The 72089-nt window shown below is 38.5% G+C and overlaps 2 protein-coding genes across 4 annotated transcripts; one reads left to right on the top strand and one right to left on the bottom strand.

Annotated features, from left to right (window-relative positions):
- The first annotated feature begins 23478 nt into the window (after positions 1–23478).
- On the top strand, positions 23479–27949 carry ric3a (RIC3 acetylcholine receptor chaperone a). The gene is made up of 6 exons (XM_068595962.1): positions 23479–23596; positions 24909–25126; positions 25342–25417; positions 25758–25854; positions 26836–26993; positions 27144–27949. The coding sequence occupies exons 1-6, from the start codon at positions 23479–23481 to the stop codon at positions 27947–27949; spliced, it is 1473 nt and encodes a 490-aa protein (XP_068452063.1).
- Positions 27950–30510: 2561 nt separating this feature from the next.
- On the bottom strand, positions 30511–68836 carry tub (TUB bipartite transcription factor). 3 transcript variants are annotated; one of them, XM_068595965.1, is made up of 12 exons: positions 68636–68836; positions 43943–43994; positions 41465–41627; positions 39648–39785; positions 37739–37894; positions 36823–36944; positions 35761–35952; positions 35136–35248; positions 33690–33804; positions 32902–33000; positions 32606–32777; positions 30511–32385 (listed from the first exon to the last, which is right to left on the bottom strand). In XM_068595965.1, exons 1-12 carry the CDS (start codon positions 68689–68691, stop codon positions 32252–32254), a joined length of 1512 nt encoding a protein of 503 aa, XP_068452066.1. In that variant the 5' UTR covers positions 68692–68836; the 3' UTR covers positions 30511–32251. The 3 variants fall into 3 exon arrangements, with proteins under 3 accessions (XP_068452066.1, XP_068452067.1, XP_068452068.1); XM_068595966.1 differs by having other exon boundaries at positions 37739–37891; XM_068595967.1 differs by lacking the exon at positions 68636–68836 and adding an exon at positions 50299–50773.
- Between the last annotated feature and the right edge of the window lie 3253 nt (positions 68837–72089).

Genomic DNA, 72089 nt, shown 5'->3' with positions numbered 1-72089 from the left:
ATTCCAAAAGGCAAACGTTATTGAGAGATGTAATGATTTCCAAAAGATCATTACATCTTTTTTTTTGGTGGAAATGGTTTCCAACATTTGCATATGTCTGATAACACAAAATCAGACGTATGGTAGCATGTTGTTTTTGTGATACACTAATGCAGTGATAGAGAGCAAGAGAAAGAGATAGACCAAATGGAGCACAAAACTCATAAAAGGCGTTGCAATTGAATAACAATATGTTAGCATTGACATGTGAGGAACATTGTTGTGGCCGACCAATACTGTGTTTAACAATAAACTTGTCATATCGCCAGTTATGGATTATTGACAATGGTACAATTTTGTTTGTATTCAATACCAAAAAGGTAAAAAAAAAAATCAAAAACATCTTCAATATTATTAGCCCACCGCAATTACAATACAGTGAAGTTAAAGAAAATATAATGAGCATGGCTGATACACTATGGTTGAGATATGGTTTGGTTAGGCAACTATACCAATTGTTGAAAATGCACATTTAGCACTTTTTATGTGGATGTCCAATCAGTTTGGATGGAAAAAGTAGTGGATTTAAGTAATGTATGATTTAGTGGACACTATGACTGCAACGGTGAACAGGGGCGTTGTGGCTGGGACTCACAGCAAGAGGGGCCATGGGGCCAACTGGGGCATATTGATTAAGTTCTGTTGAGTTGTTGAGTCCAGAGTTATGCAGTTTAGGTTAATTGATCACTCTAAACTGTTGGTAGGTGTGAATGTGTTGTCCCATCTATATTTGTCAGCGAGCAATAATGTGGACACTGACACTGATACTGACTACGGAGCCTCAGTGTTTTTTTTTTGTGTTTTTTTAGTATATGAGCAACACCTTACCATGTTTTGGCTGGGCACTGAAGACTGGCACTGGAAAAAAAAACCAAGACCTGACAAGTCCAGACAAGTTTCCTTGAATAAGGAATTGGGAATCAGAAAGAAATCCCATGGGGTCCATGAATGTGGGCACCAAATTTCACAGAAAATCATTCAATATTTACATTTTCAATAAAGGAATACAAAGTCCTCAAGGTGGCACGAGTGGAAAAATCAAAGGTTCATTCAAGTCAGTACGATTCATCCTCTGAGAACCATGAATTTATGTCTTTTATATAACAATTTGATATGATTTCTATATTCTCTGCTCGTGAAGCATTATTGTCTCTCAAACAAATAGCTGTGACCTTGACAGAGAACAAGCGATAGCATGTATTTTAAATTATGCAGAATAGAGTGTTATTTTAAATAAATAAAAACATAAGTAGAGAGAGATTCTTACTGTGGTCAAGTGACTATTATTCTCCTTGAAAATAAAATGATTTTGCCACACACTCAAGAAGTCCAACATATGTTCCATTGATGCCTAATGGGTCTGCTTGTGCTACGAGACTGGAGAGGGCAATTAGTGCATCTGGCTTTGATTAGCACCGATTCCACAACAGTGCTGGAAGAAATATAGAAAATATAATACTAAATTACTGCTGAAGCTCTTTTTGACAGAATGCAATGAAGTGGAAGAAACTATTAAACTCAATGGTAATAACAGGTAAATGTAAACACGTTAACCAAGCATGCTGCCCAAGGCTAAGATGGTGCATATTGTTCCTACAAACAGCCTGTGCCAAGCAATGCATATAAAACTGAAATAAATGGCTACAGATGCATGAACTTGCCCTAAAAGAGGTTTGCTTACTCTGTGATCTCATTCTTAAATGAAACCAATTTGCCTAGAAATTGGTTCTAAGGCCTAATGCTGAACTCTGTACATCAGCTCTACCACACACATACACACACAGTTAGCTTTTACAAACGCACTTTCACAGTCACACTGCTTTCACCCCTTCCACCCCTTCCCTCGCTGCAAATCATGTTTGACTTTGAAGTGCTAATTTTGGAAGTTTAGCCAATTTTTATTTGCTGCTTTGAAATGTATCCCCTAAGCTGCTGCACCAGCAATGAAATATACAGACCTTTACAATGAGGGATAAGTGACCAAAATGAGAAGCGCCTGGTTTTCTTCCTAACATTATATAACTGTGAATAATCCCCACATAGCATTTTCTCCTGTGCCACCATTACCTCAATTTATATTTAAAAATAGTATGTAGACTTTTTACTCATTCTTCAGTCCCTACCTTAAATTGGAGCTAATTTAAGATATGCACAATGTAGTGCTGCAGACAAAGACCTTAAAATATGCCCCACATTATTACTGTGTCTTATCAGTTTGTAAACAGAAACACCATACCTACAACAGGGGGAGTATGGTAAGAATAATCTGGGTAGATAGTTTCACTTTGGCAATTTGTTGTTTATTAACAGAATACTTGATATATTTCTGATAGCAGGACCTTGGATATTTCTCTGAGTTCAGGTCTTTCTAAATGCATACCGGATCCTCTCTCAACAAACCACAGTTTGATCAAGGACCATGTGGATGGGTGTTTGATGGAATTAAAATACATTTAAATTACATTACAATTATATCTTTTGAGCTTCGTCACTCTTGCGTATCAAACCCAAATACTGGAAGAAAAGATGGAATGTAATAAACGTAGCAGCGTTTACCACCATGATGGATGCAAGGATGACCTCAATCACAATCCTTTTTTAACTGCTTCTAGCCGGGCTAGAGCATTATATAGTAAAATAAGTTGATCAGATTGGCTCCTCACCAAGCAGCCAAGCTAATAACATGGAAAGCAAAGCGCTTGAGGCAGAGAAGATTTGGAAAGTGGACCCCTCCACTTTCCAGTCCTGCTCTGCTTTAACACAGCCTAGGACATGCCAATAAATTGCTTTGGTAATCAGCTTTTTGAAAAGCTTATTGACTGCTTGTTTTGTGTTTTTTGTAGTAATGAAATACAAAATTGGATTTTATTACATGTGCAATTTTCTCCTCTCATAAAGAAGAGAGAGAGAGAGAGAGAGAGAGAGAGAGAGAGAGAGAGAGAGAGAGAGAGAGAGAGAGAGAGAGAGAGAGAGAGAGCGTTGACTTGTTGAGAGATGATTCGGAGAGAATGTATACTGCATAATATTTTCGATTAACCCCTTTTTTGATATAGTCTCCTTATGCTGCTAAGGAGGTACACTATGGGATTGGGTGGAAATATTTCATGTTTGAAATGTCCCCAAAAAAAACCTGAGCAATCAAAACATTTTCTTCTGTAGCTACTGGGACACACACACACACATATATATATATATATATATATATATATATATATATATATATATATATATATATATATATATATATATATATATATATATATATATATATATATATGTAGAAGTGTGTGGATCAGTGACAGAGTGAGAGAGGAAAAGTAAAGTGTGGAATAGTTTGTTTTGTATGTAAGCATTACATTTATCAGTTTTGTATTCTGTTAGCAAGTAACTGCTCGTTCGTTGTATAACTTGAATAAAAGATGAATTTATCCACAACTCTATTTGCTCATGCTTGAAGAATCATAGCCTGAGTCGTCTTTTTCACTGTTCTATCATTAGCATGCGGCACACTGGGACAATGTGCTTTTGTAGACCATGTACTGTAAAGTAACAGAGACATACTAGTGTAGACTAGCCTTCACCCGTTAAACTGTCACTGTTTAGCCCATCAACAAACCAGATTACTAGTCAATCAACGAGCTGTGATTCTGGACGGACAAACAACAAAACAACACAACAAACAACACAACCGAGTGGCAGCAAATGTGATTATATGTTTTCATATATTTAAAACAAGCATATTGCAGAAAACTACGTATTCCCAACTATTTCTAGTTGTTTTGGCGCTTACACTCTGTGTCCTTATGCAAAGCATAGCAATACATGCTACATTTGTATTGGGGCAATTACAAGGTAGTAGAATGCTGTAATAAAACAGTTTAATGTTGTCACTGAGGTCAATTTGTGTATAATTTCTGACAAATATGATCGACTATTTGATATGTTGATAGTTACATGCATTGTTGAGACACTGATGATGATGATTTCAAGGAAGTAGGACAATGTGTCATCAATCAGAACATTACTACTTATGTGTAGCCCTCGGTCCCTTCCTACTTTTTCCCTCAAAGATTTAACAACCATTGGACATTTTGAACCACTATTATACATTTTGTGATGCTAGTGTGTGATAGTAAGACCTCCGTTGGTTTACTTCTGTTGAGAGTTGCTTTTACAGAACAGCTGCATCAACCTTAGCCAAGTTTGCCGCCCTTTTTCACAAATGTAGCTAGGTAGCTTGCTAGCTATGGAAATCTCCCTTGCAGTAAACATATCAACAATATCTACATTGTGTTATGCGCTACACTTAAATAAGTTAGAGGATATTAACCAACCTTTACTCTGCCAGGATGAAGTACTGGCAAAATACAAAGGGAGAGCAGAAGTTAAAATTCAGTACATTATGTCCAGCATAACTTCCAAAGCTAGTCCTATTCATATTCAGCAATTATTCTGTTGGCACAATGATATCCAAATGAGATCTCTGTAGCACTGACATACTTTCTGCTAGCAGGTACAGGATGCCTCATATATGATTAATTAATTGCTGCAGCCTGCCATCTGTGTTTTAACTGATTAAATAGCTCACAAAGTGGGATGCACCTTTTGATGTGAACCTTTGGGGAACTGGCTCCGTCTTTGTATTTCTACCTTGATTAAGCACAATACTCCCGCACTTCCTCAAGCCCTCTATTTCAAAGTCTCTTTAATTTGGGAGGAAAGGACACAAAGGCATTTGGGGTGCTTTCAAATGTTGCCCATTTCCAGTAGTCTAGGGGCTGTCTCTTTCTGGCTTCCCATCTTTATATATATATAAAGTGAATGTTTCACCTAAGACTGGGCCAGTGAGCAAGCATCGAACTTTCAGATAAAAATTGATTCCAGTAAATTCTCACCTGAGATCCATCACGGTGAAAGGCTTTAAAAGGTCACACATGTAATAAGTTCCTGTGGTCTCAGTCCCTCCAATAATAGGCCTCTAGTCTGCCATGGAAGGCTGGTATATAGAAATAATTGAGTAATCTGTGGACCATTCAATTCAATCGTGGGACTCAGTGACAGTGCAAGGCCTGCTGGGCCTCGAAGAGGTTGTTCTGGAGAGTCTTTCTGCTGCCAGGGAAATTTTTCTCCCCTAAAGCTATGCACCCCCATCTTTGCAACCGCATAGTAGATCACTGACATTTCAGAGGTTCTCCCAGGCCTAAATTGTAAAGGATTGTGTCAACATTTCAATTAAAGAATATGACACGACCAAAAGGCTTGGCTGAAAGAAACATTACTGATTTGTTTGCATTTGAAAACACTTTAAGGAACAAGTAAAATAATGTAACTGGCATTAGTATTAGCTCAATAAATTGGTTAAAAACACAGTCTCCTGCTGACACGGTAATGTTTTGAGGTTACGCGTTTTAAAATGAGAATTTTAAATTCTGATTAAAGTCTGAGGCTAAAGCGACATGTCCTAGACAAAAAGTCACCCTTACCGTTCAATGATCCACGAGAATCAGAAATGAACAAACATTGGTCTTCTATTGCGGTGTCACGCTAGGTAATGTTAGTATAAATAGTTCCATTTCGAAATTATTTTAGGATGAGGACTAATCAAATTGTTTGTTGTATGTAAAAATGCATGTATGTTTTCATTTAGATTATATTTTCTTCTAAGGAATCTCTATAATAAATAGGATCTTATCAATAAACTCAGAAACTTATACTCGAACACTGCTTCCGAGAGCGCCGCCCAGTACAATAGCTTATAATGGCAAACTATCACAAATAATCTGGCGTGTATCTCACGCAAGTAAAGAGTGCACTCTGCTGCATTAAAAAGTCCCTTCAAAATAAAAGTACAAGGTTATTTTTGCCCACGCAAAGACACATGACTCACTGAAAACGGGCCTCACACTAGCATTTTACGAGGTGCCGGTGACACGACTTAAAAACTAGTGGCAAATGCATCTCGTAGAATTAGTGGCAACTGCTTGAAATGCCCCGGCATCTGAGGTGGGAAGTGGAAGTGAACCGGAAGTGCCTCTACGTAATTCATGGCATCTGCGGTGGAAACCGGACACGCCTCTATAAGGTGCCGGTGCCATGAATTGAGCTTGCCCTCTCTCACATTTGGGGAAGGGATTTAGAGAACTGTATATTGTGTGCTACAATGCAAAGTTGACAACATTGAAAGGCCTGGTTAAACATGAGAAGATATAAAGAAAATAAGTAATTGACAATAAATTAATGTCAAATATCTAAGTTAATTCTGATTTGTCTGGTATTTAACAATACAAGACACTACAGCCTTTGAGAGAACCACATCACTGATCCAATGCATTCAACTGTACTACCACTCTGCAGTCTCTTTCTCTCTGTCTTTACAAAGCATTTATATATATTTATCCTAAATCTGAAAGAAAAAAGGGACGAACCTTGTGTCACATTGCACAGGTCAGGGTGTCCAAAGTCCAGCCCAGGGGCCAATCACGGCTAGCAGCTGGATTTCATACGGCCCTCAGCTTCGATCTTATAATGTATTATTTATGGCCCGCCACCTCTGTCAGAAACAATAAATCATAAAACGTTAAAGATGTAATTATTTCATTCACCACACGGTGGCCGCACCATTCTTATGTCATCTGGCTCTGCCGCTGTGCTGCGAATCCTTCTAGAATAATTTCTGCCATGGCGACGACAAAAATAAGAGAAAAGATGACGGCGAGGGCCGCCGCTTTCAGCAGCGGTGGGGAATTACAATATTTCTTCAATGAAAATCAAGGCAATTGTGTGTGTCTGATTTGAAAAGAGACGGTTGCCTTGTTTAAGGATTTCAACGTAAAGAGACACTACGAGTCTAAACATGCTACAACGTACGACAAGCTAACAGGGAGTGAGCGCGCTGAAAAAGTGAAGCAACTCCAAGCTGCCTGGCAGCGCAACAGCGATTCCTCACGAGAGCCAGTGAGTCAAATGAAAACACCACCAAAGCTCGCTATGAAGTGGCCGTGCTAATTGTTAAACATGGCAAACCTTTTAATGAAGGTACGTTTATTAAAAACTGTCATGAAAATGGTGGAGAACATTTGCCCCAAGAAGAAGCTAGAATTTATGAGTGTGCCTGGATCGCAACACCGTGGCACCGAGAGCTGAGGACACAGCGTCAGATGTTCAGGAGCAACTGGGGGACGGGAGTGTCTTTTGATTATTTCTCATTAGCCTGCGATGAAAGCACCGATGCATCAGACACTGCACAACTACTGATTTTTTTAAGAGGAGTGACAACATGGAACGTGACAGAAGAGCTGCTTGACCTAAAAAGCCTTGAAGGGCAAACCAGAGGAACAGATGTATTTGTTTCTGTTTGTGAAGCTGTTGATGACATGAAACTACTGTAACGTCCGCAGTAATGACGATGTTGGTCTCCTTAACTCGCAGGTTTATTGCAGCAATGTTCACATTCACGTAACGGGGCTCTTTGTTAATCGTAGCTCATGCGGAACAGCTAGCAGGCTCACGTAGCATCCCCACACTCACGTACAACAACAACAACACACGGCACTTCCTCCAGTGAAACAGTGAAAGTGTGTATTTTCATGTAACTTTTGTGGTTAAAAAAAATGTCAGAAGGTACTATTGGCCTCCGGGCATCTTTACTTTATTAAATTGGGCCCTCTTTGCAAAAGGTTTGAACACCCCTGGGTTTATCAAATGTAATAAGTGTCCTGTAATGAAACATCATTAAGAAGGATCATTTGTTGACTGCGTGTAGTTGTAAATATTGATGCCAGGCATCGTAAGATAGACCTTTGCCTCGTCAAGTCTGTACACTGTAACAGCATTTCCAAGCTAGTCACAGATGTCATAATAGTCTTTAGACGTCATTTTATTTCCAGCAAAAAACAGTTTGCACCCATCAAAGAAGTGTTCTCCACACTTACACACTTACACACACACACACACACACACACACACACACACACACACACACACACACACACACACACACACACACAACATGACAGATTTAGAAATATGACTTAAACCAGAACAGATGGTCCTTAAAAGTAAAACACAGTAATTCAATCTGGCTAATGGGAGGAAAGCCACAAACTGCTCCATTCTCATTTCTTTGACTGAGGAACTCGGCTGAATTGCTTCTCGAGGTTTGATGCTCAACCCCTCTATCATAGTGTGTTTCTGTGTTCCCCATGCATATTATAAGACATTTAAAAGGAAAACAGTGTATATTTACGAGACACGCATCATCATGTGCACAGACAGGAGCTATTAGTGCCGAGACAGAGGGGGAAATGTATTGTAATTGATTGTTACAAAAGATTACCCTCTTCTCGAAGCATCAAGCTATTTCAGAACTGCATTTGAGGCTTTAGCATTGTGCAAAGGACGCTCTTTCAGCGACACACATTCACGCTGACATGCAGTTTGCAAAACAATTTCCATGTGCTGTTGTTTGATCTTTGTCCCCACTTTGGTACTTTATAAGTGTGAGTATAACTCACTTGCCAGCCACGCGGGCAATCATGGCTTCTATCAAGGGATGTCAGTTATCGGCAAATGGAATGCATATTCCCCACACATGTCCAAAAACTGCAAGAAGGAGTTCCTAAAATGTAGTTAAAATGATAATGAAATGCTATAGAAAAGTGGACTCTGCATAGGTTGCAGCAGTTATGAGTAGCACAATGAGTCTCCACAATATTGATGAATGTCATTGCAAATGTTCCAAAACATACATTAAGTTTGGTGTGGAAAAGGATTACCGAAAAAAAGTCAACTTAAGTGACAACACAGCCTCCAACTGTAGGATACAAAGTATTTTTCAGTGTGGTTGAGTGAACAAAAGTCTAAGCCCCATGAAGACATAACAATGCTGTGTTTGCAATTGATTACATTTCACTCACTTTCTGCATGTTCATGAAAAAAAGATCTCCAGTTACAGAGGCGGTGTATTCCTTCATGAGCTTTAACTCATGAAGTGATTCTGGCTGTTGATTTCAACTTCACAAATAGATGAACTCTACATCCTGTACAGAAATGATGACAGTTGTTAAAACCTGATTTGATGGGAACTGTATCTGTGTCGATTAAATAAGCAATGTGTGGTAAGGGGGGGTGTTAGTGAATCTGGAATTCCAAACTAGCAGAAAATTGGTTTCTGCAGCAATATAGCTTGGACGCTTTAAGTCAGTCTTTTGGAGGAAATATATTAACCTGCTGGGCCATGCACACAAACTTTTCCAACCTTATTGTTGAGGTTTTATGAGCCTAATGCACTTTGTGATGTATAGCATAATAACCCAGTCTATGACTGTAGGGCCTTACTCTTAATATTGGCTGCCGAGTGAATCAGGCAAAATTATTGTAATGAGACCAAATTTCCATACAACAGCAAAATTAGTTCATTACTCTGAGTTATATGGGTGAAGTAACAAAAAGAAATTGATGGTTTTATTAAGCTGGAATCGAATTTCAGCCATAAACAGAATTAGGCAAACATGCAGACAGCAAAATGTAATAATAATTACATTAGTGTTATCAAAAAGGGTTATCAGAATGGCCCCTGCTGCTTCGATTCATCACTTTCTTACTGAAATACTGTTTTCAGCTCCAGCAGGTTTTTCCTGGCCATAGTAGGCTGATTAAAATTTGCACAATCGCCTGTCCAAATGAATCATAAACATGTACACAGCTGTACAAATTTAAAAGAAAATCTAACACTGGTCATTTACTATCTGCTGATACCCACTAGTATATAGATCAGGGAATCATGAACCACGGTTTCTCACATGTCATTTTTCCCACAGTTTGCTATTGTTCTAACTGGGGGATCCCTGGGCATGTTTGGGGTATCCAGGAGATTAAGTCCCTCCAGCACATCCTGCATCTTCCCTGAGCTCTCTCCCAATGAGATCATTTCCTGTATGCATCCAGAGAGGGGAAGATACTTCAGTAAATACTCACTATTATCCCAATAGTTAAGATGATTTTATAACCATGGCATTAAGATGAATTGTGTGCAAATAGTGGAGTTTTGAAAACAAAATCAAACCTTCTTAGATACAAATGATTACATTGTTTTAAGCAGGGGTATACCATTCAATTTGAAATCACACAATTAAGATCACAATCTACTTCAGGTAGATCCTGAAGCTGCCATCCATAACTTATGTATCCATTAAACAAAGTATCAGTAGTCCTCCCAAGGTTACCATCTCTTTCAGTAGCTGGCTGTACTCTCCAGCTGTCCACTGAGGACTGCTTCAGTGCATCCCCTACATCAGCTGATTATGCTATCTATCAAGCCCAGCTGTCACTGCCCATTTAAACCTTTGTCAAGTCCTTCATGCAATGCAGCCTGCAGTAAACCAAGTAATTGCACTTTTGTAATCCAACACCTGAACATCACTTGCCCTGTATATGTCAAAAATAGATAAGCAAGCTGATGCATACAAAGAGTAGGATTTGAAGACTTTTGTTGCATTTATGGAGAAATAGGAAGTAGTCTTGACGACAAATAAGGTATCGAAAAGACCATTTTCTTGTTTTTGTTGTAGTTACAGCAAGCTAAAAGAAGGGGAAAAAAGATGCCATTGTCTTTTTTTTCTTGTTGCCAAGTCACAAACAGGATGCTGGCAGCTACAAGGATTCAATTATAAAAAAGTACAGAAAATAATTAGAAAAAATAATAGCACTTGAAAAAAAATTCCCCTCTAGAAATTGCGCATAACAATAAATCCGTTAATTAGCTCATTAATATTCAATTGGGGTCAGTGGACTTAATGGAACCTTTTTCATGGGCCAAGGAAATGTTTAACACTCACTTTTCCTCTGCCTGTTCTCATTATCAACTATGCACAGGCAGGCCTTATCAGCCCTCCAGATGGTGAGGAACAATGCAGCACCATTATCGTCTTACAGCAGCGTGTGTGCCTTGTAACCGGTGTGTGCCTGGGACAGTGAAGTATAGATACTGAGGCATTTAGTGTAATTGATATGTGGTATATATCGTATTGTTTAGGCCTGTTTGTTTGCTCTGCTGGTATTCAAGGCGAGAGGAGAGGCGAAGATTGATTTTCACCGCAGCCATTTCCGCTCTCACCACAGGTCACAGATAACTTGTCAACGCAGGTTTTGGGGCTGGTGTAAAATGCATCAAGGCTAAACTCTCTCGGGCGTAGTGGAGTATAGGGAGTTTCATCTCTGCAAATACAAGCCCTCTCATTGCCGTTACCTTGTGCATGAGACAGATGTTTTATTCAACAAGTACATGGGATGGAAAGATGCTTAAACAAAAGCCTTTCTGCATCTCATCTCTGCGTGGTTCTTATTAAAAGTCATGTTTATACTTATTTTCTCAAACTGTACAATGTCCAGATTTTGCAAGTCAAGTATTACCGATATTTGTATCAACCTAAAAAAAAACAGGCTATAGTTACTATTACTGTAAAAAGTTCCTATACTGTATCACAGTACAAGTACACTATATACATGTCCCAATATACCGTCTTCGCAATTGATCCTATGTTTCGTTTGATAAATACATAAAAGCATTTCATCCCTTAAATCAGCCTTCATAGTCACTTCCATCAGTGCATCTCATAGCCATTCAATCTGATGCTCGTTACTTCATGAAGACTCCTTGTTTTGTGACAGAAGATCTGCAAACTTACTCGGTCCTTGCCGCTGAACTCTCTGTTCGTAAGCTTCTCAAAGATTCAGATTACTTCAAGCTATTTCCACCAACACACTGCAGAAGCCTATCATCAAAAAGCAGACCAAGACAGAACCACTCATGCATACACAATTGGCCGGGAAATGATTGTGTCAAAGTCTATGGTAAAGCCAAGTTGAATTAATGTAAGCATGATGAAAGCTAAGTTGTCACTATGGGGCATTTTAGACCAATCACATTGCCTATGTTGGGATCCATCCCAGAAATCAAGCACACCAAGAAATATGCTAGCAAGGATTTTACAGTTCTGTGATTTTCTGAGCAGAGTAAATAATGCAATCTGCTAAGAAATCTTCATTCACTGACAGTCAAAAGGGAAATTGATGCCACTTGTAGCAAATATGCAGTACATTTATTTTTTATCAGCATTTCCCATAACACTGCGGATTAATGTGCCTCAATTCGGAAGATGAACCGTGACATCGTCATTTTCCATTAACGTGCGCCATCTCTTGTATCCATCATTATATCTACAATAGCTAAATGTCAACCTTTTGAAAGCCAACATTTTTGGTCTCATCCGGGGTTATCCCCCTTTAAAGAAAATAAGGCAAAACATGAAAGCACAGTTTGTTTTTTGTCTTTGTTTGAAGCAAAGGCTGTGGATTTTTACTAAGATAAAGGCTGTTGTATTTGTTCTTAACTTGTCAGTTTATTGACACCATTCTCCCAGCAAAGGGAGATTATTAGGAATGATATATTATTCGCTTGAAAAAAAAGAACATTTTTGTATCAACTCAGTGGTGCAGAAAAATATCGGGTCGGACTGAATGACTTACAGGAGATTCTCCCACATCTTCTTGACAACTAAGTGAAACTATGGAAGGTACCAAAGTAAATTGATTTCACCTGGCTGAAACAATGTAGGGAGGAGGATTTAACAATGAAAGCATTTCTAAACAAATAACTGACAATGTCTCTCAACTGTGAGAGCCAACAAATAGAGCACAATGGCTTGAATTGAATGTGCTGAATGTGCTACAGCTATCCCACAAATAGAGGTGATCCTAAATCATGTGCTTAAAGGTTGCAGCTTGAGAGCCCAGGTGTCATGGATAATTCCTACTCAGATATCTATAGCCCTCACTATCTCACCCCATTCTCTCTCTCCTAGCTTAACTTCACCTCTGTCAAACAGGCAGGCTGCCATCCTATTGATCCCCCCAACCTCCAAACGCCAACCCCCCTCTGCAGGCCCAGGCGTAAGGGCAGTCACTAAACCTGTGGGCAAAGGGAAAGAGGACACTCCCCACTGAGTGCAATTGGGATTTGAGAAAGTTAAACACTTCTCAAGCACAAAATTTCAGCCTGGGCAGCAGAGAGGGGATTCTGTCCTCAGGCCTCCACACGCTCACCTGATCAGAAGGTCAGCCCCATCACCATCGTCCTTCTTGCCCATCTTGCTCTCTCGCCGCCTTTCAGGAGCTCTGTAAGAGCTCAGCTTTCTCATTTACTTCAAACACTGCTGTCAACAGTTTTTGATGCTGTCCTTGACTCTTAAATGATACTGGGTTAATAATTTGAGAATGACACACTGCAGGGGGTGAAGGGGAAAAATGCAAAAGTGATATAGAGGGCTCATGAAGTCTGACAGTTGAAGAAGGAACTTTGATCACTAAACCATAAGCACATGGAAATAATACAATTGTTAAAGCCATAAAGCAAAGATAAAAATTAGTCATTAAAGTCGTCCTATTGATCATTTAGTTGAAAATGTGTAAATATTTCTAAATTCACTGCTGCCAATTGCGGGCTGAAAAACGTCCAACTAAATTCCCATTGCAAAATTTAGACATGATGCTTTAAAAATGCATATTACCCAAACATACCTGTCTGAATTGATGTAGTTTTTAAAGATCCTTTCCGTTTGTTTTAAAGTCTACATTGACACCACACTGGCCAGCTATAGCCAAGACACAAATGAACATGCTTGTGTATCATTACTTCGAGCATAAATTCACAGAGGGTGTTGAACGATTGGCGTATTGAAACAGCTGTGTAATAGATTAAATAAAGCTATCATATTGGCATGTATGTGCTAGTAGTTATAAACCGATTTACAATACAGCATCCACTTCCTGTGTGGCACTGATATTGTCATGTCACAACAACAAACATACAAAAAATACAATCTTTATATTGCTTTGTTTACAAGTTTGTAAACAAGTTTGTTTTTTTTTAAATGTGAGAGTAATATTATTGTTACAAAACTTGAAGATGGATCCGAATTACAAATTTGTCATTTTGGATTTTGGATTATGTAAAATAAATGTTTGATCGAACCATCTAGATGTATTTTCCTCCTGTGTGTGGACTCAGTCGTTGGTTGCTCGAAAAATGTTAAACAGATGAGACCAGACAGGTCGACAGCAGGCTCCATGGATATATACACAAGGACCACAAGTGATTTGTTGGCCCCCAAAGAAATTCTTGAACATGCAGTTGAAAGGTTTTCATTGTAGCTGACGCCCATGTTAACCCAGTGCCCTTCATCTATTCCGACCTGTGGGTCGCCTGTAAAAACAACCTGCAAGAGTGAAAGAGAGGTATTTAAGGCGGTGCTGCCACTACAAAAAGAGCTGCATGTTAACAAGAACAGGACAAGCACATTACGTTCAAACAATGCAACACCACCTCCAATCCTGTGCTCTCTTTCACTCACTACATCCCACCCCCTTGGGGTTAGCAGACCTTCCTTCATGTTCAAAGATTATCTGTTAATCCAAAATGTGCAGGAGCATGAGACGGCAGGAAAGGGACCAATACTCTGGGGGTAGGGAGGGGGTTGCATGGCTTTATTTGTTTGTTGGCTTTCATATTAATCCATTGGAACACAGTGCATTTCCCCCCTCTTTTCTGGGCATGTGTAAATGTTTTAGAGCCATTAAATGGAAGACGAAATTTTCAATGGATAGCATGTGAAAGTATTAATTGTAAAGACCATTATTTGGTGTCCATGAGGCTGAATCAGCTTAGCCACTCCATTCCCCCATTTGCATACAAAATGCTTTATTTTGGCAATCAATGAAAGTGCTCCACTGTATGTGTGGCTTATCACATGCTTGCAGGAAATGGATTCCTTAGCCATCTCGTTAAATTCTGTTGATGCAGAACAATTTGAAACATGGCACAGGCAGCAATGACATTTAAAGATGCCTCGGCTTAATTATATTTTGCAAACATTTGGGCTGTTTGTCCTCGGGGATAAAGTGCCTCCACTACAAAGTTAACTTGTTAATAATTCAAAATGAATCTCGCTTTTTGTTGAGCACCAATCATTATCTCCTATTAGTGCTGGTTAAGGGCATTCAAGGTGCCTCAAACACACAGGGGGAGACATGCTGTTATTTAATACTTAAAATGAAGCGCACACATGCAACAACACGAACTTGATCATGTTCAGCAGAGAAATCCAGATACTAAAGTTTCTAGAAAAAAAGTCAACCATTAGACAGAGAGGAGATGCTGAAGTGCACAAAAATAACTAATTGAATAAGTGATCTTACGATAAAGCAAGGAATATCTGCCTGCCTGTATGTGGGTGTGTCCTCTGCATATCTGGAAAAACATTAATCCGATCTGTTTCACACTCGCCGGGTGTGTTGCTGGGAGCCCATGTTTAATTAAATTTAGTTCAATTTGACACGTAACATGTTCAATATTATCAAACTTTAAAAAAAGCAAGTGAACAGCGTGCTGTTCCGCAGCAGGGGCGGGGCTACAGGTGTCTGCACACTGAGTCCAGCATGTCGTCCGCCGCAGGCAGACCGCTACCCCAGTGCTCTCCATCTACTGCAGCTCACTTATACATTTCTTCACTTCCTGGAGTTAAGACCGGATAACCAACTGGAAGAAGAATGTTTTTACACTACAAGACTGTATATGACTTGATACTAACTTGTAACACTAATGACATAATTTCCACCAAAGTACCTCTGCTTATTAAATCCATGCTCTACTTTATAAATGCAGTGGTTATGTCAAAGCAACAACAAAACACCTAATTGAAATTACCTTCAATCAGTCCTCAAATTGGGACTGTTGTTATTGGCAGTGGTAGAAAAAGATGGCCACTTAATACATTTAAATTAACTATAAATAGTAAAACTATTAATACTGCACAGTAAAAGTCCCGCATTGAAACGTTTACTTCAGGTGAAGCGTGGAAGAGAGTTATTCAACAATGTGGGCTACTCTAATTTACTTAGAGGTGCTTCATACGAGATTTGAAGTCTTTCTATTGCCTCTCAACATCGCGACTGCTGAGCCAGCGGCTCACTGCTAACACTGCTAACAGTGCTAACAGTGCTAACAGTGCTGAAAAGTGTAATCTACAACAAAAGGGCTGACGGAGTATACCTGGGGGAACCAGAGAGGTGCATTATTAGCTGGATCCATCTGTCCAACATGGACCTATCAATCCGCATATGAAGCTGTATAGTTTAATAAAATCATATCTCATCTTGAAAGGAACGTACACATTAAGTAGTTTTTAGTTGCGTTTGAATATTTTTGAAGTGCTGTGGACGTCTTTCCAAAGTTATTTCAGGGGGCATTGAGTTAGAATAGCGGTAACTCACTAAATATCTTCAGTTAGCGACTGAATATCTTTGGATGGTTTGTCTGTTGGCACATTGGGCTTTAGAAAATGGTGACAGGAATTTTGAACAGTATTTTGTAAAAATGTCAAGACAAAATATAATTTAAAAAAAGTTTAACTCTTGTATGCAGTTCATTTGACGTCAATATATTTTTCAAACTGTTGTTTTATCAATAATACTATCACACAGAACGCAAATATTGATTTCACTGAGCTTTCACACTGCGAATAAAGACATTACCCAATCACAATGCACAGACCAGGTTGAACTATGTATAAAACAAGAACATGGAGACTCTAAAGTCCAAAACAAGATGGCAAAGTGTATTACTCCTTTCAACCTTGACAAAAACAGCACATACCAAATCCACAATACATAAAATCTGTGAGCGTTTATTAAGTTGTTTATTTGTCAAGACGTTTTTTGTCGCGTAAAAGTCTTAAGTCTAAAAAGAAGTCTTATTCTGCCTAACACATCCCAAAAAATGTGTTTTTTTCACAGGCTTTATATGAACATTTATTGGAAAGAGCTTACATTCAAACTCCATGCAGCAAGAAGGGTACATGTTTTGTTCATCATAGTCCATAAAAGCAACACACAAATCCAAATTGCATCCTTTGGGAATAGTGTATGTCCTTCTGATGCTGATAAATTAAAGTGTGCTGACTGGCAATCATACAACTAAAAGTCAGTCAAGGTCTGGCCTATATTGTAAAGCATGTTTCAACTCCATTAATCCACCTCATTCACTTTTCACAGCTGTCTTTCTTCTACCATATGAATATACAGGATTCACATTTGTGACGACAGTGTGTCCTTCATGAAACTCAAAGCCAGGTGCGTCCCCATCAATATCAGCAAAAAGAGGAAAACATTAAATCTCAAAATATACACCATGGAGTGCATTGATTTAATATACTGCCATAAGACCTTGCTCCTACACTCGACATGCAATTTGGAAATAAATTGACTGATTTAGATAGAGGCACTGGGGGGCGGGGGGAGTGGGAAAAAAAGCCTGATGTAAACCTGGTTCGCTGCTATTGAGTAAGATGACATTGCGCGACAAATCACTTGCATGAATAGAGAAAGAAAACGATTTCTATTTCTAAAAGTAATTTTGTTTGGGAAAGGTGCGTTGATTGCCATGTATGTGAATCTATTCCTCACTCGACTCGAGGAGCATGGGCATTTTATAAAAGTCAATGTTATATTTTGCAGTTAGCATAATAATCAGAAAGGCCAGACTTTTATCCAAAGAAAAACAGAATCTCATTTATTCCAAGTGCATAATAGAAGGCCAACTGCAACAGCCTATCTCTCCTGTGCTTTGTATACTGCTGTGCGGGACTAGAAATAGTTGACTTTTGCAGCAGCAGATACCATTGTGTTTTAATTGAGCCCAATGAAGAATAATTAAGTAATTAAAAGCTTGATAAGAGAGAGGCAGAATAAACAGATAAAAGACAAGTGTGGCTATTAACAATATGGCACACTGAACAGTGAATTGGACATACCTTCAACGTGCCATCACTAAAGGAACACAAAGCATCCCAAAATGGGCTAACAGTCTGTATGTCATTTCTTAAAAGCTTGTGGTTGTGAATATGCACACACAATGTAATACTTCCCAGCTGGATTTTGGGAATGGGAGTGCACTGTGATATTTTCACCACTCTGACATTAGCGGGTTTATTTTTTGAGTAATTGCACAGCTTGATGTGTACTCAGGGGTTTTCATGAGAACGATGAAAGTCTTATTTCAACAATGCTGCAATTATGGGGAAATATGGGAATACATTTTGAGCCAGTTCACAGTTGAGTTGACTGGAATAATAAGAACAGAAAACAGAAAGAGGGAGCAGGGGTGAAAATGGCAATTCCAAACTTAACTGTTTTTGAAATACCAGTCCGTTACGAAAACAAATCCTTACAACTAACATTTCTAATACCCTCTATGTGTCAGATACTGCAGCAGGTCCATATTACTTTGAAGTTCTTCATGGTGCCAACATTTCCCAAACATTGGTATCTGCTTTATTCAACATACAGCAGCCATAATCTCTGTTGGCATCATATGCTGGTTGGCAGTGATAATCTATAATCCATTCATCCAGAGAGGGTACACAAATGCATATTTGTTTCCTAGGATTAAAAGCTTATAGAGGGTGTATGGCATGGCCAATAATGTTCATCCATGCCAGCTTTGACAGAATTTTCAGCTGTATTGCAGATATCGTGTTTTTTCGAGTCACAACGCAGTATCCTAAGTATTTGAAAACAAAATACAGATTACATTGTCCTAATACAATTGGGATCGGAAAACCCAAGGTGTCATGACAGTATCTATTTTTTATGATCATTTTACAATTCAACAGGTCTGGTTGGAGAGTAAACATTTGTTGACCATTGTGAACACGGAAAGACTAAACTAGATATGCACTGATGGCTTTTTTTATTGGTGGATTCCAATTTTCTTCCAGACTACCTTCTTTTAATCACCATCCCTATACCGTCCCAAAAAATATTTCAACCCTCCCAAAGTCAGCAGAAACCTTCAAATATTCTAAATGTTATCCGTTTGCTTTGTTATCGCCTTTTACAGTGGTTATTCACATTCAAACTCAGAAATCCAATTATAGTTTTGATGATATATTACAATCTGTTCAGAGGAGGAGTGAATAGGTTAAAACCGGTTATGATTCCGTCATCAATAACTATCTTATATTGCTGTGAAAACACATCCTTTGGACAACTATATTTATTTAAGTTTCTCTTAAAAAAAACATGATATCCTGACGATGCAAAAAAACATCATGATAGCGTGATAATTTATCTTTGCCAATACTCATTTTTATTAAATGAAGCTAGAATGCATCACAAATCATCTGTTAGTGGAAGCTATAGCTCCTTTATTCGGACAAGATGCAGCTCTCACTCCTTCTTTGGCTCAATAGGTGTGTTTTCATTAAGGAGTTAATCCCTGGACGTCACTGTCAGTCCACTTGTCCATGTTTTCTTCACGATGACCAATTACCTGTGTTTTGTGTTGTTTACATGGCTAACGGGTCGCCGGTGCTGGATTGTAACGTTCAACCAATCCCATTACGCTTACGTCACTCAAAGTTGCTCTTGTGAAGGAAAAGTACCTCATCTGAAAGAAGAGCTAAAAAGGTCCCTTAGAAGAAGTTTTAAGAACTTTGTTTTACCGGTGCCCTAGGTATCCTTCCTCTCACCTTGCAGGACAAGCCAGCTCTTCGCCTAACAGTGCTAACCACTGGAAAAACAAAAGATCTGGAGGTCATAATTGTTAGATATGACTGCACAGAAGAGGAGTCCTTTTCAGACATCCAGGCCAGACTACTCCAGAGGTTCAAAGTCGCGGATCCCACTTGGGTACGAAGCAACAGACAGTAGGCCTCAGCCTCCAAAGCACCTCTAAATAACCATTTAATTACCAGATGACTTTGCCACACTGTAAAGCATATTCTTATTGGACATCAGTAAATGCTGCCACAAGTACGTCTAGCATGGGGAAACAAAACCTTTCTAAAGCACTTCCTTAAGAGGTGTGCCGGCTATATGGACCCTTTAATGCACTAAGAGCTTAAAATCAATAGTAAAGCGAGCTGGTGAAGGGATACAAGCAATTGACTGTTCGTGTTGTACTTGAAAAATGTTTAGCTGATGCATCTGAACAAACAATGGACAATAGATTTTTTTCCCAATTTCCGAATACAGAGCATCACAGCACACTAGGCAGAATATGATGAATACATGGATAACAGGTTCTACATTTTAGCTAAGGTACGACTGCTTCAATCGGGAAGATATGTGTATAGGCAGGGAAACTGTATTAAAAAAAGTTAGATTCTCTGCACTGAATACTAAAAAAAATAAATTATTTTGCCTTTTCCTTGTCAAAAGAAACTGAGCCATCCACCTCTGAATGTTTGTGATGACAGACAAATACCTGTAGGTTTGGAGAGTTGCATAATAAGTTGAGCTGCAAATCATCTACATAAGCACTGATGGGATATCTATGCAATAGATGGACTAAATATGACACATAAATACAGGACAGAACCAGACCTAAACTCTGCAAACTATACAAGAGAAGGAACTTGACATGGAAGTGTTATTCTTTCCCTCAAATCTTTTCTCAATCCACCCGATGCTCAATAAGGACCGCATGATTAACTTTGTGACATATAGTACTGAGGTCTAATTTACATTAGAATCAATAAGGAATTAATTATTTTTAGTAAATTTGTCTAACTTGTTTCAGTTATGTGAGCACTAACTGGACGGATAATTTTTATTTAAAGAAGCAATGTGGATTAAAAATTCTCTGGCAATATATTGGCATCTCAGACCTGGTGAGACACAGGAAGTGTGTGTGGTTTCAAAAAAACCTGAGCATCTTAAATATTGTTTTAAAGATTATTATGAGAGTTATTATTACTGCCATGGCCTCATTTCTAATATTATTTATTAGTATTCCTGCTGCATATTTAAAATGGCAATATAAAACAGGAATAATGGCACAAATAAAATTAAAAAAACTTTTCAATTAATTATAGTTATTCAAGTGAGCCTTGCTTTTATCGCTTATATCTTTGATCTCGCTCCGAACTTACATATATGAAAGACAATCCTATACAACTCACACAGCAGAAAATAGGGCTACTACATCATGATACATAGTTAGAACACTGCATGTAAGGCCTACTTATGCACCTTTCTCTAACTGAATTTCATCCATATGCCTTGTGGTTCATTCATTTCCTCTTCTTAAAGTTAGAATTTGGATTCATTCTCTTTGGCAGCACCTTCGGCAATAAGCGGTAATTACAAGTGAGAATCTCATTGCTCAGAGATGCGTACAGTGGTGGGAATGTCTCCACTAAATTCATAATACTGCAAATGCATAGGCTTTCAGCAGTGAGCCATAGGCTCAAGCACCATTGTGTCACCTCATTCGGCGATAGATAGTAATTTAAAACACCTAAATATAAATTAAACCTTTTGGATAATTACTTTATTTTTCTGCAATTAACCGTCTGTGTTTTATATTTTTTCATTTTAGACAAGCCCATATTGTAGTAACATGTGAGAGGTACCATCTCTAGTACTCAAATGTATTAAAACTCCACATGTTTTTTGAGGGGGAGAGAAATACCACAAAAAAAAACCCTCCTTAGTCATTACATTCTACAATTTTAAGACAAATCTATTAAACACCATACACTAGACTTGTATTGACTGTTGGGACTGTGAGTAGGTGATCGGTTTTCCACAAGCCATTTCTCCGTATCTGAGACTGCACTGCCCTCTACTGGCCTCTGCTATGAATCACACACCACAGGGATGACAGAAATGATGGGTTAAAAGGTCAAGTGTTGCATTCAAAACTAATCGTGAATACCCTATTTATAAAGGCAAGTTGTGGATTCAATTCCATTCTTTGGGAATAATTCAATAAAAATTTTTACTTTACATTACTATTAATTATTACTTACTTTTGCTGGTTGTTGTCTGTTTAATAAATCAAATAGCACAGAGCTGGTTTGTTTTACAGCAAAGGGATTCATAAAAAAAAACATGTGCACATCGAACTGAACTGTATTGGAAGTGCTTCACCTTCAAAATGTTAGAAGGTGCTGTTTCTCAATAATAGACAACGAAGTAAGCCACGGGCAAAATCTCATTGGTTCAGTACAGTCCTTTTTTTTTTTTAAAGCAAGCTTAGTTTTAGCATTTTGAAATATAATTAGGAAGCTGAAATGTATACAATTTATTTCCTTGGGAAAAAAAAAAACGTATCAAACCTCACTTATTCTTCCTGGCACACCACAACGTGACACGGGGATAATTCCAATGAGAGTAAGAGCTAATAAAGGGACCCTGTATGCGCACATCCTGGCAAAGATACTGCATGACAAAAAATACTTCACAGAAGGAATAAAATGAGTTTTAAATGTCAGCAAGCAAGCAAGCATAACAACACCAACGCATACTCTCACAACCTTATCTGTTTGTCCTTTTTTTCTTTCTCTGAAAAATCATAAAGTGATGCACTTTCCAACCAAAGCCATCAGTTTGCCACATTTTTATTAAATCCGAGTTAATGAGCGCTGACATGAAGTCACACATGAAAATCCTGCATTGCCTCAAAAGCAAATATCAGCCAAACAAACAATTATCATTAAACCACCCGTAACACACAGCAAAACAGTGAGCCGACTTACCTAGAACCATGTAGATTTTCCTTACTCCTTTTTTTCAGCTTTGATTTGTTGCAGCATTAAACCTGGATCATGGAAAACATACATATTTCAGCCAAGTCTGTATGTTAATATGTGCACCAAATGTGTAAACAATAATAACTTAGAAAACAACAGCTTTATGTTAACTGTCACATACATACACACATGACATTTCACCTCAGCATCTTCAGGAACCCAACCTAAGCATTTTAAGAGCAATGGGCAGCTGAAAAACACCTTTGGTTCAGTTTCTCCCATAAGGACGCGTCAACACGCAGACAGGAGTAGCCGGGGGTTCGAACTGCCAACCTTGTGATTAAAGGAAACCCTGCTGAATGAGATCTGACTAAAAGTTAAAGGCTGTTGTTCATATTTGAGTTTGGGACAAAACGTCGCAGATGAAATGTATCCGAACTCAAGAATCCAGGGAAAAGTCTTTACTTTTTTTAAAATAAGGGTTTGACTGCCGTCTACTTTACCAAGTAAAGGTGGTGAGTTGATGCTGATTTATTGTTGTGCTTACGTGTAGGTAGCCCCATACATCTTCAATGTTTGATTGCTGTAGGAATTGTAGTTTCTGCAATTTAAATATTTTTATGGTATAAAAAGAACAACAACAATAATAATACAAATAATTATGCATGCAGTGGCCAGTAGATTCCCTCAAAGGGGATTTGTAGTCAACATTTCGAACAGCACGTGAAGGCAGCTGGTCTAATCCGGTCTAATCTGGGCAGCAACATCACCAGATGAGAGATGACATCTGTGGACTAGCTTTACTGTTCAAGTGAAATAAACGCATGGCTGTCATTTTGTGAGAACAATGTCGATAACAACTTGCCAGAAGGTTACTCTTATATCATGCTCTGTTCTCTGTGTTTCTCTCTTCCTGCCCAGAATGCTTTTACCCAGAGGGAAAAAGGAGATGGGTCGGCCTGAGGGTAAGGAGCTTTATCAGATCATCATTCATCCATCCATCTCCTATGTTGTTGTTTTTTTTTGCTGCTGCTGTTGTTGCCAGCTGTTACTTTGACTATGGAGAGTGTGTGAGGCCTAAGGCCCATCGTGTGCATATGTTTGTCATAATGTTACACATTTGAGCAGAAGAAAACAGAAAAATATGTATTTCATGTATATTGAAGCATGTATGGAAAGTGTTGTGGAATTCAAAAACTAAAAGGGTACAATATTTATACATACACATAGCACATTCATTTAAAATGTTTAGACCTATTTATTCATCTCTTTTAATGCATGTCTACACTACATTTGAATAATTACATACAAATCACAGTACTGTAAAACAGAAATGATTGAAAGGTTGTATGTATTTTTGTATACATCTATATCTATTATTTTTATTTCATCATTTCCACCTCATGTCCTCTTTGGAAGTACTGAGACTGATTTATTTTTTGATGAATTTGGCCTGAAGACACTTAGGGTTATTATTATCACTCCAACCAAATAATGTAAATGTCTTGACCATAAATTGATGATTTAGTTCTTTAATAAAGTTCACGCCTTGACGTTAGGGGTCACCCTTGACGTCAAAGTGAGCACTATTTCCAATTGAGCTAGCAACCCAAAATAACAATAAACCAGTAAGAAACAATTTATCACGATGTGTCATGGTGCAACGAGTCTCTCTTTCACGTTTCCTTGATCCAAAGTTTAGGAAATTGTGACTTTACTTCTGTTTTCTTTTGTTAGCAATTCAATAACGTGGGCTAGCTAGCTACACACAATACGTCACCACGAAAACAAAAAGCCGTGCACGTAACGCTACTCATGCTTTGAACCCTCATGTGCTTTATTCGGGCTGGACTTACATGTAATATATATATATATATATATATATATATATATATATATATATATATATATATATATATATATATATATATATATATATATATATATATATATTATGTATTAATATAAATATATTATTTAGAATTGTCCAAGGAATTCCTTTATCTTACTGTTCACTGATTGTATTGATTAAACACACATTGTTCCTTAACATTGACCTGCTAGTAAATATTTAATTGAACTAAATTAATTAATTTAATTTTGGGGGAATTGCAGTGTTGGCATGCACAAATAATTAAATATTTAACAGTCAATGATTTATGTAGGCATTGCTACTATACTGGCTAATCTCTGAGAACATGTTCCTCTGGTTGATTGAGAGATTTGCCGGAAACATTCGCTCACTATTGATGGACTGATTGTTTTTGTCTCCTCCAGTTGGACCTGGGTTCTATCCTCCTGTGATGCACCAGCTAGCAGTGCCAGAGGACCCAGAGCGGTGGGGCGTGGACCCGTCTTACTCCATGACACACAGTGCTGAGGCCATGGCCAAAGTGAAAGGCATCGGACGAGGCAAAAAATACAATGTCATGGCTCAAGTGATACCCGTATATGGTTTTGGGATACTTCTTTACATCTTCTATATAATCTATAAGGTAGTTATGACTGACCGGCTTGGTAGGCAGGTTGTATTACTGCAAACCACTATATTAACTATCGTATATCAATGTTAAGTGTTAATCAAGCAGATCCACCGCACTATAATAACCTGCACTATTATGCCATATAAATACAGCCCAATGATGAATTACGAAGTGATCTCTATGACTATTGTTATGATCTATTGTGCTAAATATCTACGTGTTTGCAGCTGACATGTAAGGTGAAGACTACTGAATCAGAAAGCCACTCTACAGTGACCAAAGCAAACAGGGAGAATAAGATCAGTAAGTACCTCAAGCAATTTATTGATTAATTGATTTTATTAGTGCAATTCCAAAAACTATTTGTTTTGTTAGTTTGTATCTTCAAATGGTTATGGACAATAGGTTAACATTTGTCTTTCTTTTTGTGGCATACAGCTCTTATCACATTTGAAATTGCATTTGCAAAATACATCTTATGTAAAGGGTATTTGGTGTGTTAATGGGACTTTTGTCTATACAACGAATCCACCACACCTGTTAGCTGTGCATCTGACACACTCATATATCATTTGCACGTTTATGTAAAAATGCAATATATTTGGACTTTAAAACAATGTTTTTTCTCTTGTATATCTTGCAGCACCCGATTATGAGCTTGTCAGGCTTCAGGAGAGGCTTCTGCAAACAGAAAAAATGATGGAGAGAATTGTTTCTGAAAAGAGTCGATGTTCTGGGAGGTAAGACTTATTTTTGTGTCCAACATCCAACATTTATCCAACATTTCACTGCCCATAGCACAGAAGAACCAGAAAAATGACTTGAACTGGGATAAATCAGTATGACCCATCATCGAAATGAAAGAGCTAAAGATTAAAGGGGGAATTATTCAAAGTTGGAAAGGTCCCTAGCATATTTTACTTAACAGCTACAGCTACTACTATTTAAAAAAAAAATCCTTAGGTCATATAATAGCATGCATTAAAATTTGAATCAATTCAATTCAGTTTATTTTGTATAGCCCAAAATCACAAACACAAGATTTGCCTTGGAGGGCTTTTACAATCTGTACACATGACATCCCTATCCCAAGATGCCCCCCAGCAGTCTAGGCCTATAGCAGCATATCTAGGGGGCTAACCTGAGCCAGCCCTAACTATAAGCACTGTCAAAGAGGAAAGTCTACAGTCTACTCTTAAATGAGGTGACCGTGCCTGCCCTCCGGAGTGAAAGTGGAGGCTGCTTCCACAGAAGAGGAGCTTGATAACTGAAGGCCCCCAACCTATTTTTGAACTCTGGGAACCACAACTGTGGGAACCACAAGTAACCCTGCATTCAATGAACGCCACTCTCTAGTGGGGTAGTATGGCACTATAACAGGGGTATTCAACTAATGTTCAACAAGGTCCAGTTTGAGAAAATGTCCTCATGCAAATAATATGTGCTAAATAATTCTTTTCAGGAAGCAAATAAAAACTGAGAATCTTGACTCAATAATGTAGTGTAAGTGATGCTTATTAGTCAAAATTTAAAGCGTCTTTAATCTGTGCCTCATCGCACTGAATCGGAAAATCAAGACCAAAGAGAAAGTATGCATTGTAGCTACAGTATAAACAGCAAGTTCATGTTCTATAAATATTACAGACAAAGAACCATAGATTGATGTACTTTAGCTCTGCCATCTTGCATGATTCGGCTTTATTGTCTGCGCTGTTCTCTAGTGGCAGAAGGAGGAAGAGCAAAGCTTCGACATCAAAGAAGGAGGAGAAATTACTCAAGGAACTTAGACAGATCACAATGCTGATCCAAGAGGGCCGGTTGGAGGCAGACACCCCTGAGATGGAGGCTGAAGAGGTCTCCTACTGTGTCGACTGGGAAGGTACAAGCTCAAATCTGAATCTCAAAGCTCCTCTCAGCACAAAATCTACATTTGTTGCATTTATAGAAGATTATTTCTCCAGGGATTTTTTTTTGGACCAAAATGTCATAGTGTATATCAAATGATGCATCACTTTGTACACCAATGCAGGCTACCCAGAGGAGACCTACCCAGAGTATGATGAGCCCTGTAAAAGACGAGGATTTGACATCTTTACACTGGAGGAACCCCCCCATCAGCCCACCGCTGAAGCCCTGGCAGAGAGGATGGAGCAAGAGGAGGAGGAGATGATGGCAAGGAAACTATCCATAGTGGAAGAGGTCGATGAAGAAGTAGAGGAAGAGGTGGACGAAGATGATGATAAGGATGAAGAAGTAGAGGAAGTAGAGGAAGAGATAGAAGAGGAGGAAGAAGAGATAGAGGAGGAAGAGGAGGAGGAGGAGGAGGAGGAGGAGGAAGAAGAAGAAGAAGAAGAGGAAGAGAAAGCAGAGAAGATGCAGTTGCTCAGTTTTCCTTCATCAGAGCCTGTTGCAGAAAGAAAGCAGGAGAGACTTGGTTGGGAGGTGAGCAAAGAGCTCCAGTGTCTCAGTGGAGGGAAGAAGCAAATTAGCTTCAGTGACCACAACGATGTGTTCCACTACCCTAAAGAGGGCACTTATGAAGAGGAGGAAGGGAAGGAAGAGGATGAAGAGGAGCAGAGGGAGGATGAGGTGGAGGAAGATGATGAGGGGACAGAAGTGGAAGAGGAGGAGGAAGTAGATGAAGATGATCCAGTGATGGAAGCAGAGAGCTTGCTGTTCAGCTGTGAGGGTTGTCCCAACCCGGAGGAGGAAGCAGAGGAAGATAAAGAGGAGTATTTGTCTGCGCCTCTGGAGGATGACGGTCCGACCCATGCAGACATGCCCAAAGAAGTTGGGGCGAGTGGGCTGAGGATGCGGAACAGGAGGGAGACATGAGAGACTATTCCAATTACTGTGCTGTACCAAGTTACAGTGAACTCTGTTCCTCAAAAATGTACTTTGTTTGTCACTGATCCCTTATGTGTGTAAAACATAGAGCAAGAGGTAAATAGAGACATGTAATGTTCCTCTGAAGTGATACTTTTATACAAATAATAATCTCTGTCCACACCAACAATATGGTCTGAGCTTCTGATATTTGTCATTTTCATTCACAGGCTGTTCTTTAAGGACCTGCACCACTGGTCCATCCACACAAGTGTTTTAAATGATTGTCCTCGTTAGACTTTCTTTAGTGTCAACAACATGTTTTTGATTGATTGTCATCTTCCTCTCTTTCGCTATTGGACCTAATTACTACTTATTGGTTGATTCTGTTGCACAGCCCAACTTCAATCACTCAGGTTAATTTAAAACACCCGTGTGTCTGTGCACAGCTAAACATAATAAAGCTAGTGACTGCTCCTTTGCTCTTATTTTTTTTTCATTTTTGCCCACATCAGCAACAGAGAATGAAGGCGTTGCTAAATGAAATATGTGAAGTAGTTTATAACTACTTTGACTACTTTGTAATGCAAGATCTGGCTCCACCTGGTGGTCCAGTATGGTTCTACTGTTGGCAATGCGGCATGGCAGCTTAGAATACAAAGCAACCTTATAAATAACAACCAGGGAGCATCACAAATAACCCGCATAAAAAACAGTAATAAGAACCCTCCAGGGTGCACACAAACAGAGTAATGGAAGGTGCAGGCTGTGGTTTGCAAATTGTTAGCAGTTGTAAATAGCAGTGAAATGTGTCAATATACAGAGCAAGTGTGAGAATTTTCATTAATAAATATAAATAAGTCCAGTAAGACATGAAAAGTGTGGCACAGCTGCAAAACGTTGATGAAAAAAGTGTCCTGCCAACTTAAAGTCATTAGCTGCCTTTCACATTGCTGCCTGGAGTGATTGATGTGCTTAAGTTACACTTCACCACATGCTGGAGGGAATTCATCCTTTGTGTTTGATCCAGCTGTTTCGGAGCAAGACACTGTTGCAGTACAGGGGCGGGGACTGACTACAGTGGTCCTGCATCCTGCAGGTTATCATGTAAGACAATAGAGTGTTTCAATATGAAAAATTGTAATATTTCACTTGCTGCGTCACACAAAAGTAATGACATTATAATAGACAGAACACAGTCTCCATCTTTCTGGAGATTAAGAAGATGATGTTGAATGATTGTTACAATCACCAGATGACAAACAAAGCAGACATTTTAGTTTTCAGTACGCTGTGTTTTTTTTTTAGATGACAGTTAATGGAAAAATGGTTAACTGTTTGTCACTCAGTTTCACTCTCAGTATCTGCAGCACACATCATTCTCACCAGGCTCACGGTGCTCACAGCTCACATCAAACACATCCTTATGACTGATAGAGCTTTCTCACTACGGACATTTTGACTCATCCTACACAGATGTGACTAATAATAACAATGGCTGCAATCCATTGAGGCGTTCCAGTCCCAGAGCTCTGGCATTGTGCTCGTTGTTTCACCAGCTTGATTTGCTAGCTTACCTAGATAATTAAAGCCATAATTAATATAATAGTTACACCTGTGCTTCTTCTTGTGACTAGTCAAAATGTCAGCTCTATGAAAGGGCTATTGTAATAAAAACATTTGTAAGGAACATTGCCATTCTAAAATGATTTTAAACTATACATATCCTATCGTTTGTACAATTTAGTTTTAATATTTAGGGTGACAACTATTACAAAACCTTGACATCTATCTTTTAAATGACCAGTGTTTTATGTTTCATCTATGTACTTGTAAATAAGAGAGGACATACAGAGGATGACTAAAGCTGAATCTCAGTCTCATAGAGATATTGATGAGTGGATGCAATTCTGATCAAAAATGCAAAGCTGAAAATTAATTATGACTATGATCAACATGAAAGAAGGAAAAAAGCCACAACAAATATTGTGAAATGCAGCTTTAACCAGTCACAACATAATTCAACATCATTGTAATGTTAGAACGGTGGCACTGAAACATGGATTCTAAAGTGTTAGATTGTTGGTAAGGTTGTTCACGTTGTAAAAATACCAGACGTAAAAACAGCATTGAGTCTCAGCTCTTAATAAAGTATTTCTACGAGCATTATATATATATATATATATATATATATATATATATATATATATATATATATATATATATATATATATATATTCTACTTCTTTCTTGCATTATGTGGACTTATAACTCATCCATTGTTGTAAGCAATCCACTGGATTTACATCTTACCACTAGATTTCAGCATTACAGCATTTTTTGCATTAACTGGTCCAGTTAGGAATAACAAGTATATAGTAGCAAGGAACAAAGTGAGTGATATAAATCTTCTGGGACTGGACTTTATTGGTGATAAGAGATGGCATGTTCATTGTTACCTGGTTTTGAAAGAGGAGCAAAAGGTCAAATACTGTATCAAGTTCATGAACATGTTTTGACTCAAAGAAGTTGCATTGTGATCAAAGGACTGTGTCTACACCACCACAGTATGTTGTACACCATTTATTGTACATTACAACGAGAGCAGTAAAAACAGAAAGTGAAAGAACCTTTGGTTCCTGGATGTATATGAAAAGCAGACTTTACAGCAAAAGTATCAACAATTTTAAAATAGAAATTTAAAATAGTTAGAACAGTTGAGTACAAGAATAGCACATTTGATAAAGATTTCCTCATAACCCACAGTAACAATAGCGGTATCAGAGATTGTTTGCCTTCATTTAGCATTTTTTAATGGCCATAAAATACAAAATACTATCATATATTTGAGAAGTAATACTACCCCATAGGGAGCAAGAAGAAGAATATTTTGAGTAAAAATGTGAACAGCAATAAACCACATGATACAGAAGTGTACTGCCAGTCAGATGAGGAATGTACCAAGCTCCAGCTCAATGGAGCATAAAATGAATCAAAGATGTAAAGAGCAAAAGATGAAATATGCAATTGTTGAAGCTGTGGCAAAGTTACACCGTTATTGTGTTTGAATGCAGTAAGTCAATCTGTGTTCTGGTTATTTTTTTCAAGGAGGAGACATCAAAAGTAATGAGCACAACCTGAAGCCTGAGTGCCTTGGTTATTATATCTGCTGCCGGATTTACAGTACAATGTAAATAATTATTTGCCTTTTATTGTAATGTGTTCTAGCCCCAAAATATACTGAAATATACTGTATCTGGACAACCACTCAAATGTTGTCTAAAGATGTGCACTTTGGATTTATATTTTCTCCCATCTAATTAGTCTCAACGAAATTCTGCATTTCGACAAATGAATTCAATACCGCTACAGATTTACTTCCAATGCATGTAGGGCAGCGAGAACAGCAAAGACCAATTCAAGTTCAGCTCATTGTGTGGCTGAAAGCTAACAATGGAATTAGTCTTCAAAAAGGCACAATAAAGTATGTACAGCTATATCTCATCCACTAAAGATGTCAACGTAAAGTGCACCATCGTTCTATACATTCACATAAATGACACTGTGACACAAAATTGTAAATGGTACACAGCACACCGTGACATACCTTTGCCCCGTTCACGTTTTCTGTGGAAACAAAGATATTCCTTCTTGTGATGCTTATTTATGTGCTTACGGCTCCATGAAGCCAATACTGCTGAAATTGTTGCGAGTGATAACAGAAAAAAAACTCTACATGTAATAAATACATAAATAACAAAATAAATATATAGTGACGTGCATTGTTATTTTAAATTCAGTGACTATATAAGCAGTATTCATGCTTTGAGAAAGGGTGTGACATTTTTGTGTAGCAGATTACATAAAGTCCAGCCAACTTTAAAAAGTACAGATGTGTAATTGTTAGTTATAATTTACAGATGAAAAAACATAAAATGTCTCTAACTACTACATAAAGGAACAGTGTTTTTTTATAATGCTATTACAGTACAAAATAATTATAGTTATCAAAACAAATTAATTGAATTTTGAAAGTGGATCTCTCTTTGTGCTTGTTTTCCTCCACTGACCAAGACCATCCCTCCCCCCACACCCCATCTCTTTCACGCACACGCGCACACACACACACACACACACACATACACACACACACACACACACTAAACTTAAGTCCCGTAAAGCATTTCGGGATATAAGGGACTTCCAAGGTCCCATGTGATTTGGAGAAGTCAAACCAGCCCCAAGGATACATGAACAGCCCTTGTTAAGAGGACAGATGGACCAGTTCTCCACTAAACATCAGGCTGGGATCTATTCACAGGCTAGCTTGCTGTCAAAGCTGGACAGCGCAATCGCAAAAGCTTGCAGGGCACACATTGGGTAGTTATAGTCCATGGTGAAGACGTCCTCTGCCACACGGCCAAACTGCATCACAATGTAGTCGGCTGCAGAGGAGAAGAACCAGGAAAGACATTTTTTTCTACATTACTTCTCTTACTATCTTCACTTTTTAAAAATTGTTCCTCCCTTTGATTAAAAAAAGGAAAACAAAAAGGACATTTTACAAAAGAAGTGCTGTTCTAAATCATGAAAACATGACTTTAACATGTCAAATGTACTCCGTCATTGTAGTTAATTTGAAACCTTGAACAGTTTAGAACTCACGGTCATTGTCATGAATGATTTGGAAATTCTTGACGGAGGCCTGAGTGACTCTGCCGTGGAAGTTGAGGACATAGGATTGTGTGTCATCGTTCCACACAGGCGTCTTGTTGTGAAGTTCAATTACGCTCTCTGTGTTCTTGTTCTGCCACCTGGCCAGCAGTGATTCATGGTCCTGTAGTGAAGCATAAAATAGTATATCTTCTAACAAGGACCTCAGATCAATCGCATAAGTATTAGAAAAGGGTTGAATTGGTCGTCACAGATAGAGGTATTGAGAAATTAGGGGTAAAACATACATTTCGTGGACGAATAGACACTCTCTCATGGTCCATGTTCATTCCAGGAATGATGACACTCATTTTGCGCGGTCCTTTGAATCCTAAAACATTAGTTTCCTGGATTGAAAAGATGGTAAAAGGTACTTTAATCATGTTTATCCACTGGTAGCTACATCATTAGTAAGCAAATTGTATGTTATTGTGGACAATATGGTTCTCTGTCTCCTGAAGGTTAAGGCCATTTATACAGGCATAGATGATAACTTGACATCAAACTAATTATTGGAATGCCCTGACTCCTCAGCTTGTTGTATGAATGCTTTAAATCCTATTATCTAAATTAGACTCTATAGGCAGAGTGCATTTCAAAAGGCCACCAGACAGTCATCTTTTTGAGATTTCCAAAGCAGATGAAGTTACATAAACATAAACAGTAGGCCATCTGTTAGTTAATTTAGTATTTAGTAGTTGTATTTATTATACAGGATTAGAAACATGTGTATTGGTGCTAACAGTGCAAACTACAGCACCAGTGCTGACAGAGCTAACCTGAGGTTTAATCAACAGCATCAGGAGCTGTAACTGCTGGATGAGAGCAGTGCTGAGCAGTGGCTGTGAGCACGCTCACATGCACTAACATGCACTAAAAGCAGGCACGGCCAGTCTTACTATGTCAACAAAGAACAGACAAGCTCAGATAACACACTCGTAAAACTCATTGCTCAACATATCGCTTGAAATGTATAAAAGACCAAGTGTAGCTTAAGGGTAGCTTGCGTGTTAAGGAACATTTTTGACCAACTCACATAGCAAATGGCTGCTAGCTCTTGACGCAGGTTGCTAGCTTCAAGGCTGGTTGTGCTTTTCATGGGGTTCAGGCCGCTGTCGTATACAGTGAACTTAGTTCCCATGAGGTTAGACCTGCAAAGAAAACATAACAGACTGAGAAGGTCTGGAGATGTAGTTGCATATCTTGCCAGCTAACCTATCAGTGGAGTAAACTCCCAAACCTTTCCTTTTAGTGCTAATTTATAATGTATAACAACAACAGCAGACATTTAAAAAAAAAAAACACCTCAAGTCACCCTGATTGTGGAACAGTAAAATAGTTTTATATTTCATATTTTTTTTGGTGGGATTGGGGCTCAGCAGGAATCAATGGCCTAGCTTCCCAGCAGGAGAGGAGTCAGATCCAGATCCAGAGCCTGGCAGTGGGTTACCAAACTACAGAGGGAGGTTAGTGGCCTGTGGCCAGATCTTTGCCTTTAAGTGAAGTAAATTACCTGCTATCTTAAATCCCTGATTCAAGATTTTGAACTGCCTCTAAGGAGGAAACATTGCAGTAGCTCTGCTACTTTATGGACCATACATGTTGCATTAATAGTGTCTATATGAAATGGTGCTTCCAAATTATATGAAATATGGCATCAAACAGCTGATTGCATATGTCCTATAGTCCATTCCTCATTTAGGCCAGCCTCCTCAAGGAGTCTTGAGGAGCACTAGATGAAAGGTCACCATTTATTTTAATTTAGATCACCATCATTCAAGCGTCCATGTGATTGGGTTGGAGCAGTGCATCGACCAATGGTCAGGCCAGCTCTGAAGATTAAAGGCTGCACAGAGCCATATTTGATTAAACCCCCAGGAGTTTCCATGGAGCCACTAAAGCAGCCTCGAAGCCGTCTCTAATTATGTCTCTACTCACATCCTACCTCATGCTTTGGCCTTAAACATTAAAAGAATATACAGCTAATGTACATTTAGGACGAAGGCATACATTAAAAGGCTTTTATTTTATAAGGGTTCATGCAACAATATCACACATGTGTTTTTCTAAATTATACATTTTCATTAATGAGGCTAAAACAGTAACACTAATGTCTGATGTGAGTTATTAACACAAAGATGCAATTAAAGAACTACTTGTTAACTATTCATAAATTAGAAGATGATGTTTTCATCATTCATCTTTTAGTAGCGACAGTAAACAAATTTTTGGGAACATTACCGTTAAACATTAACCACACAGTTCTTTTTAGAAGACATTATGAATGGAGAAACAGGTATAGAATAAGTATATTTTAATAATTCAGATTTGGAAATGTTTCTAATTAGATTATAATTGTTGGTGTTTCTAAAAAAAATACTATGGCATTTAACAATTCAAAAAGTGGTGACAATAAAAAAAAGAAAGTGATTTAGAGAATCATATACAACTTCAAAGCGTTTCATGTAACAAAGCCACTTACCTCAGTTTACCGATGAAGCTCTCTCCACCTCGAGACAGATCAGTTGGATCGATGGAAATGAGATAATTTGATGTTTTACTCTTTTTTCTTTTCCTGCCAGCCAACAGGAACACCTGTGACAAGCCAAACCAGAAACCAAATGAGTAAATATATTTATTTAGATGCACACAGCTTGAAACTACAAAACAGTATTGTGTATAAGCCATGTCTATAATGCATTGTAAGTATACTTATAATGCATTATAATCCCGTTATAGCACTATGGAACTCATACATGTTCATAATGCTTTTCTAATAATATTCATTTTACAATTACTTATAATCATCATATGTAATAATTACTGGTCACTCACTAACATTTATTTTGGCACAGTACTGTACATCATAATTCCCATAGTTATCAGCATTTTATAAGTGGTCACTGGTTTAAGTGAAGTTCTGAAATTCTTGAGATATATCTGTCTATTTACCTCAAGAATTTACAAAACAAGCTGGTAATAAGTCACCATAAGTGTAAAATATTAGCTTTCAGTAAAATAAAAACAGATGTGTTTGGAGTTTTCTTAACGTTTAGTAGGTTAATTTAGTAGGTTGATGTTTACAGTTTCTGTTGCCTGACTCTCACCTTCTTGCCGTCCTCTCTCTCCAGGTGAAGGTAGTAGGTGGGATAAATGCCTCTGTCCATGCCCTTCTTATCTCTGGTGATTCTGCATTTCACTCTGACCCCCTGAGGCGCAGGACGCAGAGAAAACTCTTCAAGGTCATCTACATCGATGGCAGGTTCGTTGACTGGGGGAGTGGGTGCTGAGGCCACCTCCTGTAGGTGAAAACAGCCCACACAGGGCAATCCCCTTGTGAGATAGTGAGATGTGAGTTGACTTTCATTAGAACAGAGTAATGAGTCTGAAGATCAAATCATCCGCTGGGACGGAGAATGAGCACACCGTGTCTAAAACAAGGACCTGGTGTAGACAGAGGACTCAGTTGACTGAAGGGAGAGATTAGAGTGGAATGAGGAGCAAAGAGAAAATGATGGTTATCATGAGTACAATTCCAGCTGGGGTTTCACTTTGAACAAAGGGTAGAGGCTGCAAAGAGGATGTGTATAAAAGGGATAGTTGGAGTCTTTTGAAGTGGAGTTGTATGAGGTTCTTATCCATAGTCAGTGTATTACTTTCAGTAGATGGTGGTCGTTGCACACGGCCCCCAGTTTGGAGAAGCAGACACATGTAGTGGCAGAGCGACAAACCAATGTACTGCTGTGGACGGCGACATCAGCAAAATATATATTTTTGCCAAACAAATGCCAACCTAAAAGAAAATCCATATCAGCTTAAGTAACCTTAAATATTAGATCAAGCAGATCCAGAGCTGAAAGATTATTGTTCCACCACCTGCTAACAGCTGTATCTGAACTGTAACATACACAGCTCAATGACTTTGGGGTGGGCAAATAAATAGCAGGCCAAGAAAAGCCAATTCCGCAAATAATTCCAATATTGTTTGTAGGTGATAATAAAAAGCCAAAGGGGAAACAGAACTGTAATTGTGTAACCTTAAGCCAGAGGAATCAATAATTGTACTCTCAGCCATGATAATTAAATAGTGTGAACTAGTCCAGCACCAAAACCATAGGCAGAAAAAAGACAAGCTTCTCATGCAGAGGGTGCTGTAAACTCCATTTTACCTTGCATGACTTCTTGCTAGTTGCAGAGCCTGGTCTTGTGTTGCTGTTGAGCTGTGAGGAACTAGAGCTAATTTCATCTTCATCATCCTCTTCTTCATCAAAATTCATACTGCTGGATATACCTTCACAGACAAAGAAAATACGATAAGAAATAAAGAGGTGTTAATTAGTTTTTATTGCGTAAAGTTTAATTGGTCAAATTAAATGCTGAAACAATTCCTCCAACAGAAACAAATTCCCACTTTATCCAGTATAACTTGAGTAAAATAACAAGATGGTTTGAGGTTTAAATATAAAAAAAAACTTGTGCCATATGTTTGTGAGTGCAAATAGGTCACAATTGTCCATTAGGTGATTAAATCAGGTGTCAACCCCACTGGGTTTTTGTAAATTTGAGTTTATGGTCACTGTTATATTGTTGTCCTCTAGTCTACAGTATGGCAAGTACTCGCAGCATGAAGTGTATTGCCATACAGCTGTGTCTAAAATAATGCACAGTCCATAGCATGGGCAGTGCTTTTTGCTAAACTTCTCACAATGCAATCCTTTGTGTTTGGTAGAAATGTAATTCACAGTTACATAACACTCCACCAATCAGTGAAGGTAGAGACATGTATGATTTGTGTGTGCCACTAGTAAACTATTGAGACCAACATGAATAATACATTTGTGTATTTGTAATCAGTGTTTAATGTAAAGCTTGTGTTTTTAATGGAACAAAAACACAGCATTAGAAGTTATATCATTCACACACTGCGTCTTAAAATGGCATTTCTATTTGCAGTTGTAATGCGATTTAGTGTGCTTCACCTTCCGGCCAACACATCGCATGCAGTGGACCAGAATGCTGTGGGTGAAAAAGTGGATTCATGGTTGTGCTATCACAGATGCAGTGACAGAGCGTCCCTAGCGGTACCTTTCTTGAGCATGGTGACGCGCAAATCCTGTTTGCTCTGCGACTGAGTGCAGCTCATGACCGGCTCTGCCTCACCCTCTTCTGTGCTGGAGTGACCCACCGTCAGGATCTGAATCGCACCATCATCCTGCAGGGAGGCCAGACTATCCGTCGCTGCTGAGACACAATCCCACAAGAGCAAACTGCATCAGCATACAACTACGCTGCGGTTCGACAATCATTATCTCATGTTACCAGACGGTAAATGACCAAATGAATCCCAGCAAAGTAAAACGCAGTTGTAACCATCATGTAGCGGAAGCAACGTTTCCACATCTCTACCTTGATGACTGAATGTGTGGGTGTTGCGTGCTCTGTGAAAATGTCTTAAGTAATTGTTTTACTTGTTCCTATTAAATTAGCTTCTAATGTTTAGGAGGTAAGAACATGTCCGTTCTGCTCCAGGCATTCAGTGCACTCCAGTTTTAAAACAACTGACTTCTCTACTTCCCCCTTTCTTTTTCTTCTTTTTTTTTTACACAATAGAAGCGCAAAAGAATGCAATAAAGATGACTGTAACAGCACAGTTAATTGTTTCATGCAGTGTTGCTGTGTATACTGAAAAATGCCTCAAAAGGTGTGAATGTAGAACATGTAGTTGCATATTCCTACTGGTAGGTTTTCATTCTGGAAATTCAGCATGGAGAACTTTTTTGAGTTTGCATATACAACATATAAGCTATACGCTAGTCTTCAAATTAGTCAATATAAATATGAAAGTGTATAAAAACACTTGTATATTTTATTCTGGAAGCCTAGTTAAACAAGTTGTGCATAAAGGAGGCCAGTGTGTATTTCATACAGTTTCCTTTAGATTTGTGTTTTGTTTTTAATCCCACTAATTAACCCGTTTTGTGTTGGATATTTCATTTCAGATGTAGATAACTTATTTGTGGAGCAGCTCGACTAGCTCCTTCTGAGTGAATTCATTAACATGTACTTTTTTTTGTAGCCTCGATTCAGCTGATTGCAGTGTAGCTTGGGAGCTCTCTTGCAACAGAATTCTCTTGCTTAAGAAAAACCGTGAATGAGACATAAGTGGTGAGTTTGACGCGACTGGCCTGATTAATCTTTTAGCCCTGTGGAATCTCATTCATTTTTTTTCTGGGACACAGTCATTCCAAAGATGAGTATCTACAGTATTGTGCTCGATCAGATGACAAACAATTGTAATGTCAAAGTTACGTGACAAAACACGTGTTAAAAGATTAGTAATGATCCCGTTATAAACCTTCGGTTGTTATAGTACGACGGATTGCTTAGTGCGTCAGTTCCTCATTTTTCTGGAGTAATTCTTTAAATTTGATGAACTATTACAGTGGGAAATAAACCGTAAATGATGACAAGCATAGAAGCAAAGGGTAACGACGTACGCACAGTAGACATAGTTGGACTACACCATCTGAAGATTAATGTATGAGGCTGATAGCACTCAGACTGTTGTACACCATCACACAGTTAAGCTCTGTGGCTATTTCACTGGCAGGCTTTGTTTCCAGATGTGACTTGAAAAGTCAGCAGGCAAACCACTATGTGAGGATCGCAAAGAGAGCCTGAACAGACCAGCTGCTTGACAATACGGATTTGGACTCTTCTCTCTCATTCTGTGGACTGCCTCTAATGACTTTTATCTGCTTTTTTATTGCATTTCATGAATATGTAAACACCAAGACCAATATGCTTAAAACGAATATCCTAATTTGCCTATTATACTTCGAAACATGATTTACTGTCAAATGTCTATTTCGTCTATTATCTTTCTTATTCAGCAGTGTGTCAACCTTTCTTGCATCATGTCTGTCCAATCATCAATCTTCTATCTATTCTTCACTTTGACTTCTGACCACCCTTTACAGGCTGGAAGGCTGACCTTTGTGCTTCCCCTTCCTCTCCTTCTTGTCGCTGCCCGTCTGTGGAGTAGAGCTGGCCGATGCTCTGCCCTTTTTGGCTGAGCGAGGCGGCTGTGCGTCCGCTATCACCTTCACCTCCTCCTGTTCAGCTTCTTGCACTACACGCAGGGGTGGCGATGAGGATCAGCAGATGCAAGGTTATCAGAACAGATGGACGATGGAGCCAGAAACAAAAAAGTTAATGTTACACTGACAAAAAAGAAAATGTTACACTGACAAAAAAGAAGTACAAAGAAGATTATGTCAAGCAAATAATGAAAAAGGTTATAATATGTAACAGTTTATACTCATCAGTGTTCTTTATTGAGTCCCCGTAATGCATGAACAATATTTAAACCCCGACCCTCTTTTTAGGTTTCTGCTTGAAAATGACATGCAAACTAAAATGGGCGTGTCTCTGCAACCACTAGAGCTACTTGAATAATCTTGGTGTTAATAAAAAAGTATAATGTTAAATTTTCCTCAGATGTGTAAATATCAGTCTATGTGTTACTAGTCAAGAGTAAATCAAGATGACACACAGTGTAATGTAAAGTTTTCAGGTACGCCTGTAAAAAAGCACTTTTAGCATGATTTTTACCTTGAAATGATGCATTTGCAAGGTCTAAACTTCTTCTTGATGTGTGCAATCTGTGTGGAATTGTCTTGCTTCTGGACATCAGGTTTTTTTCTGATAGCACCAAGCTAAGGGTTGCTGGTTCTGGAAACGTGCTGATTTTTGTTTTATACTTTTATGATTATCTTTCTTTCTGTGTGAGTTTTTTTTTTTTAAATGGCTGAATGATTCTTGTAGCAAAGGCTTTGGTGTTTTATTTGGTGTATAACATCAATATATTTTCTTGTGATTTATATGCTGTATTTGCAAAAAATACACAAAAAAACACCCATATATGGGTGTCATGGTTTTTAATAGGTTAAAATGTGAGTACATAAATGTAAAGCCCGAAAAAAAATCATCTTTCGCTATGAAATCAAATATTACAGTATGTATTTACAGATGTCTTTGTATATTACAGATGTATTTTTGTAATGTATTGTTTCGTAGTGAGAAAGATTGTAATTCAGTTTGATGGATGCATTTTTTGCTTAAGTTAAAATACAACATTTAGCTCCCGTTCAATGCCATGTCAACATTCATGCAGTATTCATTCACAGTAAAAGACATCCACTCCCAGCTGTGAATAGAGCTAAACATTGAATGCAAGCAAGAACATGCATTTCCCTTGGTTTGGGGGAAATTATTAGAGTTAATTTCCCTTCTTTCCATGAGAATATCAGCATAGTGCAGACCAACATTTTGTCAATACATTGTCTTTTCTCTCAGCAGGAAATTTGACCGTTCATGGCCTTGAGCCCAGAAAATGGACTTCAGAGCTGGGGATTAGTTGGCTGCTCTGTTCGCTGTGTGTCGATAAGAAGACCTCGAACCCAGTCTCCACACCAGTTCTGCCCTTTTGAGTGTGAGTGCATGCAATTGATGGTACATTGGTATGTTGCAGTGGGGTCCAACTCCAAACGGTAATATAATATATAATCAACTGTTCTTTTGAATTATTCATCTATTTCGTTAGATGTTGTTTAGCCATTATGTGTGTGTGTGTGTGTGTGTGTGTGTGTGTGTGTGTGTGTGTGTGTGTGTGTGTCTAGTATACAGTTCATACTTCTTGGTAATAAAAATTATAATCAAGGTTCATGCTAAATCCAGAGTGTTTCCTAAACCCTCGGGTTGAGCTTCCTGCATCAGCAGAGCTCCAGAGGAGTGGCCGTCTCCACTTACCGTGGTAGATGGTGCTGCTGTTGCTGCTGAGGTAGGATTCCACCAGCGGAGCCTGTTCCTCGCTCTGTTTGGTCCGCCGGGTGCGAGATCTCCCGTCTACATTAGACTGGACCATCAGAGGCTCCTGCCTCTTCTTCTTCTGCTTCTGTTCAAGGAGTGCTCGCTGTTGTGAAGGTTTCACGTACGCACACACAAACGTATCCAGATAGAAATAGAAATTATCAAGGCACAGTTTCAGCAAATGAGAGAAGCTACAGCCCCTTTTACACATCACTATAAGGAAGACATTAAGTTAAAATAAAATATCAGTGGCACTGAGGTCACTGAAATAAACACCAATTACCACAATAAAGAACAATTGTCTAATTGTTTTAAAAGCATGTTGCAATAACACAGTCTCAGATAAATTTGTTCAGCCAGGAACACAATCGGAAAATGTTTAGGGGTGAGCTGCCCGAAACACTTTGACCTGAGGCTGGATATAACTCTTAATCTGTGACTAACTGTCAGCTATACGCTAGTCTTCTAACCAGAGCTCATTAAATATTGAAGGTTTCTATTAGTGAGAATTCAGGCTGCAGAGCATTAGAGCGCAACAGTATGTGCTGTAAAGCTCAAGATGCTGAAAGGCACATTTACACAGTGCATGGATGTGCTGGTTAAGGCTTTGACGTATGGGTAAGGCACATGTCTGTAAGGCACAGCTACTGGCAAGCTTCGCTCCCTCTGACTGAGAGCTTACTGATATAGAATGAGAAAGATGTTTGTTTTTTACGTCACACTGCACTTAAAACCTTGTGTGAGTCTTCAGAAATAACAGATATAGTTAAGAATAAAACTAAGTAGGAGTAGAGTCATGCCCCAATAAATCCTGATAATAAAATGTTTTTAAAGCGTCTGAGTATTCAGAAAAGCGCTATATAAATTAAAATCCTTATTATATTATTATTATTATTATTATTATTATAAATATACACTCACCTAAAGGATTATTAGGAACACCTGTTCAATTTTTCATTAATGCAATTATCTAATCAACCAATAACATGGTAGTTGCTTCAATGCATTTAGGGGTGTGGTCCTGGTCAATCTCCTGAACTCTAAACTGAATGTCAGAATGGGAAAGAAAGGTGATTTAAGCAATTTTGAGCGTGGCATGGTTGTTTGTGCCAGACGGACCGGTCTGAGTATTTCACAATCTGCTCAGTTACTGGGATTTTCACGCACAACCATTTCTAGGCTTTACAAAGAATGGTGTGAAAAGGGAAAAACATCCAGCATGCGTCCTGTGGGCGAAAATGCCTTGTTGATGCTAGAGGTCAGAGGAGAATGGGCCGACTGATTCAAGCTGATAGAAGAGCAACTTTGACTGAAATAACCACTCGTTACAACCGAGGTATGCAGCAAAGCATTTGTGAAGCCACAACACGCACAACCTTGAGGCGGATGAGCTACAACAGCAGAAGACCCCACCGGGTACCACTCATCTCCACTACAAATAGGAAAAAGAGGCTACAATTTGCAAGAGCTCACTAACATTGGACAGTTGAACACTGGAGAAATGTTGCCTGGCCTGATGAGTCTCGATTTCTGTTGAGACGTTCGGATGGTCGAGTCAGAATTTGGCGTAAACAGAATGAGAACATGGATCCATCATGCTTTGTTACCACTGTGCAGGCTGCTGGTGGTGGTGTAATGGTGCGGGGGATGTTTTCTTGGCACACTTTAGGCCCCTTAGTGCCAATTGGGCATCGTTTAAATGCCACAGCCTACCTGAGCATTGTTTCTGACCATGTCCATCCCTTTATGGCCACCATGTACCCATCCTCTGATGGCTACTTCCAGCAGGATAATGCACCATGTCACAAAGCTTGAATCATTTCAAATTGGTTCCTTGAACATGACAATGAGTTCACTGTACTAAAATGGCCCCCACGGTCACCAGATCTCAACCCAATAGAGCATCTTTGGGATGTGGTGGAACGGGAGCTTCGAGCCCTGGATGTGCATCCCACAAATCTCCATCAACTGCAAGATGCTATCCTATCAATATGGGCCAACATTTCTAAAGAATGCTTTCAGCACCTTGTTGAATCAATGCCACGTAGAATTATGCAGTTCTGAAGGCGAAAGGGGATCAAAACACAGTATTAGTATGGCGTTCCTAATAATCCTTTAGGTGAGTGTAGACTATAGACACACATGCAACAGAAAAACAAACATGTGTTTATTCTCATACAGTCATAACTCTCTAAAATTGGCCTGACTGATAACTGAGTATGTAGTATTTCAATGGCAACATTTAGCAAACAAAACACTCAGTGATAGTTATTTGTACATGTGTATTTAAGAATGTAAAACCTTGTATAAAGCAAACCTGGTCAATATATAGGGGTTGGGTTAATACTGCATTGCTTTGGTTTTTGGATTTATACCCACTCTCTCACAATGCCGCTCGGAAGAACAACAAACACTTACCTGTCTCTCCAGTTTCTGTTGTCGGAGGTTGGTGCCTTCATCATCTAAAGTGCTGCAAAGAAACAAAACAAAGAGGGAAGAGTGGTGTTGAAATTCTCCTCAGATGTAATGTTCATAATATATTAGACATTTTCCAAACTGCTTTATTATTTCAATTGCAAATGAAATTGCAGCAGATGGTTGGCCACTTGTAGTCTCTGACTATATATTTGCTTCATTGCCGTTAATATACTTAAATGGTAATGAAGCTTGTTGTAGACTTCAGTAAAAAGTGCATTTGTTTATGCAGCAAGACATTTTGTTCTCATGCCGACAACTAAATTACCCTCATGGCTGCAATTACGACTGCACTCTCAACATGCTTTGGCTATTAGTTCCCTGAAAGACAATATAGAGTGTACATGAGTATATTAATTGTTCAAAAAGTGCTTTTATAGCTTTGTGCATAATTATCTTCAACATAATGTACTACAACAATGTAGGACTACTTAAAAAATACTTTGTATTTATTTTCATGTATTTTATTTTTTAAATACTTATTTTCATGTATTTTATTTTTTAAATACTTATATTTTGTTATGAGTAATTAGCCTTATCTTGCATTGTATGCACTTAATGAAAATACAATAGTCATAGAAACATAATAGACTAATAGACAACATATAAAAGAGTATGGCTAAGACATATCGGAGGATGAGTCTATATTAGGTCCAATAACAAAGATGCAACAGTCAGTTGCAGAAGAAGGGCATAGAGGGCAGACCTGCAGAGCTAACAGTATTTTGGTAAAGGGAGTTTGTATCATCTGGGTATCTTATCAAATAGACACTGAAGCAGTTTAATGAGAGCATGTGTGCTTTGATAAATACAGCCCTTTATAAGCACCCCCTCAATAACAAGAGTCAGGAGAGCTCCTGCGAAGCTGGCAGTAAGCCTCTTCACAGAAAGTGCAACAGCAACAGAATCAGAGGCATCACTTGAACATGACGCTGAGAGTGATGTCAAAGTGTCCAGGAAATAAACATATTATGAAGCTGGCCCAGATTATTAGTGAGAGCAACAGAGCGGCTTGAAAGATCCTTGGTTTCCTTCGCTGAACTATCCCCTTCAAACAAATTTTGAGACACTGCTTCATTTCCTTAAAAATCCATAGTTTCATTTTCAGATGATTTTCTTCTCAATAGCAGATGGATTATAGAATGATAAAATAGTTCATTACTTGCTCTGTTGGTTAATTTTCACTTGCACAGCTTTAAAAGGTGTTGCAGCAGAGAAGTTAGAGAAGTGACAAGAAGGCGTGAAAAAAAAAGAAGAAGTGACTGTCACCGGAGGAACATGTGCAGATCTACTCAGCAGAGATTAAGTCGCGAAGGCAGCAAACAACATTGTCAAGGTTTTTCCTTAAAGCCATGGCTCTGTAACTGAACCAGAGAACGTATGGACAGCAGCGTCTGTCACAAGACAGGGAGAGACGGGGGTCTAATGATGGGGAGTCGTATGTTGTTGTAAAAGGCACATTTAAATGTGGGGCTAACGTAACAGCAGCTATGCCTCACTTGCACACTTCACCTTTAAGAGAGACTGTTTGATTGATGAAGGAGACCTTGTGTGAACTGCATCACCTTTAATTAGGTCAATGGACATTGCTTCATATATTAATTAATCAACCCATCAGTCCTACCGGTATAAGTCTTACAGAGGTTATCCAGTTGGTTCTGCAGAGAAATGTGACAAATCTGACAGATGCTACTAAATCATTTACATGTTTTATACATCTCAAAAGCATTATTGTGTCCTCTGCAGCACATGATATGTGATGTGCAAGGACTAAAGGAAATCAGAGGATTCATTGGAAGAGAACCATCACGCCTAGTATCACAACACACATTATGAATCATATGACGCACACTACTGATCTCAACCTCTGAACATAATTCTCTGCCTCTTTGAGTAGATTGTTCGAAAACAACAGAGTACAATATTTCTCTACAGGAACACCTTGAACATCAAGCCTCGATCAAAAAACAATGATAATGTGTTTTTCCAACATTAAAGAGTGTTAAAATGTTCTAGTCTCCTTAAACACGAGCATGAACCTGAAAGTGAAACCCAAAATATAGATTGAAATGAAACAGTTGAGAGCAACTCACTTTTAAGAGGAAGTATTTTTTGCTATTTTAAAATAATGCATTATTTTTTTTTAAATAGAATAGAAAATCTATCCATCTAGTTCAATGCTGAAGAAGAAAAAAAAGAGAGCTAAGAGCAGAACAATATATATGTGTGTATATATATATATATATTTTTTTTTACTTCTTTACTTAGACCAATGATATTATTTAGGTCAATTACATTATGCTGTGTTACCTTCCTCTTCCAGTGTGCTCTAACTGAACAGCTTTTAATTCCAATTGACCCTCACATATGACCCATTGGGAATGTCCATCTGTTAATGCATGCAAGAATACATTCAAAAACTAACTATATTGGGCAAAGCAAAAAGACATCAAACCCAAATATGAATTTATTTGTGACAACATGTCCCACACAAACAAAAATGTTGCTATTTTACAACTTCATATAACATTAGCGGTTTGGTGAACCTTGCAGGTCAACCTTTCCTAGGGTTTTACTGTGTGCTGCCGTTTTTCTCTGCTCTCCAATAATCTGCATAAACTGCAGTACATTAATCGTTCGCGTTGATTCCCATTGATCTCCGTTTAAAGTTCTTGCTTTTCACCAAGCTTGTGTGGACGGGCATCTCAGAGAACCCTGAAAAACCTCAACGTTGCTTATTAGAGGGCAGTGAGAGGTTCTCTTAGTAGAATTGGAGAGATTGAGCCACAGCAGAAGTGGAAAGGATGAAGTATAGACAAGAAAATTAACTTTTCCCAGCACTAAATATGACTTATATTGTGTTGTTTTGATGGCAGTATGTTTTGACATGCAAATGCAGAATGTGTTTCCTCACACTGGTGATGAGTAACATGTGCAGCTTATGACAACATGATGCACGGTCTTAACAAATGCTCTAGTCTTATTTTATTTTCCATTATTTTCTAAGAAATGTGTACATTTAAAAGTCCTTTTCTACTCTCAACAATTAAAAACCTTTCATGCATACTGTCTGAAGGTGTACAAGTATAGTGACATTTAAATGATAAAAGGCCATATAGGTATGCATGTCTTTGCAAAATCAATTTGGTTGAGTCCGCAGTGCTGACTAGTAATTGCAGGGCCGATAGTTGCAACATAATTGAAAGCAGAACACATTACCAACTATAAATTTGAGTTCATAGGCTCCATTTTTTACTTTGCAATTTGTTATCCCTCAGCTTGATTATTGTCAACCGCGACAAATCTGTTTTCATTTCCAATAAAGCCTGGTGCATGACAAATAAAGCTAACAAGTGGTTTATAAGCATAATTCATGAGCATGTTATACTCTTCATACCTCGGTCAAAATCCTGAACATTACAGTGATAGGTGGCATGTCAGTCCTGCAGCGGCAGCATGTGAGATCAGTTAATGAATGAATGAATGAATGTCAGCCTGCACTACCACCTCTAGTTTTACAACAGAGGCCAACACAGTTGCAATGGAAATGTATTTTCCTCCTACTCTCTGTCACACATACAGACAAACAAAGCACTCCATATCTGCAATCAGAGTAATCAAGTGTGTGAATAGGCATCAGACAGGAAGATAATGATTCAAATAGAAGTGTACCTGTGGAGGTCAAACAGCTTATTATTGTGAAGTGGTCACTGCAACACACCAATAGTGAGGTTCACCAGCAGCTTTATAATCTATTCAAGGAGAAACTCTCAGGTCCAAGAAGGTCAACAAAATCAAGTACTAAGACAGAAGGCGCGGAACAATATTATTGATAAAGACAAAATGTTGCTTTGTTTCGAAAATAGACAATCACCAGGTCAAAAGAACATCTGTTGAATTTAAATATTTTTAAGCAAGTTTAACTATTTGATTGCTGTTTATCGGAAATGTTCCAATTATTCTCACATGCTTGCCTCCTCTATGCCCATTTTTCGATTAAGATGCATTTATTAATGACTGTGTTTTAACATTATCCAAGAAGAAAATAGTAATTTTGAATCACTAAAATCTTTTAATTAAATTGTTGTAATGTAAACAGACCATAGAAACAGCTGTATAGGCCATCTGTGCAAGAAACTAATTACAACCCATATTTGTGTTTATTGTTCAGTGTGACCATTCTGAGCAAAGGAGGAAGTCCGGTGACGTGGTATACATAGTGACAAAGTCCTCATAGGGAAGAGATTGGGTTGGATGGGTGAGTCAGACAAACACAGGACGTGACGCCAGCTGTTAGTGTCCTGTGTCAAACCACAAGTCAACCTTTACTTATTATAACTTGCATACGCAGGTAAACTTAAAGTAATTAATTACATTAAGGTATAAGGCCGTGTTAACTTTAACATAAGCACTATATTTGCTGTAACCTATACCACACAGCACACAACCTATTCTAGTCAGCACTGTTCAAAGAGTGATGCTTTGAAATTCTAGACTCATTATGATCTCTCCTTATCAAAATAGCATTAAAATGCTGGCTGCTGTAAACTTAATATTGTTCAACATATTTTTTTTAAAATCCTATATTCTTTTATTTTAATTAACTCAGTCAGTCAAAAGTGAATTTGAGACTCAGGGGAGGAAAGGATGAGTCTACTATCAGTAGACTCCTCTTCACATTTAAAATAGTTTGATAGGCGTCACAAAGTTTAATATGTGTGACTGCCACTGGCGGATGATTCTGCAGAAGCACCATGCAACACTGGAAGACAAGATATGCATATAAAAGTATATTTAATTTGTTGCAATGCTTGAAAATTGATTGTGACAACATTTATCTGATGAGCACTTGTAACGTCCCAAACTGACCTCATCAGCAAAACGAATAATAAAGCCAATATTGACGCAATGTAAGATTATAAGAACAGTGATAACGAGCATGGCAGTAAATGTTCCATGTATTGCTCACATAAAATATGCCTTTTTGACAATATAATTTCCCCATTTCTGTTGTCACAAGCAGACAAATTCTCCTTGCCTCCATGGGTTCCCATGTCAGAGAGAAAAAGAAAGAATGAATGCTGGGCAGAAGTTCACTTCTGAAATGCTAATCTTGCTCCCTAGAGAGAAGAGATACTAAACCACTGCTGTTTCTTTGTGGAAATGAGTGTTTTTGAGCTATTTTTCCTTCATTTAGTCAATTTCTGTGAATGCATGCACAGTGTATCTCTAATGATATGAGAAAGCCACATAGCACAGCTGTCTCTTTTGCAGAGACCCATGCATTTTTCATGGCAGCTTCACTGGATGAGGAAAAAAAGCTCATTGAGGAACCACTAATCTCTCTACCCTACTGATGCTCAAATGGCATACTGAGAGATAACTTTGGACACCGAGGAGTTTATGTTTTGTTTGGCAGATTTTTTTCTTGAACAAAAAGTGAATGGGCATGAAGGTCAACATGTAGAATGACCTAATACATAGTTTGTTCTTCCCAGTACTTCAGTCACACATAATTAATTTTTGTCTGTTTGATGACTTCATGAAATGCTTTTATATTAACCTTCTTATTTAATGTGATACCTTGTGTTTTGTCTTCCAGCATCCTTACCAGCCACAGTAACTTATAGCAACCATGAGCCAATGGCTTTAAAGTAAGCAGGGAAACCATGGCAATAGGTATTCAATCGGGAAAGCACCAACTGCGTTAGTACTGCACTTAAAATTATAAAAACAGATATTGTTTTTACAGCAAGATAATAAAAGCTCAAAAATACTCAATATTTTGTTATTCAAAAAATAATTCATACAGTCAAGACAATCAAGTGAAAACATGATGGGATTCTGATTTAAACTTTCAATGAAACTACTTATTTGGAATCCAGTTAAACATCTTTAATTCTGAATCAAATATTAGGCAGTTTTACATATGAACAATATAGCAGTGTAAGAAAAGAAAAATGTATTCTGCCAAATCGACCAAATTGAGTCGATTTATACAGCTGAAATTATGGCATTCACTTTTGCATTATTCGTTTTTAATTTTAAAGAGCCTCTGTCTAAAATATACACTAAACTTGTTCATATGAGCAAGAACAAAAATATTATGCCACCAAAAAAAAATGTTTCCATCCATGTTTGCTTTTATCAAGTCATTGTTAGCGTTATCAGTCTGATCTCCTTGTCATACACTCACATGACTGAACACAAGCTACACAGAAATGCACACACTGCTTCACAATATCACAATATCAACACTGTGCCCGTTCTCCTGTGTTCTCACACATGTGGTACAGTACCTGTAGGGAATCCAGTCGGAGGAGTGCTTGGAGCTCATTCTGTATCAATCACTCTGACTGCTGCTAACTGCGAGGCTAACGGCCTGCAACAGCACCAGTGTGAGTGGCTACAAGGTCTGAGGACAGCGATCACAACCAGAGAGCCCACATCTTCTGTTCATCCTCTGCACACAGCCCAATATTTCCCAGCCTGCCTGTGTTTCTTTGTCTGTCCTCTAGCTGTGGACGAGCAGATGACTAACAATCCAGACAGACAGCCGCTCTCCTCAGTCATACACACGGAGCACATGAAATATCCGTTTCCTTCTCTACCATGAGGACGCTTCCAGTCAATGCCGTTCCTCTTCTCCTTTCCCATCCACCTCCTCTGCTCCTGCTCTGTGCTGGCTCTCTTCCCTCGCTCTCACTCTGTAGGCTCTATCTAAATCTCCCTCTGTTTCTTGCCCTTTAAATACCCCTCCCCTCCCCTTCCTTCCTCTCCGTCCAAATCTCGCTCTGTGCCTCTCCAGCCCATCTATCTCTCGTTATCTTTTGTGTTGCGTCACCTAAAGCAGAATCAAGTGCAAAGCTTAAGCGAAAAAAAGGTTATAGAGAGTAGCTTCTTTGATGTTCCTTCTATGTTATTTCTGTGCCTCTATATGCTGCACACCTCTATAATGCAAACCCTCTCTCTCTCTCTCTCTCTCTCTCTCTCTCTCTCTCTCTCTCTCTCTCTCTCTCTCTCTCTCTCTCTCTCTCTCTCTCTCTCTCTCTCTCTCTCTCTCTCTCTCTCTCTCTCTCTCTCTCTCTCTCTGGTCTATGATGTTGTGCGAGGCATGTAAAGCAGGGACTCAGTTGTGTTTTCTGGACCATAATTTATTTATTCTCTCAAAGTAAGAGGCATTAGCATATGACTGTGCAGACTAGTGTTAACAGCCTTTAATTCAACACTTTCTAGCCAGACAAAGGCACCCTGTGATAGTGCCACGGCTCCAAACCGCTCTCGCACACATCTGCTTCCGCCCAGCGTCTGCAGCCCTTCACTGTCACTACACATACACACATCACTCACTGTGTTCCCGAGTTTATTCAGGATTCCATCTATAGACAGTTAAACCCAGTGGCTTCCGTGTAACAAAACTGCTTTACAAGGAGTTGATTCATGTCAACTCCATCACCAAATATCACCGCTTGAAGTGTGTATGTGCTGATTTTAAGAAAGTGAAATCGTCAATGATTTGGGGAAGAAAATCTATTGCTTGTGGTACAGAGAGCATCCTCTAATCTACTGACTCCCTGCCAAACAGCTTCAAGCTAAATCTTCTAATTGCTGTATTTCATCCATGTGTGTCGCACCAACATTCTCACACACACACACACACACACACACACACACACACACACACACACACACACACACACACACACACACACACACACACACACACACACACACACACAATGTGCTGAAGTGTCTTGTTAATTCTCTGAAGGTTATAACTCATCATGTGCCGATCAGATAAGAGATATTGTGTAACTTGGTAAAGCTTTAGCATTCAGCATTGTGTTAAAATAAATGTATTTACATCAGCAATGACAAGTCAAACAGTTGAGTCACTAATAAGAGCATTCAAGAATCTTCCCTCAATTATTTATTGGGTCACTTGAAAAAAAACATCACTGATCGAGTTCAGTGGTAGACCGCCAAAGTAAATCATGCAGAAAATGAAAAGTCAATGAAAGCCAACAGAGAAATGAAGATATTTCAGTTTATATTTATACTTTGAAATGGCTTTCCACGATATCATTTAGACAATTAAATATACATACAAAAATATAAAACATGGGAGAACTATTGTATTCTCCTCCAGAACTGACAGCATCAAAGCTACCTGCAACAGCTTCACTGAACGCATAGTGAAACTTTAATTGCATTCTTCAATAGTATGGCCTTTCAAAAATGTCAAGTCACAAAGGTGTTTCTTTTTGGCTCGGACAGAAATAAACAGTTGACAGAGTAAAACCAATCAGCTTTCACCTGATTCAAAACAGATCGATCTCTCACACAGTTTCTTCCTCCATGACACAGACCACCAGGCATGTTTGAATACAATGGAGGGCTGGGGAGTCAAGAAGCTCACCTTTTTATTCAAACAAAGTTAATAGTACAATAATTTGGTATCATACTGGTATGTGCTCTTTACTAGTTACTTATTTAAAAAAAAAAAAAGTCTTATTCCGCTCAATCAAAATAAGAGTTTTAAGATTAAGTTAGATTACTGCATTAAATTACTTTAGAGGCATGTTGACAACAGTTTGTTAAGTAAGCAAAAAAGTCAAGTGTTCTTCCTACACAGCTCTGCAAATTTCACATCTTTAGTCATCTACACAAGAAAAACCCTGATTTCTTCCCACCTTACCGAGACAGACTATAAGACATATGACGAACTGTCATGGCCCAGGAGACCAATATTCTCTTTGGGTTTTGTAATTTATTCCATAATGCAATTATTATGATGGGCAACTGAAGCATGGAAATTTGCTGAAGAAAACAACCAGAATCATCAATCCTCGTCGTCGTAATCATCACAGTAATTAGGTAGACATCGTGTCTAACTGAGGATGGGGGCCCTTGAGCGATGCACTGATTCCCTACTGACTCTGACGTCAAATGAAATGAGGGCAAGAGAGAAAATATTCCTATACAGGAATTAATTAGGTGTGGCCATTACAAAAAGAAGTTATAAGAGATAAATGTAGATGGCTGTTAAAAAGCCTCTTTGGTCAATGATGCGTACCCTGCCTATCAGCTGGTGTGATGAAAGTGGAAGTAAATAGAACAAGCCACTCCCCAGAGGAACAGGTGTAAGCGCAGCACCCTGCTTAATATTTCATGCTGAAGGGTAGACTTTGAATTTTGGCCATGAGAGAGTTAGAAGTGGAGGAAAGGCTGACTTTCATAGTTATTGTTGAAGACAAAAGTATATATTCTCCGACTAAACAATGTGCTTTCTTTCTTTCCCTCTCCGCCGGCCTTACAGCCATTACAGCATCAAAACAGAAAAAGATAAGATCCTCTAGACAAATTAGATTTTGCCAGTCCAGAGTTTGTACGGCGTTTTCCCGGAGGCATTTTATTGTTGGCAACAGAGGGCAAGCAGTATCAGTAATTATAATAATGGCACGGGCACAGAAGGCACACACTGATGTGAAAATGGATCTCTGGCTTGTGTCCGCATGTCTTAGCCGAAACACAGCTGCAGAGCACACAGTCTTAATAAAATAGCAGCCTGATCAGACATGCAGATGGACATGTGCCAACTGATGAGGGACATTGGCCTCTGTATAAGACTGAGTGAATTTATTTTATTTTATTTTCAACGCATAAAACCAAAAACTAAGAAAGACACTGCTTGCGAGTTCCCAACGTGCAAATGTGTCCATGACATATAGTAGATTACATGTGTTTTCTAGTCCGTACTACATAAACAGTGGCTTCATGTCTTTCCAGCTGCTGTTGCCCCACTTTCATGATTCCTCCAATTGACGGCATTCACAGCAACTATGTGCTGCCATGCATCCCAATGCAGGGACTCTGCCTGTGATGTTGCAGACTTTAGAGGATTGAAGGGCTCCTCCTCCTGTGTATACTTGCCATTCCTCACCCCTAGCCTCACAGATATATAATGTTGCTTGTAGTTTTTCTCAACTTAAAGTACAGTCATTTCAACGTAAAATTGTAAATAAATAAATAAATAAGAGCAAATGAAGTAGTAAATAACTGTATTAAAGTCCCTTGATATCTGAGTTAATAGTAAAAGTTGGGACATATTATTTTAAAATATGATGGACATTTGGAAAACATGTTAACAGGTTAATGGCAAATGTATGCGGCACAGTGCGGGAAGAAAGCTAACAAGAACAAACACAAAACCCTGAATAATACATCTGATTAACCAATCAGGCAAGGACGGCCTGATCGCACCATTAACAACGACCGCCATGCATTGGGTTAGTGATGTTAATTGCAGCTGATAAGCTGTCCATATTCTCCAGATTTAGGCAACAGAAATTTGGAAGAAGCCTTGAAATGTGTCCTCAAACTCTCATGACGTATAAAGCCTTGAAATGCAGACTTCGGAGGAGGCAATTAGAACACAGCTAGGGAGTGAGTCACTGACTGGATCCGCAATACATCACACCACACACAGGAGCTTGCTGCACTTCAGAGAGACTGGAAACGAGCCAAGGGATCAAGTTAATTGGTGAAAGCTAAAAAAGCCCCGTCTGCATCAGGATTAGGAGGTGGATGGTAGTGTTGCTTATGCATAAACAAAACAAACAAAGAAATAAGGATCAGAGGAATGAACAGATGACAGCAGATACTAGATGGAATATTTTGTGAATGAGTTCTTCTTGATGTTGCTCAAAAAAACCTATAAAAAGGGTTTTGAAAGCTTACATTACCTTAAAATAACTTATGTAACAAGAGCTTTTTAGAGTAATAAGAAACTGATGGTCAAATGGAACATTTGCAAATAAAGGCATGATTATGAGAGGAAACAGTTTTTTGTGGATATTGTCTACTGGAGAACGTAAAGAAAAAATAATACAAACCAGGAAAGTGACCAGAAAGATATTGCCAGATTAGATATTCAAACTAATTCTGACAGTCTACTTGACAAATATAAGTCGTTATCAGAAAACATTTATTGGTTTGTTTCATACTGGAGGGCCAGGCTACCACGCTGCTTGATACTGTTGCAATAAATTAATTACATAAAACACAATATAGGCAAAGCTGATTACACAAAATCAAAAACACTGATAAAAAAAAATCCCCACTTTCTGCCAGAAACAGCTTACTGAGGGGCACTATGAATAAGCAACAGTCTAACAATCCATTTAGTGGATGATATCATCATTTATAGATGAAGCCCTCAAAAATGTCCCCATACAATTTTCAAAGAAATCTATTTGAGAGTAGTGGTGGGTGGCTTTGAACCAGAAAGCCAGCCTTTGAAGGTTTCTATGAGGCATAAACAGTACCATGTTTATTTTAGGGGAGTTGTAAATCTTAGAATGAGAGACGAAGAGGTTGAGAAAGCAAAAAAAAAAGAGACCATGTGTATGTGTGAGTGAGTGAAAAGACAGAGTGAGAGACTGTGTGTGAGCTTATGCATGCGAAAGAATGAAAATGAGCCTATCGGCTTGTGTCCGGCATTGATCAAGTCTAATGTGCGCCTTCTATTGATTCCCTCTGATGTGGCCAACATGGTCTTTGCTGATAACAAATTGTGGAAAGTTTTAATTTATTCTACAGTTACAATTTCAGGGACCACTTATTTTGTGATATAACACCAGATCTAGTGCACCTAAGACTCTATGCATGTTCCTGTAATCAAGACTGTACCACAACATTAAGCTGTGTCAAAAAAATCAGTCTGTGGGAAACTGACACACATTCACAGTTCTTGGATCAACAGAAATCCCTGTATCTCATCTCTCAGTTCCCAACGGAGGGCATGCATAAAACATGATTTGGATTAGAAATGTCACGCTGCATGAAACAGTGTCCCAGTGTCCCAGTGTGGCAACCAGATTGACTGCTACAATACACCAAAGTTCCTCTGCATCCTCCTTTTCAGAGCACACTCATACACAGCTGTGCCGGTGTATGAGCAGTATGCACAGAGCTACTGCCCACTGTACATCTCACATGATGATTAGGAAAAGCTAAGAACACACATTTGTGTTCTTTTCTGCATATTGAACTTTATTTCATAACAAAATTATTGTGATGAAGAACTAAAGCACGTACATGTGCGTATACTGTTGCTTAAACTGATATACAGTCTAAAGATAACACTGTAAATCAATCCAGAAGAAATGTATCTTCCTCTCAGCAGTTTCAAATATTGAACCAAAGAGATTTAATAAAACAATCAAAAATGTTTTTGAAATCTGTGACAACAAAAGCCAAAATCTGCAGTGACAAAAAAAAAATGGTGATTGTAAACTGAAGCTCCTCAACAGAAATAGACATGTGAAAGATATTTGCTCAACATTACATAAACAATGCCTCAATAACACAGATTTGAATCAGTGCCTTCTTGTGTGCTAAATTGTTGCCTATGGCGGGCAAAGGTGCACAGCTTAGTATCATGAGAGGCACACAACCCAGTATGGTTATGTCACACATTTTTTCTCTGTATAAAGATGTGTTTTCATTTCTAGACAGCCAAATTATGCATTACACTCTTAATGTAATTTTCCAACGGTTAAAAAGGCAACCTTTGGTTTTATACCAGCTCTTAGAAGGGTACCTGCTGGTTTTGTTAAAGCATTAGAGTACCTCCGTCTCCAACTTTCCTCAGTCATGAACTGTGAAGTGTAAAACATTATTTAGAGTGCATACTATGTTAAATATTGTCATTTAAAACATTAATCAAAGTAGGCTTTTCTCATTGACCATTTATACTTCTATATGTAAGTACTTACAGTATGTACTTAAGTATGTAACTTACAGTGTGAGGCACACATGCTTCCTTTAACCAACAACCACAATCTTTTTCTAACCAAACAAAGTAGTTTTGTTGCCTCAACAGGTTCTGCACTGCAGCGGCCTGCACAGACCCACTGATTGCTTTGTAGGAGAAAGCACAACAAATAAACATGTTTCAAAAAGATATCACACACACACACACACACACACAAAAGGATGAAAGAAGATCAAAGATCAAATCTAAGGTTATCCTTTCTCCTCAACACTGGAAGCTAAAAACAGGATTGAGGCTTTTCTAGAGAAAGTGAAAAATATTTGATGTTCACATAAAGTTAATATATGAATCGTTTCATATTCCCAAAGCTGCTGTTCATCTTAGGTCTTGGGTTATCTGGCATATATCATAGGTTTATAGTGTTCAAGATTAAAGTAAGAACTACTTTTCATGACATTGTGTTTAAAACTTAATTTCACACTCCTTGACTCACTACATATGTATTTTATATAGTGCAAAACTGTCAGTCCTTTCCTATATAATGCATTTTCACTGGGCATTAATAGACCATGAAAAGTAAAACATAAGCGGTATAATTTTTCCTCTCAGAGGTCGGTTCAAACTAAGGAAGCAAACTACTTCCCATGACTGACAAAGACACATTGTTCTTCACACCCTGCTGACACAGAGGCAGAGATGTTAAATGAGAGCGTCATCTCGTCAGGTGCTGCCAGTAAGAGAGTGCATCTATCTTTAGATGAAGAAATGCATGTGACTCTCTGTGTGATCATACCTATTGGTCCCCCCTTTCTGTTTTTATCATTAGTTCTCATTTTAGTGGTTGCAGCTCCACATACTCTTCACACATGAATCAGATGAGCATCGTACTGTCAATTAAAACAGCCATAGAGGACACAGTTACAGCGTCCCCGATGAAATCATGTTCAAGTGAAATACTGCAGCTGACCATGTCATTCTGACTATAAGAGGGCATCGCTAATGGACATGGTTAATTCAAGCAGAGCGCTGTGGTGTGAGCGTGTTCAGCTCTTGCATCCTAACTCAGCATCTTTGCGAGGAGGTGGCTGATGTCTCTCTCTGCATGTCACGGTGCTTCCTCTGACACATGCTTCTCTGCCAGTAGGCTCCCGTGACCATGGCAACAGCGAAGTCCAATTATCATTTAAAAGCTCACCGGTCAACCATAATATCTGCTTCAAAAGACACACAGGCACAACACACAAGCCAATTACCATCTTGTCAGTTGCCATAGCCGTGATGAATCAGCAGCGAGCAACAGCATCACTGGGTTGCTGCCGCTCGTGTTTATTTTTCCCGACCAACAGGGGGACACGTTGAACAGCGATGGAGATGTGTAGTGATTGCTCATGAACACATGGAGGTGCTGTACAATAGCGAAAGCTTTGCCAGCGACAGTAACAGCTTTACACTCTCTGTGAGGAAGGGGACTTAAGAGATCCTGCAAAAGGACATCTTCTAGCAGACAGCACAGACAAGTGTGGATAATTATTTCCTGAACACAGCGTGCCAGTTCCATTCATGCATTTGTCAGGATCGTGTTTGTCAAGTATTAATAAACACACATTTACAAAGATGCCTTTATGTTTAGTGTGAGGGACAAGTGAAACAAGATGGAATGAAACCTGATGCGTCATGTTGAAAATGAAAGTCAGTGAGAGTCAATCACAAATCTACAATCAGTCTTTTGAGGTGATAGAACTGTGTTGCTCATGTCTTCCTCTATTGTATGTGAGATAAAAAGTAGTACAGGCTTCCTGTCATCATTTATCTTTATTTGCCTCCTTTATCATTTTATTAGCTAAACATGCAACATAATTGCAGTTGACATAGGCATGAAAACAGATTTGATGGGCTGAAGAGCAAGAAATATTATTGCTCAGCCTACATTTTATTTTTTCCCACCGAGACATACCCGAGACCAAAATCTGTAATTTTCCAAGTCATTACATATCTGTATTTTTTGACCGCAGATGAACACATTTATACAATGAGAAACTCATTAAATGTTTAAGAGTCAACAGAGCACAAACTGCTTGAGGGGAACATGAGAGAAACTCTGCACAACCCTGTCTGCATGTGCATGATGTGTTTGTTCCTGCTATCAATGTGAATGCCTTTTTAACCACTAAGATGTATTTACTTAAGAAACTAAAAGGATTGGCACACTCCATTTGTGTCTTAATCTCATATCGATCTTCAAAGGGCTTTAGCAGGCAAATAATATGAAACATCTACATAAAAAAATGGACACAGTGTGAGTGCATACCAATGAATGATTGTATACCAGAGTTATGTTATATGGCCAAACGGTTCCTAACAATGTCCCTCAGGCTGCTCAGCACCTGTTCAAGTCTTAAGAAGGCCAGCTGTTCTCCCCGTGTTTAACAGATCAAAATAATCTTATATATATATATTAATCAAACTGCAACAAAGTTGCAGTCGGTCCATCATTATTATTATTATTATTATTATTATTATTATTATTATTATTATTATTATTATTATTGTATTATTATTATTATTATTATTATTGGAAGGCAGCCCACACTCAAAATTGGTCATTATAATAGTGATAATTACAATACGAGCACATTCCAGGAATGAAATAATAATACAATTATTGACAAACAATTAGAATAATATTTTCGTATTAGGAAATAGGTTTTGAAGCCAGTGTTCAGTAATCTAGCATGAACCTGTGACAAGTTAATACACTGTATACAAAAGTCATAATCTCATCATACATGGAGACAAAGAGAGCTTGTAAATAGATGAATAAGACATTGATAATAATTAAAAGTAACAGGATATAGGCCGTGTGTTTGTCTGTTTGGTTGGATCCAATTAACAACCAATCAACAGAGCACACTTTATGATGAAGAGTGGCATAGTTAAATAAATATGTATTTGGGAAAAATATAGTGTTGTGAATCAAAATACAATATGAAAAGCGTAAAAGAAGTAGGATGAAATAACTAGAAAACTTGACTTGTCTTTATTTATTTGACGTGGACGTCACAATGGCATTAGCACACATCTATGCACAAAAGAAAACCAGTCCTCAGGATTTATTATTTTTTTCACATACATATATATATATATATATATATATATATATATATATATATATATATATATATATATATATATATATATATATATATATATAAAACAAAATGTGATCAAATGAAATAAAAAAAGAGTGATAAAAAGTAAAAAAGAGAATACATCCACAGATATATACATCTATACATACACAAAGTAAAAGTATGAGGGTGGTAAATGTGTGAACAATGTTGTTTTGCTCTTAACTTTAACTTAAGACCTTTTTTTAAAAACCTTAAAATCGTGTCAGTTGTATTGGAAACAGTTACATTGCTCTGCTCCTCAAACAGAAAAGGCTGACTGACCAAATGATGTTCTGTGCATAGGTAATGATGCAGTACGATAGGTGTGAGAATATCATGGCATGCATATAAAGCTGGGCTGTATTGAAAGGCAGATACTGTCGAATGAATCTGAAGCAGTTGAGGTTCAATTTAACTTTTTTACTGATATTACGCACTGATATTGTTTATCAAATCTTAGATGTTAGTCTAAGATGATTCCTAAGTACCAGTGACGTGCAGTCAGGGGAGGCTGCGCCTCCTCTGTCAGTCATCATAAGAAGAAAAAGAAAGGAAATAATAAAATAAGTATTAATATTTGTTCTCTAGTCTATGATTTTGGTGTGGTTCCTAATGTATTTTCACCATTTTCATAGTCAAAATCGCGGAAATTCTGTGTTTCCTTTTCAAATACAGTCGAGAGGTGAGGCACAGAGGAGCTGTGCCACCATTCAGATTGCGCAATCACTCACAAACTGGATTGAGCGCGTGCAAATAGCGCGTGCTTGTTCCCATTTCTGTGTATGTTTCCAATATGATGGTTAAAGACACTTTTATTATACGTCTTAATTTCCATGGTGTTTAGTAATTTATTTCACGTATGTGTGTAATATTGATCTGACATAAATTCACGGGGAAATGCTTGCCTTGAGGCAGCCAGTACCTGTGCCTCAAGAAAGGGGGCAATAGTGAGCCCGGTGTCCGGTGAACTCTAAAAGTGTGTAAAAGAAGAAAAAACAACTCCACGACCACAACATGAAATGCAACGCTCGAATGTAGCTGACAGCTGTCGCCCTGAAAATGGAGGATTTGAGGATTACTTGCCAGTAAAAGTAAGATATACTGCCACCAACCCTGTCTCCTACGAATTACGTCCCCCCAAAACTATTACGTTGACCAGAAACGTATTATCTTCCTTATTACATGTTTGACTTATTACGAATACGTTACTTATACGCGTATTTTAGTTTGATCGTTTATTACAAATCCGTTTATAATCGTGTGCTTGTGTTATTGTTTTATTGCTTTCCCGCTGAATTTAAGCATATTTGTAACACGGTAACAGACCCCGTCGCGCCGGGTCTGGTCTTCTTTAAGTCGGGTTGTCAGCTGCAGCTGACACTGACGGGAAACATATTCAAACGCTCCTATTCTCCCATCCTATCCTATTGGCATCCTACTGTATGTTTGTAAATCTGACTTGTGAGTCAGTGGTGAGCAGGGTCGTCCTTAAATCACAGGATCAGCGGTTCGCCGTTAGCCCATGTCAATGTGTCCTTGAGCAAGACACTAAACCCTAAATTGCTCCCTTAGCTGCGCCTGCGGTTAATTAAACTGATGTGGCACCTTGCATGGTGGCTCCTCCCATCAGTGTGTGAATGGGTGAAGGATGTCATGTAGTGTTAAAGCGCTTTGAGTGGTCAGAAGACTAGAAAAGCACTATACAAGTACAGGTCCATTTAAGAATCCAATAAAAATAATATAAAACCAATTAATTGAAAAATAGGGTCAAATCTACAGTTTACCTGAGCTGTGAGAAACTAATCACCTGAGAGAGAATACCTTGCTGCAGAGCACCTTTAAGTTTTAACTAATATTTTGAAACATGTCACCTGATAGGCTTAAGCTATGTATTTGCTTATAGGAGAATACAGATCTGTCATGTATTACATATTGTCTTATGCTAATTTATTGTGGTCCAAAGCTAATACAGATGGAAGCTGAGTGAGCTGAAAGAATACTATACAATGCTGATTAGAGAGTAGAGTGATAAAGAATAATGAAAGACAACAAAAAAAGAAAAGAACAGATGTTGACTGTCCGAAGAGACTCCACGGTGTCAAGCCTCTGGACAGATTTCTCCTCATATTCATTCATCTATTTAGCCATTAAATCGTGTTTTGCGCAGCTGGCTTGTCGTGCTGCTTTAGACTGTTGCTCCAAAGGAACACCTGCTGCTTAAAAGGTAATTCAACACAAATCCACTTTGATGTGAAGGAGAACCAACAGCCTCTCCTGTGTTAAGAAGACAGCAAAGGCATCAAAGTAAAGAGGCTACAAACACCGTCACACCACTCGTATCGTCATTGGGAAGCATGGACGAAGGCGATGCTATTCCTTTGATAAAACTGAGGATTTATTTTGTTAAGAAATGCCAAGCAGACAAAAGATTACCTTTTTAGTGTTGTCATTTGTCAATACTTCAAAAACAAAACCTTGATTATAATTCATAAAGAGCTTGAATATTAGCATTATGCAGCATAGTTATTATTTTTAAACAGTATATAAAATGTAGCATGCTCAACTGTATTTAATTAACTTTTAAAGCATTTATTAGCCTTTCAACATTTATCTTTCTTGGTTTTACTGCACTGTATCACTAAGTCATATTGTTGTGTCCTGTATTTGACGAACAAAGCGATGATTCTCATCAAAGTGCATTCAAAATGCAGGGCCAGTAAATTAGAAAAAGAGGGTACGTTGTAAGTAATGGCAGCCGATCAAGCTGGGAGCAAATGTGATGTTTGGTGATTCAGAATAAGGTACTGTGAACCATTTCTTTTCACACTGGATATGCATCACTGAGAAATTATTGAAGCCTTGTAAAATTGTCCCACACAAACACCTCCACACATTTAATCTTCATCTCCAGCACTCTGTCACACTTCGCATATCATTTTTTCCATCTCTGCACAGCAAAGATAATCATCAAGTCCCACTGGAGGACATTTAAGAGGCTCCATCCTGGACTCTGGCTGATTGTCTTCCGTTATCTGCATCTAAAATGTAGGACGTTCACAAAGCAAGATGCAGATAAATAAAAGAACTAGCCCTTTTTTTGGATGCAGACAAGATACGATTGATCAATAACAGACTTATATCATTTAACATTTATAAGATCTGTAATGTATTAATCATAAATACTAAGAGAGCCAAATATTTTTTTAAGTAACATAATCAATTCCCATCTTATTGACACAGTTTAGGGATTCGTTTTATGAAGTATGATGGTGCAATACATACTTTAAAACATGTTGATATGTTGTATTTTAATAACAAAATTGCACATACAAGGTTTTTTAATTCAGTTTTAGTAGGATTTGGCATCCATCTTGATTGTTGGACTCACACTATCTGCCATATTCCTGTATCCTAAAATATCAAGCCCGAGCCAATACCATCTTAAGTGGGATTCAAGACAACAAGTTTTGTTTGGGTTTATTCTATGAGTGCATCAATCTTAATAATCAATTTTAAATTGTATTTTAAATTGATTGAAAGATGATGCAGTGGTGGATGTATGTGTATGTCATAATGGATGCATATGTTGGACTGTACTCTAAAAATTAATCGTGAATTGAAATGAGACCTTTTACCTCTAGCAAGGGAAGGATTGCTTCAATATTATTAAAGGTTTAAGGGTTGTTCTCTGGTTAGAATTTATATTAATTAACTACTCCCTTTAAAGAGCATATTCTGTTTTTTATAACAATTATAAAAGGCAGTGTCGTCTAAATTGCCGTAAAAAAAGGATTATCCATCTTGTGGCGTTTATAAACTGCTTTTAAAGCTTATGCCCTGCCAGCTGCGGCACCACAGCAACAAAACACAGAAGGAGATTTTCCAGGAAGCTTCTCCACTTGATGTCAGATCTCAAGATTATAGGAGGTGCAGCTTCAAACCACAGCAGCAGGTCAGCTGTCTAGCTCCCTAGACAATGTTAGTGTTTTCGATTGACAGACTGGCTGACTTTCTGCTCTGGCACCCTCACAAACTCCCTCTGATCTCCACCTGAAAAACATTTGAGCTTCACGTCAGGGGATGCTGTAGCACACAAAGCATTTCCCTCTTTACCTCATATCCGCTCACTATTCTCTATCTGCCCACTATATTGTCTAGTTTGGTTTTAATAGACTTTACGAATAAAACAGCTATGCAACCATACTTTAGGCTATGCTAAGTTTTTTGGAGAATGAAAGTTATTATATGATATTAAAATTCTACATAAGGTGAGAACCATTATTCACATCTCATTTTGTGTTCAGATTTCTTTGTGTAAAAACAAAAAAGTACTTTTCTTGTTTCTGCTGCTTTGGATGTAATCCAATAAACCAACTATCAAAACGTACCTGAACTGTGTACCCTCCACCCGCAAGCTTTATTCTTCGTCCTCTTATGTCGGACTGAAGAAGCTGTGACAATGAACTGGGATGTTCAATATTCAGTTGAGTCTTTTAGGTTTAAATAAGCATGGAGTCAGACTGTAATGTGCGGCCGGAGGCTCCGTTTTCTAAAAATATCGAGGGGAGAAACCTTATAAGCTACTTGTGGATTATGAATTGTATGTCACTGGCTTCTGAATGACAGGCCTTGGTTAGTAAAACAATGCATACAATTAATGCAATGGTTTCCCCATTACGAACACCACCGGCCGATGGTAATGTTTGTATTTCCATAGATCCATCAGTTTGTCCGTCTAATTGCAATATCTCTACTAAGTCCAGTCGGACTGTCATGACAACCACATTCAACTGTGTCTCTCCATTGGGCCTCGGGCCTACTCTCATCCGCCTACTTTTTTTTTGACTACAAGAAATGTGTTTCGTTTATAATGGAGTAACAGTCTTCTTGAATGGAGGCCGATGAATCAAGCGCAAACCTTTTTGTTGGCTTTTAATTTCCAACTAAAAAGGTACATGGTTCTTTTGTGACTCATTTTTAAAGCCACCCACAATGGCCCCAAACACACAATGAATTCCCTCTTCAGGAGCTCGCAACAATTAGTGTGTATGACGTGTAGCTGATAAACTGTTATAAACACTCTTCTGGAGGAAGGTCTTTTGCAAATCTAGTATTTGGGACTGGTTCGCTCTTTAAAAAGAAATGTGCATGTTCCTGCATAGCCTGCAGCTTCTGTAAGGCAGCAGAGAGTGCATACACATCGATGCTCCTTTCGTACTGAATGTCAACAGCTCTGGCTGTATCCAACACCTGCATTGTGAGCTGAACAGACATGAGCATACTGCGTAACAACCCATCACATCAGAACTAAAACCAAATTCACACAAAGTAGTTATTCAGATGCTTAGAACACTACAATATTCCATGAAAGCATCCATTGTTCAATGTATTATTGTCAGGAGGCAATTTAAGTGAGCTGCACAGATTTCAAACCAACACAACTGACATTGCAAGATAATACTTCAAGCCACTGAGCCAACAATGCAAAGCCTCCCAAACAAACACAGACTTCTTAGATATCGGCCCGGCAAAGTCTAGAAACACTGAAGTAAATGCAATATGCATCCTCCTCAGCAACTTGTATGTTTGTTTGGAAATATCTACATTGACAATAAAATATCACAACATCAGAAGAACTGTAAAATCTGGTGGTGACTGCCTGGCTACTTTAAGCTGGTTAAACCACGTGGGCTTCATATTCACCTACAGCTGTCGACATGACCCTACTTCTCACTTGATTTATTACCTCACTAAATCTTGTAGAGATGAGTTTATGGTCTCAATCGCTAGTTTTAAGTCTTCTTAAATAAATCCGAATGAACAATAAAGCGTAGGCCACTGTTTCGGCTCCAAGCGGGCTGGGACATCTAATCTAAAACAGAAATATTTTTTTACAAACACAAGAAAACAATAGGTATGTGATGCAATTGCAAGTGCACATGTATTTCCAAATACCAATTCAAATGTTCCATCTTTTATTAGGATATGTTTGTTAATCATCACTTGCTCCAATCTCCACAGTTATTGCTTTCAAAGGGTGACTTCTTTCCTCAACTAATCATCAAGTCTTGTGAAGACAGATGAGCGATGAAGGAGAAACTGACAAGCTCCACAATTTCCTCTTTTTCCCCTACTGGTTTATCCTGTGCAATTTGAAAGGGTGTAAATGACGTTCACCAGGAAATTCACCATTAACCTTTGTCTTTCATTTAAAACATAATCATTCTGCATCCAGCTCTGTGACTCTGAAATGTATCTGATCGACCCACCTTGCCCCTCCATCTCTAGGATACAGTGTTTACTCAGTGGGTGCCAGGACAAATTGGGATTGTACCTCCACGTGTAGGTCCATGTGCAAACCGACTCCACTAAGAATAACAGAGCCTGCCAAAACACGTCAGCAGCCATGGTTGAGTATGAGCAGGTGTAATCAAGTTTTTTGATTTACTATACAAACAGAGCAGACACTGTAAATTAAATGGAAGATACATAAAGACAAAGCCAGAGCTTACTTTCATACAAATGGCATAGTATTATACACACCCACGGTGCTTGTTTAAAAAGTTCAACATTGTGCTTGTTTGGTGCATTTAATATGTCCAATGAGAATTTAGTATCTCACTTAAAAGCACCAGGTGTTCCTTCTTATATAGTGGATTAGACCTCTGCTTCGGTTGACTTTGGGTGGAATCAAGCTGGAATTATGTGAGGCCACCAGAGATTATAAACCATTTTAAAAAAAAGGTGTGGTAGGGGCACACACACAGTCTTTAGACAGGGTTTGATCAGGTAACATTTGTGAAAATACCTGTCTTGGTGAACCAAAGGTGTGTATAGCCCTCAATGGGGAGGGGTAGTATTCTATATGGATGTTGTTTTGGGGCCCTGTCGGGTGAATTGGAGACATCTGTGTGTCTATATTTCAACATGTATCACCCCCCAACTCAAGTAGCCCCTGAGCTAGCACATACATAAGAGATGCCATTTTCCCCATTTTCACCTCTGCCCCTCAGAGAGCCTGCACAAGTACGACATATGCACATGTCTCTTTTGTGTAATTATGTGTCTGCCAAAGTAAAAAGACAAGGGAAAACAACAAAAAGCAACGCCTGCACAGATCTCACAGGGCTGGCTTTCGCTTTACTGATCAAACCTTTAAAAATAAATACAGTTGAATTACTCATGTTGCAAGTTAATTGTATTTTTATAAAGAATCATAATTGGTCATTTACTAAGATATAGATGTATACTTGCAACTTAAATTTGAATTATATGCTAATGTTTTAAGAATTGAGATAGTTTCACATTAACGTCACAATTCTTGGGTGGATTTGGCCTCAGAAAGACTTTGCAATTCATTCAAATGGTCAGTTTAAACTTAAACTTCTGCAGTCACTCTGTGACAAACTGCTTACTAATAGATAATTATCATACAATATTGCTGTAAAATCAAAATAACTCCTGTAATACACAGACCATTGTACTTTTTACAGTTTAAGCTGCTTGTACACAGAAATCTGAAGTGGCCAAGTCAGTGCTTACCAATTATATTGTGTGAGCCAATGTACACAGTGTTGTCAGGCTAACCCTTCCTCGACTGATGGAGCCTCGCATCTTGTAATCAATGACTGAGGAGTAATTGGCCAGCTAATTAGAAACTGTATGCTTTGTTGATTGTTGGCCAGTATTCCAAAATGATATTTACAACAATTGTGCTGAGACAATATGTGTGCATTTATATGATTAACATAGTGGGGTTTCTCCATATTAGAGCCATTTTTACAAGGCATACCCATTCAAACTGACTTGTTCACTTAAGTCTGACATCATGTTGATGACACTGACACACATGCACGACCATTTTGCCATTTTCTTTAACGATATCTATTGATGAAATGTGTCATAAATTCCACCTGGAATAATAATCCTCCAACTTGCTCCTATTTTTAATTCCTTAAAAAAATAGATGTTATCAAGCTAAGGACCACCATGACATTGTAATGCTCTCTGTGTTCATAATCCACAATGCCTGTTTGAATTTATACCAACATGGTTGGTCTTGATCACATGTCACACCCCCTGCTGAGACAAAGCCTGCAAACTTCCTGTCTAATAAGTCCAGCACTGTGATTGAAGCACTTTAGCTTGTATTCACAGATAGTCTGCCTCTGTGCTGATCATCACTTGCCAAACAAACAACTTTAAGTATAATGTCAAGTCATAGATAGATAGATAGATAGATAGATAGATAGATAGATAGATAGATAGATAGATAGATAGATAGAGAGAGAGAGAGAGAATTATGAAAATGGGAAAACAAAACAGGTACATATAGATATATAAACCTATTGAATATTGTAAAAAAAAAAAAAAAGAAGAAGAAGAAAACAACAACAAAAAATGGACCAAGAGGTAGTGAAGCAGACAGCCATCCAGCAGACACAGAGTGATGCTTAGGCTACTTAACACACTCGCATTGCATATCCTCTTCCTAAATCCGTTGCACCTGTCAACTAATTGCGCACGAGCGGCACAGGGGCGTGGGGGGTAGGGGAGGGGGGGGGGGGGGGGTGGTGGTCCTCACCAACCTTAACAACATCGGCCTAGCATGACACTACAAACGAAACGTAACAATTAAAACTAGCGTTTCAAACCGTACACTTGTCAATATGGGGGAAGCTTGCCTACCTGTCATAACTCCACCTACTGTAGGACATGCTCCTGTTGCTGCCGACTCCCTCCATGTCGGACTAGACGGACTGGACTGGTGGTGAGACGGCCAAATGAAAGCGTAAACGCTCCTCTCTCTCTCTCTCCGTCCTCACTGAATCACGAGCAAGCAAACACGAACTACAGGAATCGCCGTTAAGTGTATGAGCAAGAGAGGCTGAGCAGAGCCAGACGCTCTCCTGTGGGCTGTACCACAACAGAGAGGGGGGCGCGAGCTGTCATCTCACGGTGCACGCGCGGATGCTGAGTTGTTTCATTCACGCGGACTAATCTTTACCCTGCTGACTGCTTCCTGCGGATCGACGTTGCCTCGGACAGACTTCACATCAATTCAATGAACGTATCAATGAATGGAACTGTTACTCGTTTATTCTGATTATCTGCCTCTCGTTCACTGCTTGATATCAAACATTGAGCATGTTCCCTAATTTGCTAATTTGAGGGGCAGATAGTAGCTATAGCTCAAAAACCCAAGTTCATGTTATTTATCTCTAAAAAAAAAAACCCTGACCATAAGGTGAACCAAATACAGAGATTAAAGGTTAAGAATAAATAGTGCAAGGAGTACACAGGAAATGCTAATTCAACACTGTGAATGACAGTTTCCGCTATCTAATAATATGCAGTGTATCTCTCCCGGAGCTGTAAAGGTCCTTCATCGTTTCCATACATATCTCATTTTCTCTTGTCTTTATCATATTCTGCCAAGACTGGAGGACAAGCATAGGGGTTTTCAAGGATAAAAAAAACTATGGTTTGACTGTATTTGGAATACATACAGTATAGAGCAGGGGTGGGCAAACTTTTTGGCTCAGGGGCCACAATGAGTTTTAAGATTTGAAAGACAGGTTGGGCCTAGCATAGTAAAGCTGCGTTCACAGCAAAGGCATCGCGAATGTTACTGGCGCCTGAAAGGGGGCGTGGCTTATCTCTGTGGCTTATCACCGTAAAAACAGTCACCATTTAAATAACCACTAGTTCTGCTTTATACTTGTAAATTCTACACATGCGAAACATCAAACTTCATTGTGTTTGGGTTCATAATATTATCCGTAGTCCCACAACAGTGTCTGAATGACGGCCACTATCGGCACTACTTCAGGGGGACCAGCAGCCGTTTGTTTCAACAATGGCAGGACAGCAGTGATGGTTGGGTTACGTCACGCGTCAAACGCGCCCCGCCGAAAATGTGCTTTTTTGCAACCATTTGTGTCTGTGCATTGACTTCGCATGTGTTTGTTGCAGGAGAGCGCACACACCAACAGCCTTAAGAGCGCTGAGCAATAAACAACCATTAAGAAACATGGATGCAGGTCAGTTGCTTAAATCATGATACTTAGTGCAAATACAAAAGCTCATTTGCATCAATCCTAATTTTATTTTCACAATATTTAGCTGTGTGCAGCAGGCGCTACTTTTGTGACAGGGTAACAACTTCAGTCATGGTTCCACATTTATGAAATTACACCGCCGAAGTGCATGCTTGGTAAAGATCGCCCACTTATCATGATACTCCGTCGCACAGGAGACTCTCCGAGACGGAGTTTGACAGATCAACCCAGCATGCAGTTCTGTGGTGTCATTGTTTTAAAATTTGAAACCTTGACTGAAGTTCTTACCCCTGAGTAAGCTCCGCTTGCTGCATCCTGGAATAATGCTGTAAAAATTAAATGATAATGCCTGCCGACAGCTATAGCAATGTGCTATCAGTTTGACGCCTGCCGACATGCTATTTACTATGATTTATTATTTATTTAAATGTTCAACGGGCTGTAGTTTGCCCACCCCTGGTATAGAGCATTAACTAACTATAAAAGGTTTTATAAATTGAAATGCAGGTAATGAGTGCATTTCCATATGACACCAACTCGACAAATAAACACTAAAACAGGTTATACATACAGCTGAATTAAGACCTAAAGGCCTCTCATGCATATCTTCTATATGCACATGCAATTGATGGATAGGATGTTATGTACTTTAAGCACACAATACAAAAATTCAAAATGCTCTGACTGTTTGCAACCTTTGCGGTGCAGTATAACCTCAGCCAATAGTTGAATGTGCAAAAGTTGCAAATGCACATGATTTTCTATATAAAGGACTTTCTAAAATCAATCACAAAGAATTCACGGTATGGCACAGAGCTCAGGAGAGGAATACGAGACATACAAAGAAGCCCTATTTCTACAAACAGAATTGCGGCACATATTGTGAGAGATAACTGTGGCATTATTTAGTGCTACGATGCCTTACGTGATGTGTTTACTGAACCGTCAGAGTGAGTTGGTAAGCATGCATATAACATGGTTTGATTTGGATGGAAATGATGTGACTCTTACGTGGACATTAATGTCATCAGATCTCAACCCAACTGAACACCTATGGGACATTGGATTGATGTCTTAGACAGTGCTCTCCATCACCATCAAAACGCAATGAAGGAATATTTTTTGCAAGAATGGCATTCATCCCTTCAGACATCTAGAAACTATGGCATCACCTTGCTAAAACTCTGCATGTTGCATCTTTGTCTTCTAATTTATCGCCCATCTCTACGTCTCAGTAACGTGTCCTTGATCAAAACAAGCCCCTCGATGTGAAATGCATGCATGTGTGAGTGCAATGTCAGTAGTCGGACCACAAAAGGATTTTCAGTGTCTATTTCTGTAATATGTAAATGTATTGCAATATTATAATGCATCCCAAAGTATTTTGGAAATTCAATTACATATAAATAAAGAAAAACTAATTAATAATAATGATCGCGCTGACGCAAGGCTCAGTAAAGGTCTGTGCAGCTTTTTGAACCTTCAATAAAGATGCTCTACCCCATCTGGCTCAATGACAGATTTTTATTGTAGCACCAAAAGCTAGACACAGGGCAAAAGACATTGATATGAAGAAAAAGCAGAAAAAACTGTATGATTTGGCTGTATACTAGGATTTGGATTACCATGGGAAGTAGCTATTTTAAATCTCAGTGACTATAATAATTCATCCATGAAATTTTAAGATTTTATGCAAAGGCCAGAATCAGTTGTAAGACCCTCTCCCACCTGACCTAGCATTTTACGCTCTGAGCTGGTGGTGAACAACTCAAACATTAATAAATTCTCCCCAAGGAGAAATAACATTCTTTGTCACATCTGAGTGAAGAAATTGATTTAGTAAATGTGGGGCCAATAGTTATCCTCAGTTTAAAATAATTAAGATAATGAAATATCCCTCTTTACATATATACACAGCTATGCTGTGAATGTGTATTTACTTAGAAACATATAAAAATACTTGTCAACTAGTTTGATAAGAAAATAATGTATAAAAGTAGAGTAGAAACATTTAATCAAGTTCATTACTTCCATCATCTGATTTTCTTGTTGTTTATATCCCAGGATGATAATATGAAAAA

Source organism: Clinocottus analis, unplaced genomic scaffold, assembly GCF_023055335.1.
Source record: "Clinocottus analis isolate CAN_PGR_092001 unplaced genomic scaffold, fCliAna1.0.p SCAF_33, whole genome shotgun sequence".
Lineage (NCBI taxonomy): Eukaryota > Metazoa > Chordata > Actinopteri > Perciformes > Cottidae > Clinocottus > Clinocottus analis.
This window is presented reverse-complemented; position numbering and strand designations above follow the sequence as displayed.

Bases quoted from the DNA above. Each gene is read 5' to 3' on its own strand.
- ric3a (XM_068595962.1), top strand. From the start codon at position 23,479: ATGTCGATAACAACTTGCCAGAAGGTTACTCTTATATCATGCTCTGTT. The intron at 23,597-24,908 runs GTAAGGAGCTTT...TGTCTCCTCCAG, and splicing joins GGAGATGGGTCGGCCTGAGG to TTGGACCTGGGTTCTATCCT. The intron at 25,418-25,757 runs GTAAGTACCTCA...TATATCTTGCAG, and splicing joins AAACAGGGAGAATAAGATCA to CACCCGATTATGAGCTTGTC.
- tub (XM_068595965.1), bottom strand. From the start codon at position 68,691: ATGGAGGGAGTCGGCAGCAACAGGAGCATGTCCTACAGTAGGTGGAGT. The intron at 37,895-39,647 runs GTCAGCCTTCCA...ATTGTGTCTCAG, and splicing joins GAGGAAGGGGAAGCACAAAG to CAGCGACGGATAGTCTGGCC. The intron at 35,953-36,822 runs GTAAAATGGAGT...TTTCACCTACAG, and splicing joins CTAGCAAGAAGTCATGCAAG to GAGGTGGCCTCAGCACCCAC.